Source organism: Ursus maritimus, unplaced genomic scaffold, assembly GCF_017311325.1.
Source record: "Ursus maritimus isolate PB19 unplaced genomic scaffold, ASM1731132v1 scaffold_7, whole genome shotgun sequence".
NCBI lineage: Eukaryota > Metazoa > Chordata > Mammalia > Carnivora > Ursidae > Ursus > Ursus maritimus.
Genome location: NW_024426885.1, coordinates 32,164,963 through 32,216,942, shown reverse-complemented (window position 1 = coordinate 32,216,942; position 51,980 = coordinate 32,164,963). Strand labels below are relative to the sequence as shown.

Genomic DNA, 51,980 nt, shown 5'->3' with positions numbered 1-51,980 from the left:
GTCTAACATGTACATCGTGCAAAAGAATCTGAATATTTTTCATTCCTATCACTGTGAATATGCGGTGAACTAAGTATGGAAGATGAATGTATGACAGGGTAAGGTATCCACGACTAATTTCTGCCTCTTCTTCTGTCAGTTATTTGGACCCAGGAAAACCTCTGTAGAAGCTCAAGGACAGAGCACCTGGGTGGCTCAGTCGGTTAAGTGTCTGACTCTTGGTTTCAGCTTGGGTCATGATTTCTGGGTTGTGAGATCAAGTCCCACGTTAGGCTCCATGCTCAGCACAGGGTCTGCTTGGGATTCCTACCCCCTCCTTCTCCCTACCCCTCTGACTCCTCCCTCTGCTCTGCTTGCACCCTCTCTCTCTCTGTATAATCTTAAAAAAAAAAAAAAAAAAAAAGTTCAAGGACTATTCCTTGCCCAGATAAACACAATAGGCAAAAAACCTTCCCTTTGTATCAAAAAAGGATGTCACTGGACCTTTCCTGGATGATATAGGAGGACAGTATTACAATCAAACCCTGTGGTTTGATTCCATAAATGGTATCTTCAAACCTGTCAAGGAGATGGCACAACCTTCTACAGCACAGATGTTTGGCAAATCACCAAATGTTTTGGATGGTTCACAATCCATCCTTGTACAACTTGGGGTATCTTAGCTGCTCCCCTGACTAGACTGGCCAATATTCCAAACTATATATGGGTGGATCAAAAATCTAAACTCTTGGCCAGGTGACAAAACCAAGCTTTATAGCTGCCAAAGCCAGACTTCAGACCTCCTATAGCAGGTATTTTGCAACTTGTTCTGTACTTACAAACTGGCAGGAGTACATGGAAAGTAAAGATGTATGATGCTAACAGTACTAGTAGCAAAGGTCATGGGATGTTCCAGATCTGGAAAATTACAGATTCCACTCTGACCTTGTCTGTGAATCACTCTGGCCTTTTTATCTTATGTGGCAACAAAATTTATTACAGGGTTCCCACTTAAATAAATGGTCAGGACCATGGGACTCATACCTGGCTCCTTTCTCACCAGATACTCCATCTTAAATGCCAGCTGAATTGCAAACTTGGGCTCCTTTGTTTATAAGGCCATGCCACATAAACATGCTAGGCAAGAAGTCATGGGAACACACTTGTGTACTGACACTCCCAAGTTCATTTCAGTGTTAAGGACCTTATTCCCCAGTTTTATCATTTATGACTTGAAAAAGACGAGCTTAAATCTCTCCGTGGTAATAGAACAAGAGTTCAATACCACTATGCAAACGTTGAAAATACTCCCGTCAGAAGGTAATAGCTTAGCCTCTGCAGTACTCCAAAATTGATGTGCTCTAGGCACACTGAAGCTCAACAAGAAGGAGCTTGTGCAGTCATTGGTGAAAAATGCTGCTTCTGTGTAAATGAGACAGGACAAATAGTGTCTAACTTATGTCTATTAAGAGAGAATATTAATACTTTCATTTCCAGCCCAATTCCTTTCTTTCCATGCCATTAGTGCTCTTACAAACATGGTGAACCTTCCTAAAACCCACTGGACTTTCTGTAAGAAGTGTGGCAAGCACCAAACCCACGAAGTAATATGGTATAAGAAGAGCAAGGATTCTCTATGTGTCCAGGGAAAGCAGCAGCATGACAAGAAGGAGAGTAGCTATGGTGGGCAGACTAAGCCAATTTTCTAGAAAAAAAGGCTAAAACTACAAAGAAGGTTGTGCTGAGGCTTGAATGGGTTGCACCCAACTGCAGATCTAACAGAATGCTGGCTAATAAGAGAGGCAAACATTTTGAACTGGCAGGAGATAGGAAGAGGAAAGGGCCATGTGTTACAGTTCTAAGCTTCATATTTTGTTTTATTATGAAGGCAAATCCTCTTTTTTTTTTTTTTTACAAGATTTTATCTATTAGTGTGCACATGTGCTTGTGAGGGGCCTAGGGGAAGAGAACAGCTGGAGGAAAAGGGACAAGCAGACTGCACTGAGTCAGATCATGACCTGAGCCAAAACCAAGAGTCAGATGTTTAACTGACTGAGCCACCCATGCGCCCCTGCAAAAAATAAAATCTTGAGTTTATGGTCAAAAAAAGGGAGAGAAAGGGGTACCTGCCTGGCTGGGTCGGTAGAGCATGGGACTCTTGATCTCAGGGTTATAAATTCAACCCCCCATGTTGGGGGTAGAGATTACTTAAAATTGTTAAAGTGCTAAAGGTTATGTGGACTTTACCTCAATAAAAAAAAAATTTTTTTTTTAGAGGAAGAGAAGATTAACACTTTCCATCAGATCCATCAGATAAATGAAGCACAGCCATTTTATTGAACTGATGTATTCCCAGGATTGAGACAGATTTAATGGGTTGTGGAGAATCGTGCTTCGATTTGTTCCTTTCTGTTTGTTCATCTTCACTCTGTTTTTTTCTCTCTTTACAGATCTTACCACCCAGCTACTCACCTGATTCTTCTGTCCTTGGCCACCAGTGCGGCTTTTTTTTTTTTTTTTTTTAAGATTTTATTTATTTATTTGACAGAGATGGAGACAGCCAGCGAGAGAGGGAACACAAGCAGGGGGAGTAGGAGAGGAGGAAGCAGGCTCCTCGTGGAGGTGCCTGATGCGGGGCTCGATCCCATAACGCCAGGATCACGCCCTGAGCCGAAGGCAGACGCTTAACGACTGAGCCACCCAGGTGCCCCAACCAGCGCGGCTTTTAATGTGTGCAAACTTCCAGGGAAGTTTCAGACAAGTGGTCAGAACAAGTCTCCCCAGAATGCATGCTGATTATTTTGAGCTAAAGCCAATTAAGGCCCAAAAGAGTCAAGGTTTTTTTGTTTGTTTGTTTTGTTTTTTTTTTTTACCTCCCCCCTCAGTGCTTAAAATAATTTACATAGAGGACCTGGTCTAGGAAGAGAGCTATCACCAGAAACAATTACAGAGATTAAGGACTAGGTGTGGGAAACTGGCAGGAATTTGGGTGGCCTGCTTGTTAGAATTCCCCCTATCCCCCTTTGTCTCTGCCTGGCATGGCAAACATTTGTTTACCAAACATTTGCTCTTCCCATCTTTCTGTGAATTGTTTTCCTTCCCTTCTTAGTTTAGAATGGCATATAAGCCTCAGTTGCCTGCCTATGGTGAGCCTCTCGTTGACTCTGTGGGACTCCTATATGTACGTAAGTAATTAAATTTGTGTTTTTCCTCTTAATCTGTCGTATGTCAATTTAATTAATAGATCAGTCAAAAGAACCTCATAGGGTAAGGGAAAAATTTTCCTCCTCTACAACTATCTTCCCCTGGGCTAGCTGGCTGCTTGACATTCAATTCTTAGCTTAAATGTCTGTCACTTCCTTGGATACCTGACTACCCAGTCTAAAGTCACTACCCAGTTACTCTTACACCACTCTATTCTAATATTCTTGCAGAGTACTCCTCACACACCCCCTCCTACACATGCTTACTCGCTTTAACTCCTGAAATGTAAGATCCATATAAATAGGGGTCTTGTCTGTCTTGTTCATTGCTGTACAGCTCCTAGAAATGTTTCTGGTACCCAGGAGACATTTAAATGTAGGCCCTTAAATAAAAGTGAGTGAACAAAACTTTGAACAGCCACTCTGAGGGAAGGCCAGCACAATGGCAAATGTGTTAGGAAACAAATGCAGCAGTGTACTTGTCTTAAGTATGGGGCCAGATATTAGATGAGCTGTCTTTCTTCTGAGAATCAGATGAAATTGCCTTGAACTCCATCTCATGTGTATTTAGACAAATCTTCCCTACTCTCTCTCAGGAATTAGAAGGGAAGTTGTCAGCCTTGAGCTGATCATTGAAGCCTGTAAAGCAGATGCTACAAGAACAAAGTATATAGAAAAAAGTAACAAATAGAGGACAGATTTTGGGAGCTGGGCCACAATTGAGTTCAAAAGAAGGAACAATATGATTTTCAATACATTAAGGGAAAACCCCGTGAAAAGCTTTGTTTCAGAAGTAGGGGGAAAGAAATTTTAGGGGATAGGTTGGGGGAGTAAAAAATGTTAAGTGAGACTGATAGCTATTGTCTTAGGTTAGAAGGAGGTGGGATTTAAGAATAAGTATTAATTGAGGCTATATTTTATCTTAATACTGAGGTAGGAGTCAAAAGGGCTGGGTTTGGCTCCTGTTTTATCACAAAGTGACTATAAGCCGCTGGGCAAATCAGTCTCTGAACATCAGTTTTTTCACCTACAATGTAGGAATACAAATAATCTACTAATTTCAGAGTGTTATGAAGGTTGCTGAAGATATTTATGATTTATGTATGTTGCAAGCCCTTAATTTTGTACAATTTTTAAAGTTGTCCCAAGTCAGAAATGAAGGAAACAGGTGGTAACAAGGCAGGTATACCACAAGTTTCCAGAAGAGGAGTGGAGCCAAGGAATTTATTGAAAGGGATTGCAGACAAGAAAGAAAGGGTGGAATTATTGGCTGAAGTAAAAACCCAGTAACAAAAGTCCAGTCTCTTCTTTCAGGTGCCCATTCAAGTGCCAGTTATTGGTCTATTTTTCTTCTTCTTCTTCTTTTTTTTTTCTTTAAGATTTATTTAATTTAAAGAGCCAGCACAGGTAAGGAGAAGAAGGGGCAGAGGGGAGAATCTCAAGCAGACTCCCCTTGGAGTGGGGAGCCCGCCTCAGGGCTCATCCTATGACCCTCAGATCATGGGGGAGCTGAAATCAAGTCAGTCACTGAACCTACTGAGCCACCCAAGCACCCCTGGTCTATTCTTGAATCATCTGTCTTTTCTACTGGCCATTCTGCTCGCTTTATCACCACATTCAGTTCTCCCTTATCCTCAAACACTTTTCTTGAACTCTGCCATAATCTTACTTTGCAATTTTCCCTCCCATCTCACCCACAACGGAGCTCTCTTCTGGGTCTTTTTGGGGAGTTTTCACCCAAAATGTGCACTGTGCACCAAGGATGGTGAGATTGGCAATATTTGTCTTTGACACCCTCACCTGAATACTCCTACATATTTCCTGCCTAAAGGATCCCCGGTTGGCGGGATTTAATGATACCAGCCAGTGTGTGAAGGTGCCTTGCAAATAAGAGCGCTGCTAAAGTGTAGTTCTGAACCATCATCCAATACGTGAGGAAACTGGGCGCTCCACAGTGGGCAGACTCACTCGTCCAGTGTTACAGAGCTAGTTAAAAGCTGACTTCTGCAGCAGAACCGTTTTCCCAGGATAGGCATCTAGGTAATCGCTCACTGTCGCATGGGTAGGTTCTGAGGAAAGCTAAATTGCGCCAAATCTCGCGCCTCCGGGATTCGAGGGCGGGGCGGGGCGGGGCGCACGAAGTATCGCGAGATGACGGCGTTTTCCCGCGAACTAGAAGCGCGCGTTTTTCCTGGCCGGGGTTTTGGTGAGGAGGCTGGGCAGACAGTGGCTGTGAGGTTTCGGTCCGCGGCGTTGTAGACGCTGAGAGCCGAGGACCGGGTTCCGGAGTGTGGGTCCAGCCATGCCGGCGCAGCGGCCCGCGAGCAGCGGTGGTGAGTGAGGAGACCCTCCTTCAGGGCGGCGGCGTCCGGGCGGGGGGGGAGGGGGACAGCATGGAGGCTGCAGCCGAGATTGGTGGGTAGAGTGACTCCGGGCAGAGACTGAGGAAAGAAGCGCAAGAGACTGTGGAGGGCGCCCGGAATTACACATATGTGCACGATATAGGAGATTTTACACAGGGGGGCTGCATTTTCGCGAGCATCCCGACTAGTCGACTGGGGTCTTGGCCACTTGTTGACATATCTTCAGAGGGCTGATGCTCGCGTCCCCGTGGTTCTCAGCTTTTACCTCAACTGCATCCGGGGAGATTGTTTAATGTGGGAGTTGAGTAACTGGTAATTTTTCTTTTAACTGCAGTTTTAAATACTTACTCCTCTCTTAGGGTCCCTGACTCCAGATATGGTTGAACAACCGGAGTCTGCCGTGATTACCCAAGCCATGCTGGAGGAGGAAGAGCAGCTTGAGGCTGCTGGACTTGAGAGGGAGCGGAAGATGATCGAAAAGGTAATTTAGGAATCAAGTTCATCCTCGTTGAAGCCGGTAGTAAGCTTCCTCGGAGGTTTGGTTTGTTCTTCGGTCCGTTTTTTTCATTATCTTTTAACGGGCTTTGTTTTTTGTCTATTTTTATGTTTACTCACGCTATCTTTGAGACACCTTTGCTCGTGCTTTGAATGACGCTTCTGTGAGATGTAGTTTTGGTCTGAGCCCATTTCAAGTTGCTTCTTTAGCTAGATTTTTCCAAAATCGGTAGTGAATTTCTTAGGTGTTTTAGTGCCATTAACCACCTAAGTGATAAACTTTCTTTCTGTTTTCCTTTTGGTTTCTTGGACTAGTGCTAGGTAAGATTGTTTAGATAAAAATGGGGTGTACTTCTTCGGTGATGAGTGGTTTTCTTTTACAGAGAATATATTTTGTAGATTACTGAAAGCGTTTTTAACCACTTGAAAATTCAGTTCTTAAGTGTATTTCACTACCATTAATAAATGGTAGTGCTGCTTCATCATTGCGTGTGCAAGGAGTGATAGCCACTAGCACTTATGTGCTGCCTACTAAGTGATTTTCTTGTAATAATTTATTTAGCACTCCCAATATTGTGATGCTGTAGGTACTTTTGGGATCTTTCCATTTACATATGAATAAACAGGGGCAGTTGGGGGTCACACACCAGTGAACTTGAATTTGAACTCTGGCTGTCTAAAGCGTACTTGTCCTTAACTCTATACCTAAGGAAATATACATTAATAATTAATTAACTCCATGCAATTACAAAACTACTTAAATTGGGAAATAATGCACCTCAGAGACAATTAATGAATCAGTCGGCTCCCTGCTATTTTATGTCAACAGAAATGATTCTTTTTGCTAGCATTTTTAACACCTCATGAACACTGTTGTAAATGTTGTACATGTATTTACTAATTAGATCAACTAGACTATAAAGTACATAGTGCTTTTCATTATAACTATTAAACTTACTAGTTTAATTACTAGTATAAACTGTTATTTATATTAAAGCATTCTGTGAAGTAGGTTCTGTTTTCATTTTATAGATGAGAAAACTGAGGCATGTAGAGAATGTGTGGGAGGGGGGAGTTCCACAGTTTTAAGTGATAGAGCCAAGACTGTATGTGATTCCGGAATTCACACTTTCTAAACACATGCTGTACTTTCACTCCAGTAATACTAGTTTTGTAATTATTCATCATCCATAGTTGACCATGATCAGTTACGGTAATGTTAAGAAATTTTAGTAGAATTGGGAAGTCGACCATGAAGCACCTTTTACCTTTCCTCATTGTATAAATTTTCGTAGTACTTTATTTCACAGTATTATCATTAATTACTTGATTATCATTTTGTTTACTGAGAGGACATCACTTACTGTTTTGTTTTTGTTGGCTGTGCACCTAGCAGATAGGCAATCAGTATTTTGTTTATTGAATTTTAAATTGTGGAAAAAGAATATTTTATAATATAATACATAGCATATATAAGATTATTTAAATAAAATAAATGTACTCACTAGCCATGTAACCAGATGATAATTATAAAGGATGAGTCCTGGGGTAAGTGTCCAGAATTGAATCAACTTCAGAGCTTGTAAGAATGATAAAGCCTTCATTTTGCGTAGTATATCTTCAGTTTTGTGACTCATGAAGATTGTTGGGTAAGAAAGTACTGTTTGAAGAAAGATTATGAGGTACAATAAGAATACATTTCCAGAATGCATTAACTCAAGAAATGAAACATTGTCACATTTTTTTCTTTTAAAAAATTTTATTTTTAAGTAATCTTTACACTCAACGTGGGGCTCGAACTTACAACCCTGAGATCAAGAGTCACGTGTTCCACCGACTAAGCCAGCCAGGTGTCCCCATTTCCACATTTTAGAAAGATCTCTCAAAATTTATAGTACCATAAGTATTTGCTGATTAAACTAGGAATCAAAATGACTTATACTTCAAGTGAAATATTTAAGCTTTTGAACAAACGTTTTGCAATCAGTCCAAAAATTTTTTGGAATTATTGTTGAGGGATAGGTATGGTAAAGCTAGCTTTTCTTTAGCCGTTATTCATCATAGAACTTAAAATAGCAATTTTTAATTCATTTTCAGTCCTTCCATGAATAAATTTTATAGCTCTCTTCGGTTCTTACACTAAACCAGGGTGTGATTTGCCAAAAAGCTGGTGGTATTATGGTCTGTCATTATTATTTTGCTTTTTTGTGTATAGTTATTGAAAGAATTTGATTAATTTTTGCACTTTTCACTTATAAGTTATTCCATGGGGAAAATTCTAAGAATTAGTCTCTCCCTACAGGTCTTTAGAGGCCAAAAAATTCACTCTGCAAAAATAAAGATTCCTTTTCTTTTGGGAGAATACAGTATTTATGGGCATACATTTAGAAGTTCTTAAGAGCTTGCTTAAGATTCTTAATGAGAAGCATTTACTTTGCTTCAGGAGAGTGTAAGGTTTGTAAAGAGTAGAGAATGGCTTTGATTGATTTGCTACAGTTATTTTCTTTGGTTTTTCACCTGCATTTCCTTTTGAAAGGAGTCATTGTTAGTCTAGAAGACTTGAGTAGCATTAATGTGTATATAGTGGGGGAGGGGAAAGGTAAGGTTGCGATAAGTGTTAGGTAAAAGGAAAATAGTTCATACTGTGTAGTGTGAAGGGTAACTCCACCCCCACTCCCAAATCTGGTGTTGATGGTGGGAGAGATAATGAGGTAGAAAGTGGGGAATTTATGCCTTGGTATCCATTGGCATACTCTTTAACTCTAGTTATCAAAAGATTCTCCTTGCTAGGCACTCAGTGCTTTCCACAGAGCTACAGTTTACCTTAATATAACAAAATTGTTAAGAAACAGTAATGGTAGGAAAGGCTTACTACAAAATTATTTTGAAATACAGAAGGTTGGTATTAAAGGTTAATAATTGATTTAGTTTCCTAATTATATTACCTACAAATTAGTATAACATATTATCTTTAATCTTTAATTACTTGAAAAAAAATTATCCTGAACAGGATTTAAGGAAGCAGATATATCTAAATTAAGCCCAGAATATTTTAACTAAAATTTAAAACATATTTTAGAAGTTAGGATTTTTTCAGGGGCACATGGCTGACTCAGTTGGTGGAACATGTGACTCTTGATCTCAGGTTTGTGAGTTCGAGCCCCGTGTTGGGTTTGAAAATTACTTAAAAATAAAATCTTTACCAAAAAAATTGTTTTTTCACACTCTAAGCAATTTCATCTTTCAGTTTATAATATCTATTTCATTCATTGACTTTTGTAATCACAGTAACATATTGGTAACGGTAAAAGAAATGCTGTACTGAAAGAACTGAAAACAGTTTTCTAAGATGTCAACAGAGTTTATCTGCATGGATAGGATTGTTTTATGGGTGTTTTTTAAATATTTAATTTTTCTAAAATGACAGTGTAGTTTTTGTTTTGTTTTTTGTTTTCTGAAGTGATCTCTAGGCCCAGGTGGGGCTCGAACTCATAACCATAACCCTGAGATCAAGTGTTGCATGGTCTATCGACTGAGCCAGCCAGGCATTTGGACAATATAGTTTTATAATTCTAAGAATAGTTGTTCTAGTTCCTAGCCAATTAAATTATTTTTTAATTCTAATGCTCTTTCAAGTAAAACTGGTGTGTAAAAATTTTCTGAATTTTTTGATTGTTTAAAAACTTAAATCTACTTGAATTAAATTACTTTCTAATGTTAATTTTATGTATTTCAAAAATGGACCCTCAGTTCAGTGGATGCCAGTAAACATGTCCAGTGTCTGAAATTTCAATAGTTTGGTATCCAAGCTGCATCATACCACATGGCTTGTTGAACCCAGGAATCCTATTTTTCAGCCATATGTTCTAGTTCTGGGTTTGGAAAATAAACCATTGTTAGTAAAGTTAGTACAAGAAAAATCAGTTTTCTGCCATTAATTACTAGAAATATATTAAACTCAAAGAGCATTTATGTAGCCATTTTTTTTACATCTTTTGTAAAACATCACATATGTCAAAAAACTTAATGATGGAAATTTTCTTTTTGGATAGGCTCGCATGTCTTGGGATAGAGAGTCCGTGGACATTCGGTACCGTAGACTTCAACATTTGCTTGAAAAAAGCAATATCTACTCCAAATTTTTATTGACTAAAATGGAACAGCAACAACTAGAGGTATGTGCATGTAATTGATTATAACGAGTAGCGTAAATTTTTTTTTTAAAGATTTTATTTATTTATTTATTTGACAGAGACAGAGAGAGAGAGAGAGAGAGCGCGCGCACAAGTGAGGGCACAAGCAGGGGGAGCAGCAGAGGGAGAGGGAGAGGGAGAAGCAGGCTCTCCACTGAGCAGGAAGCCCGATGTGGGGCTCCATCCCAGGATTCTGGGATCATGACCTGAGTTGAAGGCAGATGCTAACGACTGAGCCCCCCAGGTGCCCCAGTAGCTTAAGTTTAAAAAAAAAAAATCACTTTATTGAGATATAAGTCACATGCAGTAAGCTGCACACATTTTAAGTTTACTGTGATGAGTTTTGACCAGTGTATAGACCTTTGTAACCACCAGCACAATGAAGATGAAGAGCATTTCCATTACCCCAAGAAGTTTTCTTGTCTCAATGATCCCCATGCCTGGCCCCCAGACCACTGATTTCTGTTTTCTGTCACATTAGATTGTTATTGCTTTTTCTAAGTGGAACCATGTGGTAAGCATTTTATTGTTCTTGCCTCTTTAGCTCAGCATATTGAGATTCACTTGTGTTTATTCAGTAGGCCATTCTCTTTATTCTTGAAAAGCATTCCACTGTATGAATATCCCTGTTTATTTTTCTGATTTTTATCCTGTCTAGATAGTTTTTGGATGCTGGAAATTGTGAACTTTATGTTGCTTAGTCTTTTTTTGAAATTGCTTTATTGAGATATAATTGATATACAAAACACATGTATGTAGTGTACAATTTTACATGTTTTGATATGTATACACCCATGAAGCCACCACAATTAAGATAATGAACATAACCATCAACTTAAAAGATTGTCCTCCCTTTTTTTTAAATTGAGCTGTAATTGACATAAAACATTAGTTTCAGGTTATGATTCAATATTTGTGTAATTGTGAAATAATCACCACAGTTAAGTCTAGTTAACATCTATTACTATACATAGTTAAAAATTTTGGGGGCGCCTTGGTGGCCCAGATGGTTAAGCATCTGCCTTTGGCTCAGGTCGTGATCTCAGCATCCTGGGATCGAGCCCCCCTCTTCGGGTTCTCTGCTCAGCAGGGAGTCTGCTTCTCCCTCTCCCTCTGCTGTTCCCCTGTTCCCCCTGCCTGTGCTTTCTTGCTCTCTGTCAAGTAAATAAATAAAATCTTTAAAAAATTTTTTTTAATTTTTCTTAAAAAATTTTAAGCTTTACTCTCAGCAACATTTAAATATGCAATAGAGTATTGCTAACTATAGTCACCGTGCTGTATAGTACATACCCCTGACTTACTTATTTTATAAACGGATATTTGTACCTTTTGACCTGTCATTCATTCCCACCACCACCAATTATCAGTCTTTTCGCTGTATCTATGAGCTTGGGGTGTTTTGTTTTGTTTTAAGATTGCACAAGTTAGATTATATGGTATTTGTCTTTCTAACTCTGACTCATTAGTTAGCATAATGCCCACAAGGTCCAGTCATATTGTTTCAAATGGCAAGGTTCTGACCACTATCTCACACCATACACAAAAATAAACTCCAAATGGATGAAAGACCTCGATGTGAGACAGGAATCCATCAAAATTCTAGAGGAGAACATAGGCAACAACCTCTACGACATCGGCCAAAGCAACCTTTTTCATGACACATCCCCAAAGGCAAGAGAAACAAAAGATAAAATGAACTTATGGGACTTCATCAAGATTAAAATTTCTGCACATCCAAGGAAACAGTCGGAAAAACTAAGAGGCAGCCCACGGAATGGGAGAATATATTTGCAAATGACACTACAGATAAAGGACTGGTATCCAAGATCTACAAAGAACTTCTCAAACTCAATACACGAGAAACAAATAAATAAAAAAATGGGCAGAAGATATGAACAGACACTTTTCCAATGAAGACATACAAATGGCTAACAGACACATGAAAAAATGTTCAAAATCATTAGCCATCAAGGAAATTCAAATCAAAACCACACTGAGATACCACCTTACGCCAGTTAGAATGGCAAAAATAGACAAGGCAAGAAACAACAATTGTTGGAGAGGATGTGGAGAAAGGGGATCCCTCCTACATTGTTGGTGGGAATGCAAGTTGGTACAGCCACTCTGGAAAACAGTGTGGAGGTCCCTTAAAAAGTTAAAAATTGAGCTACCCTATGACCCAGCCATTGCACTACTGAGTATTTACCCCAAAGATACAGACGTAGTGAAGAGAAGGGCCATATGCACCCCAATGTTCATAGCAGCAATGTCCACAATAGCTAAATTGTGGAAGGAACCGAGATGCCCTTCAACAGATGACTGGATTAAGAAGTTGTGGTCCATATATACGATGGAATATTACTCAGCTGTCAGAAAGAACGAGTTCTCAACATTTGCTACAACATGGACAGCACTGGAGGAGATAATGCTAAGTGAAATAAGTCAAGCAGAGAAAGACAACTATCATATGATTTCTCTCATCTATGGAACATAAGAACTAGAATGATCAGTAGGGGAAGAAAGGGATAAAGAAAGGGGGGTAAAAATAAATAAATAAATAAATAAATAAAATAAAAGTAAAAAAAAAAAAACAACAAAAAACAAAATAATTAAAAAAAAAACAAAAACAAATGGCAAGGTTCCGTTCTTTTTTATGACTGAATTCCTGCCACTTTTTAAATTTTCTCTCATCCTTTACTTCCTGTCTTCCTCACCAAATAGTTACTGATCTGCTTTCCGTTATTATAGATTCATTTGCATTTTCTTTTGGTGATATATTCTTTTAGCTTTTATATTTCCAGAAAAGTTTTAATTTGCTTTTGTTTTTGAAAGATATTTTTATTGAATAAAGAATTTATTTTTCTTCAGTGCTTCCTTTCTCCTGCCCAGGTGTCCCCAACCCTATGATGTTTCACTGTTTTCATTGATTGTGACAAAACCAAAATCTTTTAATATTTTACTTATTTGAGAGAGAGCACAAGGGGGAAGGGGAGGGGAAGAGGGAGAAGGGAGAATTAGGCTTCCTGATGAGCAGGGACCTATGTGGGACTCTATCCCAGCATCGAGACCTGAGCCAAAGGCAGATGCTTAACCAACTGAGTCACACAGGTGCCCCGACAAACTCAAAGTCTGATTGATGGTCCACAAGACTATAAGCAGTCTAGCTGTCTCCTTCAACCCTATCACCTTTCAAGACTTCATTTCAGGTGTGTTTTCTGCCTTTGGGCCTTTGCACTGGCTGTTCTGTGCTTGGGACCATCTTCTCGGAGATATCTGCATAGCTTACTTCATCACCTTCAAGCCCTGGCTTAAATGTTTTCCTGATGAAGCCTGCCCTAACAACCTTAAATGAAATTGCTATCTAACACCTTTTCCACCCTCACACTCCTGACCCCCTTTACCTTGTTCTGTTCTTCCCATTGTACTTCCTATAAGATACTATATCATTTATTTATTGCCCACTAGAACATATGAAGATTTAAAAACTTGTGCAAATTTCAAGGCTCCGGCAATGCCCTGTGTCCCCATCATTCACATTTCACAATTATCAATCAAGATTTTGCTTTTGCTAATATTTTTTCCCATGTTGATAAACCTTTGTATGGTAATATGAAACACAGATATAGGAAAGTAAAACAAATACACTTAATGAGTTATTATTATAAGGCATATATATATTTTTAAGATTTTATTATTTATTTGACAGGGCACATAAGCAGAGAGGAGGAGCGGAGGGGGAGGGAGAAGCAGACTCCCCACTGAGCAGGGAGCCCGATGTGGGGCTCGATCCCAGGACCCTGGGATCTTGACCTGAGCCGAAGGCAAGCACTTAACTGACTGAGCTACCCAGATGCCCAAGGCATATATCTTTTAACCACCTTTAGGGAATGGTTTGAATTCCTTTTTATGTCTTTTAAAGCTTTGTTAGGGTGCATATGGAACAGCTTTTAGTCTTGTAGTAACTCGGCCCCTCTTCTGAGCACTCTTTTTGTCACTTTGCCTGATGCGTACAAACTGTTCCTGATCCGCTGTAAGCACAGGGGTTATGCCACTTACTATTTTCTAGTGGCCTTGGCTTTTTTACACTCATGTCACCGATCAGTTCTCAGCCTGAAATCTCGACTGTGTATCATGAGAGCTTTCTTTGTGTACCTGACCCTGGGTATGCTAGCTGCTCTTAAGTTTTATACTCTTGTCTCTTCAACCCAGGGAGGCTGTTGAGCTGTTAAGATTCTCCCTCCATTATTTGAACTTGGAAATTGCCTTCAGGCAGTAAACTACACAATCAAGAATCGTCTCATTTGTTTCCCTTTGTCACTGTTCACTCTCCTTTGCTGCATATTGTCTGAAAACTACTGTTTAATATATTTATCTGGATATCAGTTGCTTAAGGCAGGAGGGTAAGTCTGTTCCCTGTTGCTCCATAAAGGCTTGAAGTTCAAGTTCGCCCTTGTTTTTAAATCTTTATATAGTTCTTCATTGTGCACTTGTTATTTGAGATGTGTGTTTTTATACTTTGCATTTTCCACTTGTGACACTAAGAAAAAATTATCTTACAGGAACAGAAGAAGAAAGAGAAATTGGAGAGAAAAAAGGAATCTTTAAAGGTTACTAAGGTAATATATAGTAAGCTAGAAAATCCTGTATGTTACCTTAAATATTGAGGAAATTCTTCTGTACTTAATTTTATAGATCGTCTACTTAATTTTAACCACCTTTCTCTGAAAACCTATCTTTGTTATAAGCTGCATAGAAACATGTAAAATCTGTTTCTTGGTATTTTTAGATATGGAAGAAATCCTAAAGTATAACCCTTTCAGTTTCTTACTCTATTTTTCATAATGGCAAACTTTCATTCTTATGAAAGTGGCCAGCTCTTTTGGTGCTCATAATGATTATTTTTTCCCCTTGATGCCTGCAACCTCATCATGTCAGCATGGACCCGTAATAATTTAAATTTGTATCTTATGCATAGCTGCAGTAGTGGAGCCAAAATGGAGCAGATTAAGTATATCTGCTAATAACATTTCAGATAATAGAGCATTCATTTAGGGGTAGCCTGAAGTTTAGTTGTGATCTTTTGGGGTAAATTTGTTTTAACATGAGGCTGTTTAATGCCATGGTGTTGGGAATTGTATAAAGAACAGTTGTACTAGTGAAAAGAGGGGCAACATTTAGAGTACTTACTGTATGTCATGTATTCTAAGCTTTACATTTATTTTTTATTTTTTTAAGTAAGCTCTGCACCCAGTGTGGGGCTGGAACTCAAGACCCTGAAATCAAGAGTCACATGTTCCACTGACTGAGCTAGCCAGGTTCCTCTACTTTTTTTTTTTTTTTTTTTTTAATTTCAAAACATCTCTTAGGTAGAGGTAATGTTCTTGTCCCCATTTTACATATAAAGAAGCTGATGCGAAGAGATAAAGTGTGATCCATCCTCATTATTCATAGATTCCATATTTGCTTGTTAGCCTACTTGCTAACATTTATTTGTAACTCCAGAATCAAGACGTGGGTTTTCACGGTCACTCACAGACATCCGGCTGTGCAGAATGGCAAAAAATTTGAGTCTTCAACACACACATTCGCAACCAAGGTTAAGCAAAGTGGTGTTCTGCCTTACTTAAGCTGTTACAGTGTAAACAAACATTCTTTTCATGGTTGGTTTAATGTCATGATTTTTGCATTTTTGTGGGTTTTGTTGATTTTGCTGTTAAAATGATAGCCCTTGGCCATATTGTGCTAAAGTGCCATCTAGTGTTTCTAATGCAAGAAGGCTGTGATGTGCCTTATGAAAGAAATATGTGTTAGCTAAGCTTCCTTCAGGCATGGATTATAGTGCTGTTGGCTCTGAGTTCAGTGTTAACATATATATTAAGTAAGATGTCCTTAAACAGCAACACATATAAAATGGGATTGTCTTCATCAGTTGATGAAATTGTGTTTCTCCTAGAAGCAGTGATTCAGTGTTTACTAATCCAGTATTTGTAGTTAGAATTCCTGTTATAGAACAGAATGAGAATTGACTATAACTTGCTGAAAGTCACATATTCAGTAAATAATAATGCTGGAGTTTCCGACTTTACACTTTCTCACTAACTTGACTTTATTAGGTAATACCAAAATGCCAAAGGGGTACCTTTAAGTCCACTTGGTTCTTAGTGTGGTTAGTGGTGATGTTTAAGTACAAGTAGAAAATTTTACAACAAAAGCAGTTACTGGAAACTGATTATATTTGACTCTGTTGTTAATTTCAGGGACTTATTTTGGGTTTTTGAAGAATATATACTTTTAAGATAATTTTACTTGCTTAATCATTTACTCCCAACTCTTTAACCTGTAGGTTTAATCTGTTGTTTACTTTTGCCTGCTAATTTTTTATACCAGGGTTTGTTTTTTTTTCCCTCCGCTGTATTCTAAAGGTGCCAACCATTAAGTTCTGCCTATTCCATCTCACCAGTCCCTTTTGGTATTTTATATTTTTAATCCTCTGACTTTTTAACTTTATTTTAAAATTTATCTTCTTGGGGTACCTGGCTGGTTCAGTTAGTTGGTAACACGACTCTTGATCTCAGGTTGTGAGTTTGAGCTCCATGTGTGATGTGGGGTTTGTGTAAAAAAAATAAAATTTACCTTTGTTATATTGATTTCTTATACATATTTTCTCCCTATTCTTGATCTTCTTTTCTAGCTCTCATTTCTGCTTTCAGTTGTATTTAACTTAAAAATTTTACTGAAAATGAATAATCCTTCCATATCATACCCATTGAATATCTTCAGCATAAGCCTGCAGTTACAGAAAATGTACATGGTAATTTCAAAATAAAAATGCCTTCTGTGTTTAATTTGGAAATATATCAAATGGGAAAAAAATTGAGGAAAGTAGAGTCATTAAGAAAAAGGAACATGGTTATAAACAAGTTCTAGTGGGGAAATGTAGAAAAAAGGTTACATGTTGGTAAGAATAATAGTAAAGGGTTGTGGATGTGGCTCAAATGCAAGGAACATTTAACATTTACTTACTGTCTTTTAATGTGATACCATAAACTCCTTAGAAAAATAATATCCTAAATTCTTGTTTTGTAGGATAAAAATTCCATTGATGCAAGTGAGGAGAATCCAGGTAAACTTCCTTGCTCTACTTTTGAAGAATATGTTTATATTTTTGCTTTCATTGCTATCAAAAATAAAATGTTTTTTTTTAATAGTTATGAAAAAGAAGAGAGGAAGAGAAGATGAATCCTACAATATTTCAGAGGTCATGTCAAAAGAGGTAAAAATAAAGTGGGGAGAGCACATAAGATTTACTGTTTTGTATAACCTATTGTGGATTTTGAACCACAGTAAAGCTGTGTGGATCACTGTTACTTATTTGGCTTTTTAGACTGTTAAGGGACTATTTCAGGGAAGAAAATGGCACCGTCTTCCTGTTTGTTAAGGGAATGTGAGCTTGGCCTAATTAGAAATTATTAAAAAAAATAAAAGAAATTACTATTATTAGAAATTTCTCATAACTTCAAGACCTTATCTTCGGAACTTTGTTCTTATTCCTTGTTGAGGACCTTTAGGGAACTGAAATCATACGGTCATGTTTATTTTATTTACTTTTTAAAGATTTTATTTATTTACTTGAGAGAGAGAGAATGAGGGGGAGAGGCAGACTTGCCACTGAACGGGAAGCCTGATGTGGGGCTCAATCCCAGTACCCTGGGATCATGACCTGAACATGGCATGGCTCAGCTGACTGAGCCACCGAGGCACCCCCCCCGCATATATATAGTCATTTTAAAAACCAGATTCGTTTTTACCTTCTTCTCACTTATTACCTCATAAAATAGAAATTGAAAAGTATGTTTAATTATAAGAAACCTTTAATATTCCTAAGGCATATTTTAATATGTTACATTCTTACATTTAAAAAAAATTCTAACATTATTATCTACTATATTTTCCTTTAACCTGAAATTCGAACTCTTGAGATCTTCATAAAGTATAAAATACAAAATTTCACATGATACTTGTCTTTACTCTAGGGATGCACTCTGATATTTTCCTTTGATTTAAAAATACTTGTCAAGACCCATTTAATTGATCATGGAACATAGCCCACAATTTGAAAAACAGTATTATTTAAGTATTATTTAGATATATTGACATTCAGCCAGTCATGCAGCTGTTAATATCAAATGTTGGTAGCATATCAGGTGTGGGCAAACTTTGTCCTACATGCATAAGACAATTGATCAAGAAAAGCAGATACTACCTTTGCCCTAGCTAACATCCAGTGAGAAATACAGAAGTAAGTAGTCAGTTATAATTGGGCTCTGTCGAGCCTATAAAAGGACTCTAAACTCAGGCACTAAGTTCATAAAATTTTCATCTAGAAGGTGGCATCTGAATTGTGACTTGAAGGATTAAAGTAAAATCATTTAAAAGTTGGGGAGAGTTAATAGGGAAATAGTAAGATATGGGGAAGATAGTAGAGAAGTATTCTAGGAAGAGAGAATAACCTTTGACAGATGTCAGGAGGCAGGAAAGATCCTGGCAAGTTCAAAAAACTTAAAAAAAGCATATTTGTTACCAGTTTGTATATAAATGAAAAGGTGGTGAAGGATGAAGCTATAGAGGTAAACAGGGTCAGGAATTTAGTTACAAGATTTAATTTTTAACAAGGTTTAATTTTTAACAGTCTTCATAGATAGTGTTATGTTTGTTTTGATTCATTCACAAATTGTTTTTCAAAAAGATTCAGCTTAGTCATTGTATTTATTTTTACTTAGTTTAAAAGACAACTCTGCTGTCAGTTCCCTATATCCCTTCAGCCTTACAGTATGAATATCCATACTTACATAATACTTTTCGTACACATGTGACAACACATGTAAGCATGTATGTATGTTTTTGTCAGCCACTTAACTGATGTGTCCTGTCATTCTGTGTATCTTAAATTTAAGATACATTCGAGCTTTCTTGAATGTATCTACCATTTCATCCCCTTTGTCCTCTGCACATGCTGTTCTCTGCTTGAAACATACCCAAAGTTTATCTTTAATGATTATGCCCCGATAACTTTTTCAGATCATTAAATACTCTCCTAACTCATCAAGTGGCATTCAGGTATTGCTTGTCTTCATACCTTTAGCATCTAGTAGGTACTTCAAAATCAGAACACTTCTATATTTTTAATTTATTTGTCTTTGCCTCTTACTCAAGATTGCAAACTCATGTCTATTCACGAGGCCTAAAGTGGGCTAGAGTTTTTATTATAAAACATTTGGAAGTGAATCTTTAAATACCAGCAGTAGCCACAGCTTAGGCTATAGAGCAGGGTTTAGAAAACCTTTTCTGTAAAGGGTGAGATAGTTTTTGGCTTTGAATAGCTTAGTGGGTAACTACTCAACACTGAACTTGGCCGTTGTAGCCTGAGAGGAATCATAAATGAACTAAGCAAATACGTTCAACTTTGTTCTAGTTAAACTTTATTTACAAAAACAGATTGCCAGCTGGAGTTGGTCTACAGGCTATATTTGCCAATCCCTGTACTAGAGGATTATTGTAATGTGTGAATTTGGACTTAAGTCTCTTCAGATAGACTTTGGTTTAAAAAACAAACCAAAAATAAAAAACCCTGGAAAATTTAAGAGGAAATATCCCAATTTTTTTTTTTTTAAGATTTTATTTATTTATTCGACAGAGATAGAGACAGCCAGCGAGAGAGGGAACACAAGCAGGGGGAGTGGGAGAGGAAGAAGCAGGCTCCCAGTGGAGGAGCCTGATGTGGGGCTCCATCTCATAATGCCGGGATCACGCCCTGAGCCGAAGGCAGACGCTTAACTGCTGTGCCACCCAGGCGCCCCGGAAATATCCCAGTTTTTAAGTGTTGCTAACTAATGCAAGGTTTTATAAGACACTATAGCCTTAATTTTACCTGAAGTCCACCAGTTTGAGTCCTGTATTTTAATTACCTTGAGAGCCTTATTCCCATTTCATGGCATGAAGTTAGAACAGAATAAATGCTTGTTGAATAAATAAATCAATGAACTACATACATTATTACTTTATTTCTGTTTTTTTCAATGTTCTAGGAAATTTTGTCTGTGGCTAAAAAAAAAAAAAAGGAGAATGAGGTAAGAGATTTATGAGAGATTAAATGTAGGAGCCATATCTGTTTCCCTGATTATTAGTTCCTTTAATCCCCAGTGTACATTTTTTTCCCACCAGTTATTCTATTTCTTAACCTTAAGAAAAAAATTCTCTTCTTTCTTATCCTATCATGCTTCTTCCTTATATATCAACTTAAGGTATGCTATTGCATGTTCCTTAATGTGTAGATATTAGTTTATGGGTCCTTGGGAGTTTAGCAGTAATGCAAGTGCCTGTAACCATGTGCATTCCATGTGTATATATTCATGGCTTGTGGAAGCTCTGAGAAATGCCTTAATCTTGTTTCTGACATTAAATATTGTCTTTGGATCTGTTTGGGAAGGCTTCTCATGTGACGCCCATTTTATGTTGAGAAATTCCTTTTTACCTGAGTATTCAAGTATCCATGTTCCTTCAAGTACAAGATTTCTTAGGGAAGCAGAAACAGTTGTAACATGAAAATGTTTACCAAGGGATATAGAAATTAACTTACCTATCAAAGATTAATAGGCTTTTGGGGAAATTGATGACATAATTATAAAATGGAAGATATTCTGTTTGCCCCTCATACTTTTGACCAAAATATACATATCAGTGCATTGATTTTTATTCTTTGTTCAGTATAAGGATTAGTTTATGATAAAATTATAATTCAACAATATTAAATGTAAAAAAGATAAGCATATATTTTTTACAATATATAGTTGCATATTAATTTTTTAAAAGATTTTATTTGAGAGAGCTCCCATGAGCAGGCAGGAGGGGCATAGCTGGGGAAAGGGGCAGACTGAGAAGCAGGCTCCTCACTGAGCAGGCGGGGCTCATTCTCAGGACCCTGGGATCCTGACCTGAGCTGAAGGCAGACGCTTAACCTACTGAGCCACACGGGTGCCCCTTTAGTTGCATTTTTAAAGATAAAGCATCAATCTAGTTTCCCATGATTTACTATGGAATTTTGACCATTTTATAATATGCAGTAAGTAAATGTGTACCATGCTTGTATTAATTCTGCTGAATTTTGATAAATGTATACATTTGTGTAACTACCACCCAAATCAAGATCTAGAACCTTTTTATGTGGTAGAAGGGTCCCTCATAGCCCTTGCCAGTCATTTCCCGCACCACCAAACATAGAGGCAACAGCTTTTTGACTTCTGTCACAGACCGGTTTTGCCCAGTTTTTAACCTTTATCACAGGCTAGTTCATACAAATAAAATCTAAATATATAGTCTTTTATCTTGTATTTCTGGTTAACTTTTTACTCAACAGAGTTGATAATTCATTTATATTATTGAGTTTATTACTAGTTTTTGTTTTTTTATTGCTGAGTAGAATTCCATTGGATGAATATTATAATTTCTTTATCCATTCTCTGGGTGGGCATTTGAATTGTTTGCAGTTTGTGAATTATGAATGAGACCGCCATGATAATTTGTGTACAAGTCTGTGTGGACATATTTTCGTATTCTTGGGTATATACCTAGGAATGGAATTGCTGGATCATATTGTAAATGTATTTTTAACTTTATAAGAAAGTTTTTTTCCCGGAGTAAACACACCATTTTACTCTCACCAGCAATATATAAAAGTTTCTGTTGATATTATTACCAGCATTTCATCTTAGTCTTTTTAATGTTAGCCATTTTACTGAATGTGGAATGAATCTTGTGTGGATTTATTTTGCATTTTCTTAATTACTAATGATGTAAAGTGTATTTTCATGTTGTTAATGGCTGTATGTTTTCTTTTATAAAGTTTCTGTTCACATCCTTTGCCCATTTATTGGGCTACTTGCCCTTTTATTGTTGATATATGAGTTCTTTATATAATGTACAGGTTCTTTGTCAGATTTATGTACTGTATTTTCTTTCAGTTTGTGGCTTGCCTACTCATTTTCTTAATGGTATCTTTTAGTAAGCAGAATTTATAAGTTCTATAGTAGCTCATTTTATCACTCCCCCCGCCTTTGGTGGTTAGTGCGTTTTTGTCTTATTTTAAGAAATTTTTGCCTGTCGCGAGGTTATCAAGATACTCTGTTTTCTTCTAAAAGCTTTATGGTTCTGGTTTTGACTCTGATGTTTGTGATATTATCACAAATTAATTTTATGTATGGAATGGTGAAACTCAGGGTTTGTAGTTTTCCAGTTGAATATCTAGTTGGGACATTATTTATGATTTCTTGTTTATAAGACTTTTCCATCTGAATTGACTCAATCCTTGTTTTCAAATTCTTAAAATAGAATTGTGGACGTCACTAACCCGTAAAATCTATCATTGGTCATAAGTTGGCAATGAGTGTCACTACAGATGATACTCTTAAGTTTGATGTAGGGAGTTCTTAAACTATATTTACTTTGCCCCTTTTCCTTCAACGATAATGAGTGTCACTACAGATGATACTCTTAAGTTTGATGTAGGGAGTTCTTAAACTATATTTACTTTGCCCCATTTAGATGGAAATAAATGTTTGTTTCCTTGAAAGAAAAATTTTTTTTTCATTTCTATTTTTTATAGACATTACCCATTATCTTTGATTTGGGCGTAAGAAATTATTAAGAAAATAGTTAAATAAATTCTTGAGTAGTTCATTTTAAAAGTTTGGATGGGATGTACAATTGTAAAGGTCATTTCAGTAGTGTGTGCCTGTAATCTGTAAGGGTTACTTTCAGAATTTTTTTTTCAATGGCTTTGCATTTGTGGGAGAATGGGGGTAACTGTCTCCAAGGTTTTATGCAACAAAATGGATTTATTTCTCTATACTTAATGATTATAGGACTGGGTGAATTTTGATTGCATTTTCTGATAAATAGAGGGTGGCAGCATTATGTATCAAAGTTCTGATTATCAGAGTTCTAATTAAACGTTTTTCTTTACAGAATGAAAGCTCCTCTTCTAATCTCTGTGTAGAAGACCTTCAGAAAAACAAAGATTCAAATAGTATAATTAAAGATAGATTGTCTCAAACGGTTAGGCAGAATACTAAATTCTTTTTTGACCCAGTTCGGAAATGTAATGGACAGCCAGTACCCTTTCAACAACCAAAACACTTCACAGGAGGAGTGATGCGATGGTACCAAGTGGAAGGCATGGAATGGCTTAGGGTAATGAATTCTCTATTTTAATACAAGATATTGGTTCATATCTATATAATAACCTATTGTGCTGTAACACAACTTGAGTTGTTCCTTCCAAGTTCATTATTAAATGTGAAACTTTGTGTGTAAAGACTTATTTTCAAATTTATTTAGACCAAAGTTTTGGTATTTTATTCAAGACTGCCAACACTTTTTGGCTTTCATAACCAACTTCCCACAAGTGTTATAACCATGACTATGTCAGTCTTACCATAATTTCCATCTTTGGGTAAGAAGAAGAAATAAACTGTTGCTAATCCAGCAGGTGTTTATATCAGAATTTAAATACAGTGTGTATTATTTTGTCCAGATGCTTTGGGAAAATGGAATTAATGGCATTTTAGCAGATGAAATGGGATTGGGAAAGACAGTTCAGTGCATTGCTACAATTGCATTGATGATTCAGAGAGGAGTACCTGGACCTTTTCTTGTCTGTGGCCCTTTGTCTACACTTCCTAACTGGATGGCTGAATTCCAGAGATTTACACCAGATGTAAGATTTGTTTCCTTTTGTTGAATATACTATTTCAAATATTTTACTTTGTTGCCTGAATCGTAGAATTGTTACTATAATTATATTGATTTCTGCACTATAGAAACGCTACATCTTGAGGATTGTGTTTTGTTTTTATTTTAAGTTTATTTACGTAATCTCTACACCCAATGTGGGGCTTGAACTCATGACCCCGAGATCAAGAGTTGCTTGCTCCTCCGACTGAGCCAGCCAGGCACCCCTACTTGAGTTGTTTTTCAAATGTTAGCAAAATCCATGTTAAGTGTATATGGAAGAATGGGTATTAGTAATTTCAGGTATTTGCCAAAAATATCCCTGGATGATTTTCAGTGCATTGGATAGTTTAATTCACCTAAGACTGACCTAGGTAGAAATTATTTCTCTTACTGTGGTGTTTTCCTTCCATATATGTGTGTCATCTTAGCCATATCCTTGCCTTACACTTGATTTGTTCTTATGGCTTATTTATTCTCTCATAGTAGTAAAGTAATATATTAGAGGTGATTGACCCATTTTGCTATGGAAAAATAGAGCTAAGATTAAATTATCTTTTTTTCTCTCAAATGATTAATTTTATATTTTCCAAACTGTTGATATTTGCATTTTGTTCTAAAGTTTGTTGTAAATCAATATTAAAATCTTTTAGATTCCTACTATGTTATATCATGGAACCCAGCAGGAACGTCGAAAATTGGTAAAGAACATCCACAAGCGGAAAGGGACACTGCAGATTCATCCTGTGGTAATTACTTCATTTGAAATAGCCATGAGAGACCGAAATGCATTACAGGTATGATTGGTCTCCATTGAACTCTTTGTAATCAATCCATAAACCACGTTTTTCTTAGTTCATAGCACTTTCTCACCATCCGGTAGCATTTGTTTAATTTTTTTTTCTGATGGAAGCAGTAGATTGTATTCTACAGATTCTTTTAGAAACCAAAGGTTTATATTAACAGATTGAGAAGGTTGTAGTCTCTAACAAGAAAATTAAAGCGATAGCACCTTGACCTATAGTCATAATATCATTTTAGTGTGTTAAATTCAGCTAGACATAAACCTAATCTGTGAATATGTTACAGGTATGTCTGACATGTGGTTTAAGTATATAGAACTTATCCATTTAATTTTAATTAAATAAGAATAGAATATATGAAGACAAGTTATTTTTAGACTGTCTGATGAATACATGGCATATCTGTTTTTTGTGTATGTCGTAGCTACTTATTTGTTAGTGCCTAAGTTATAATACGGTTGGAAAGTTAACCTTTGCTCATTGCCTCTTTCAGTTCATTTTTTGGTATTTTCACTTCTCTATCACTGCTCCACCTATTTCACATATAGTTCTTTACAGCTTTGTTTTCCTTTCTCTGTCTGGTATATCAAATTTTACTTGTGTGCTGGTGAAAATTTAGAATATGAATTGCAGTTATGTTACTTCTTCACAGTAAAAGTAATATACGCTGCTTATAGAAAAAAGCATACAGACTTCAAAGCAGTTGTAATTCTGAGAATGCTGCTATATTAAATATTTTTGTTAGCATATAGATATAATTTATACATCGTGTCTTGAAACTTCCGTTTTCTACTAAATAATATAATATGAAAGCCATTCTAACTATTTTGACCTCCCTACCCTGCCCGTATTGGAACAGATGAGCTTTATTGTCAATTCCATTTGCTAGTAGCTAGAATTTTTGTAATTTCCCCTTTCACTGAACTTAGGATATTATTTTAAGGATCTTCACTTTGGGGGTGCAGGGCTCCTATTGCTGACCGGTTGCAGAAGTATCTGTTAACTTACCAAATCATTTTTCAGAACCCTCATTATTTCTGTTGCATTGGGTTTTCTCTTTGCTTTTACATATTCATTTATTTTGTTTGGCTTTTTTATGGTAGATGTCTTATAGTGAGAGGTTATTTGGGTTATCTGGTATTACCAGCAAAAGAAGTCCCAGTTGTTTTTCTTTTAAAAAAGTCATTATGTTAAAAATTTTTTTTTAAATTTTGCTATGAAGGTATTAAAGTGTAATGCAAAAAATGCCCCATTTCATACTCTTCCCCCCAATTTGCCAATCCTGTTCTCCAGGGATGCCTACGCTTGCCAGATTGGTATTTATATTTCCCAGAAATATTCCATATTTCTGTATTTTTAAACAATAAAATAGATGAACTTTAAGCTTGCCCGATCAAGATAAAAGAGAACGCACAGAAAAAAGAGTAAGATTTTTTTGTTGTTTTTGCTTTTTTTTCTACAAGGGTTTTTTCTGCTTTGAGATTATAATGCTCAGAGTAAGATTGTAGTTTTGTTGTTTTTGCTTTTTTTTTTTTTTAACAAGGTTTTGGAAAATGAGAAAATAATTTTTATGACAACTTACTGAAAATAGATGGATGGCTTTCAGTGAAGATAGAGATTACTAAAACTGGCTCCAGAAGAAAGGCAAAGCCTAAACAAATCAGTAATTACATAAAAAACTTGAGAACACCATCAGATTAAAAAGAGTGTCAGTTTCAGATGTAGGCCTCAAGAATGAAAATTCTAATATTTGTTTCAAAGCATGTGGAACTAATAAAAACTTTAGTTCTTTTTTAGGAATCTAGTACAACACTAATCAAAACCTGACAAAGCATTACACAGGGAAACCACAGACTGCTTTTTTTTTTTTAAGATTTATTTTTAGAGAGAGAGGGTGAGAAAGAGAGCACAAGTGGGAGGGATAGATGAAGAAGGAAAGAGAATCTCAAGTGGACTCCACGCTGAGCGCAGAGCCTGACATGGGGCTCGATCTCAGGACCTGAGCCAAAATCGAGTGGGACACTCAACTGGTTGCACTGCCCAGGTGCTCCCAGACTGCTTTGACTAAAGAATGTGAATAGAAAAAATTTAAATACATAATAGCAGGTGGACTTCATTAGTTCCTCACAAGGGAGGTCTGTTTTAGGAACACAAGAATACATCAGTTTTAGGGAATTTCTTTATCCTTTTAGTAGATCAGAGGAAAACATGACTATCTCAATACATAGACCAATGCCATTTGGTAAATTTTAACATCCTTCCTTGATAAAGAAGTTTTATTTTTATAATTTAGAAAAAATTGTGAGATCATCATTTTAAAGTTTTTCCCTAAATTCCTTTTCTAGCACTGCTATTGGAAATACTTAATAGTAGATGAAGGACACAGGATTAAGAACATGAAATGCCGTCTAATCAGGGAGTTAAAACGATTCAATGCAGATAACAAACTTCTTTTGACTGGTACTCCCTTGCAAAACAATTTATCAGAACTTTGGTCATTGCTAAACTTTTTGTTGCCAGATGTATTTGATGACTTAAAAAGGTAGGTAAGCCAGTTATTTAACTGTTTTCTATATTTTTCTAATCTCAAATCTGTGCTCTTAGTTAAAATTAATTCCTTTCTTCTAGGTAGCTGGATTAAAATGATAGCTTTTTGGCAAGTTCTTTGTGGTGTGTGTGTATATATATATTAATGTAATTGATTTTTGTGATAGGTTAACTTGTAATTATTTTTTTCTCTTACAGCTTTGAATCTTGGTTTGATATCACTAGTCTTTCTGAAACTGCTGAAGATATTATTGCTAAAGAAAGAGAACAGAATGTATTGCATATGCTGCACCAGGTTGTGACTTTGTCTTATTCTCCTTACTATGGACTCCTAGAATAAAAAAGGAACCCCATAGATTACCTGTTCAAGCATTTGTAGTAGATTTTGAAAAAGTGACCTGGGGGGTGGGGGAGGAGCAAGGGAGTAAGTTAAATCCAAGGGGGGTCTTTGTTTTTCAAGACTTGGTAGTATTTATAAAGGAAAAAGAAAGAAGGGACAAAGAGGTGTGTGGAGAGAGTATTGCCTGAAAGCATAGGAATGCTTAATATTCACCTGTTTATTCATGTTTAAATTGTAGATTCTAACACCTTTCTTACTGAGAAGACTAAAATCTGATGTTGCTCTTGAAGTTCCTCCTAAACGAGAAGTAGTTGTTTATGCACCGCTTTCAAAGAAACAAGAGATCTTTTATACAGCCATTGTGAACCGTACAATTGCAAACATGTTTGGATGCAGTGAGGTAGAGTATGCATTTGACATAAACTGTAAATAACAGTTGGCTTTGGAAATTTCATGGTTAATTTCAATCTTAGAGCTTTTCACCTGTTTTTATGACTTGTAGAGGGTGAATTTTAACTAGAGTATAAGGCATAAGTTCAATAGCAAAAGTTGTCTTGTCGTAATTCTGTGATCCTGCTAAAATTCAGGTGATGGCTCTATCCATTAATTGCTTTATAGTTATCTGGAATGTTTGTTAAATTTTTTTATTCAGTCCCAGATTAACCCAGATCGTGTTGTGTGGGGATGGACTTGGAAATACATTTGAACAAGCACATACTATATATAAGAGTTCCCCAGCTAGACCAATCCACACCCCCCCCCACAAGCCCTTTATAGGAGATTATTGATCGCCAAGAAATGTAATAGAATACCTTATTTGAAAGAAATATCTTCTTTAGTCACCCATCATATTATATAAAAGATTAAAGTGGAATGTGATTATCTTAAAACTAAAGATTAGGAGACCCTTAAATTTTGTTTAAATGTCCACATATTTTACTGTATGCTATGGACCTGTCTTACTTTTCAGAACATTTGTGTTTCTGTACATTTCTCTTTCGTTCAACCAATAGACTCTGTTCCCCAGTTTTTATTAAAATTAAAAAGAGGATCTGGCTTTTTAGCTATTAGAAATTTATAATCATTACTTATTATGAGGAATTTTGTTGCACTGTTATACCAATCCAAAGAAATATTCTCTGATGCAGATACGTGGAGCCCTTAATTTAACCCTAAGTTATTAAATACCTTTTTATATATTCAGAACTGTTCTGTCCATCCATAATTTTTTCCACTGAGATCTGGAGGCATTTACTCTAATTCTCTGATATTTTCATAAGCGTTAAAATAATTAGACTTCACATGACAACATTTGCTCTTGGCCAGAGTTTATGGATCCTTTATTTTGTGCCTTTGGAAATCCCTAAACTAGATGATGAAAGACAAAATTATTTTTCTCTTTATATCTTAAAACATTTGCACATAAAAATATTACAACTTCATGCATTTAGAATTTAAGAGTATAGCTTCTTAAACATATATTCCTTTTTAATTGTTCACTTTTAGAAAGAAACCATAGAGCTAAGTCCCACTGGACGACCAAGACGGCGAACTAGAAAGTCAATAAATTACAGCAAAATAGATGATTTCCCTAATGAATTGGAAAAGTTGATGAGTCAAATGCAGCCAGAAGTAGACCGAGAAAGGTGTGAGTTTAAGATAAATTTAAGTATCCTTTAAACCATGATACTTTTTGTATTTCTCACATTCATGGATTATATGTTTTTGGTAGAGCTGTTGTGGAAACAAATATCCCTATAGAATCTGAGGTTAATCTGAAGCTGCAGAATATAATGATGCTCCTTCGTAAGTGCTGTAATCATCCATATTTGATTGAGTATCCTATAGACCCGGTCACACAAGAGTTTAAGGTGAATACCATTTAATAATGTACTGTTTTGATTTCTGTAACTATCCCTCCCTCCCATTCCCTCCCTTCTCTCCTGCACTCTCCTACCTCCCATCAAATAAATAAATCTTTAAAAAAAGAATAAACTTCAACATGTGTGCAGTAACTTTAAACTTTATGTTCTCTTATTATAAAGCCTTTGGGAGAAGAGTGGGGAGGATAGTTCAAGGTTGGACTTGAATTGATATTTGTTTTTGTGAAATCATTCTTTCTGTTTATTTAGAGAGAGAGAGTGTGTGCTCAGTGTGTGGGAGGGGCAGAGGGAGAGAGAATCTTAAGCAGGATCCATGCTCAGTGTGGAGCCCTATGTGGGGCTTGATCTCATGACCCTGAGATCATGACCCGAGCTTAAATCGAGAGTTGGGTGCTTAACTGACTGAGCCACTCAGGTGCCCCCATTTTAAATTCTAGAATACGTCTTTCCTTGAGGAAGAACTGTCTTCTTATTTAAAAAGACCAAATGATAAGGTCAACTTTTTTTAATTCGAAGTTTTATGGGGACTTGTCACTGAAAATGAGCTATTTACCTAGATTTTATTTTGACAAAAACAGATTATTGTTAATTATTGTGACTATTTCTTCTTTTCTTTGCCTGCTTTTAAGGTTGATGAAGAATTGGTAACAAATTCTGGGAAATTCTTAATTTTGGATCGAATGCTGCCAGAACTAAAAGCCAGAGGTCATAAGGTGGTACTTTTGATTGGATTTTGGTTATTTAATTACTTCCTATTAATTGGTATAGATACTAAAATATATTTAAATTTCAGGTGCTGCTTTTTTCACAAATGACAAGAATGTTGGACATTTTGATGGATTATTGCCACTTTCGAAATTTCAACTTTAGCAGGCTTGATGGATCCATGTCTTACTCAGAGAGAGAAAAAAATGTAAGACTACTTGTGTCATACATACCAAATGCTCTTTTGTGGCTATCTTGATTTCTAAAGTAATGTTCAGAGTAGACCCACAAATTGATAGACTAAAAACCTTGTAGCAGTATCAAAAACATAAGCATTTTTATTTAGTATTGATAAGTCTTAACATTTCTTAAATTATGTATGTTTTCTGGTCCAACTTGACTTAGTAATATCCTGCTTCACTACCACTGTAAGAATATTGAGGTGACAGGATGGACTTTGGCTCTTCCTCTACCTCAACATTTCAGTGAAAATTTAAAATCTAAGCAATTGAAAGAAGGAACAGAAACCACCTATAAATCCAAGAACCTGTTGTTAAGCTTATACTATTCCTTTTGTCACATACTTTTGATATAGAATCAGTCCATTTCTGTATCCATTTAGCATTTTATCTTTTGGGGGGCATTTCAAAATAAATTATAGTTGATAATTCCCTTCTATTTCAGCATATTTTGTCTTTTTGGGTAAATTTTACATATCCCGAAGTGAGTAAAGTCAAGTGTACATTTTCTGAGTTTTGATGAATGCAAACTTAACATCAGCTCTGAAAGTTCTCTCATGCCCCCTCTCAGGCAGCCCACTTTTTCTGCCTACCCCATCCACTGGGAAACCACTTGGGGTTTTGTTGTTGTGGTTTTGGTCACTGTTTTTTAAGAGAGAATGGTCTAGACTTTTTTTTTTAAATATTAGTCTTCCTTAAACTTCCCTTGTGATGTGGTAGTTTTCTTTTTTAACAAAAATATCCTTTTATTTTTTTAAAAGATTTTATTTATTTGAGAGAGAGCAGAAGCAGGGGGAGTGGCAGAGGGTCCGGGGAGAAGCAGGCTCCCGCTGAGCAGGAATCCTGATGCTGGGCTCCATCCCAGGACTCTGGGATCATGACCTGAGCCTAAGGCAGACACTTAACCGATTGAGCCATCCAGGCGCCCCAACAAAAATATCCTTAATAAAAGAGGGGCTTGGAAAACAAATGAAGTTAATGTAAGCAGATGTTTTATATGTTAAGATAATTGCTTCCTGGATCTAAATGATTGATTAAGTCTTCTTTGGGTACACTTTTTAATTGGCTGTAATTAAAAACAATTTCTGGGGCGCCTGGGTGGCTCAGTCGTTAAGCGTCTGCCTTCTGCTCAGGGCGTGATCCCAGCATTCTGGGATCGAGCCCCACATCAGGCTCCTCTGCTGGGAGCCTGCTTCTTCCTCTCCCACTCCCCCTGCTTGTGTTCCCTCTCTCGCTGGCTGTCTCTCTCTCTCTGTCAAATAAATAAATAAAATCTTAAAAAAATTTCCCTCCTCAGTTCTTTAGGCTAAAGTTAGTTCTCTTTTCTTAATTTCTAATGCTCATAGCTATGATTTATTACAGTGAAAGGATACAGATTAAAATCAGCAAAAGAAAAGTCACATAGGGTGAAGTCTAGGAGAAGCTAGATGTGAATTTTCAGTGGGGGTCACACAGACTGCACTTAATTCTCCCAGCAGCAGTTTGTAACTGCACATGTGAAGTAAGTCAGGGAAGCTCATCTGAACCTTGCTGTACAACGTTTCCATTGAGGGTTAGTCACATAGGCATGATGTATCTGTGTGACTGGCCCCAGCTACCCTGTCTCAAGCTCCTCTGAAGATCAGATTGATAGACTGTTTCTGAGGTTTATTGTCTTAACCTGGGCAGTAGGTAATGCTTCACAATTTTTTGTTTTGTGGGAGTTGATCTTTGATAATTTTCTCTTTTCAGCAAATTGGTCTTTTTCAACTTTGATGACTTCTGGGGTTTTCAGTATTTATTTACTCCACATCAAAAGTCCTGTAGATACTGAAGAATTCATACCTAGTTTGAAGAATGCTGGCTTATATCCCTTGGCATTGCCCTCCCCACTCCTTTGCTATAAACAGGTGGTTATAAGATGGTTGCTCCCCATGTAACACCATGTCCACATTCTAGGCAATGATCGTTTTTTTCTTAATTCCTTGAGTTTACCCTTTTTTTTTTTTCTTTTTTTCTTTTAGATGCACAGCTTCAACACAGATCCAGATGTGTTTATTTTCTTAGTGAGTACACGAGCTGGTGGCCTGGGCATTAATTTGACTGCAGCAGATACAGTTATCATTTATGATAGTGATTGGGTAAGTTGGAAGTATAACAATATGCTGGTATATTTCCATTCTGAAGTTTTTATCTTTCATAGTATGCTTTGTAGTTTTATTTATCTATTTGGAAAAGGTATCCCATCTTAAGACAAAAATCATTATCAAGTGCCCTGTGTGTAAAGTTGAGAATATGTTTTATCACTGAAACCATTCTAGAAATTAAAATGAGTTAAGACGCTTTAAAAGGTTCTGATTGGATCATGCATTTAACTTCAGTAGTTTACATAACTTTAACGCTAAACTGTTAAATAATATTTTTCTTTTCACCTTAAGAATCCCCAGTCTGATCTTCAGGCCCAGGATAGATGTCATAGAATTGGTCAGACAAAGCCGGTTGTTGTATATCGTCTTGTCACAGCAAATACTATAGATCAGAAGATTGTGGAAAGAGCAGCTGCTAAAAGAAAACTGGAAAAGTTGATCATCCACAAAAGTAAATAATACTTTGTAGTACTTTTCTCATTTCAGTTGTCTGTTGTTTATTGTGAGATTTCATTACTGTTATTTTCTTTAAAAAGAAATTGGTACAACTTAACTAGTGTAGGATTTAAATAGGCAGTGGGGAGCGGCGCCTAGGTGGGTCAGTTGGGGGAGTACCTGACTCTTGATCTTGGCTCAGGTCTTCATCTCAGGGTCGTAAGGTCAAGCCCCATGTTTGGCTCCATGTTGGGCATGAAGTCTACTTAAAAAAATAAAATAGATAGTGGGGAGTTTACTGCTATAAAGACCTAAACTAGGTTAGTGTTACTATAAACATAAATGAAGGAAAAACATTAGTGTCTAGATGAGGAGCAGAGGGGCAAAGAAAACTCCCCAGGACTTTAAAAGTGCCATATCCTAAACTCTGTAATGGGGATTTGGCATGATGTTAATGCTTATTCTTCATAAGAGATTGCTTGCCAAAAGGTTTTAAGAAAACTTGAGGCCACTTCTTACTAGTCCAGTATATTAAGTATTAGAATATTACAGATATAGGGGCGCCTGGGTGGCACAGCGGTTAAGCGTCTGCCTTCGGCTCAGGGCGTGATCCCAGCGTTATGGGATCGAGCCCCACATCAGGCTCCTCTGCTATGAGCCTGCTTCTTCCTCTCCCACTCCCCCTGCTTGTGTTCCCTCTCTCACTGGCTGTCTCTATCTCTGTCGAATAAATAAATAAAATCTTAAAAAAAAAAAAAAAGAATATTAAAGATATGTTCAAGTAGCGCTACTTGATTGAACTATTTCAAAAAATATTTGGCTCTATAGAACGTCTAAAATTTCATCATTTCAAACCTAGTATTTTTAAAATACAGTGTGTTTTTGTTTTTTAAGAGAGGGAGAGAAGGTTGTAGGGGCAGAGGGAGAAAGAACGGAGCCCAATGTGGGGCTCAGTCTCAAAACACTGAGATCACGACCTGAGCTGAAATCAGGAGTGGGATGCTTAACCGACTGAGCCACCCAGGCACAAATAAGTTTCTTAAACTGGAAAAGATTCCAGTTTTTTAAACTGGAAAAGATTCTGAGAAGTACGGGAAATAACGTAAGCGAGGCATTGGTGTTTTATTTGGTTCCCTAAGATTCTTTGGAGAAGTTCTACTTTTATTCTTTAAGTATAAAATTCTCTTCCAATAAATTGGCTTCATGGCTACCTTAACAAAAGTTGAAGACATCTGTAAGTTGTGAAGCCTAGAGAAATGGAAACATGATAATGTTGAAAATCACTATTAATTTGTTTTATGCTACTTTTCTACCTTCTCTCTACTTGAAAATACTTTCTCCAGTATATCTGATTTTGAGGGAAATATGGGTTAGGTTTTAGAAATCTTTAATTTGACTTGATTGAATATTCAGATTGTAGTTGGAATTTACACTGGAGGAAAAAACTTTTCTAATAAAAAACTTTTCTAATAAAATTTTGTGCAAATTAAAAAATTTTCACCTTTGCTGCTTTAGGAATTTGAATGATGAAATATATTTTCTTTTTTGAATATAATTTCAATAAAACATATGTCTAGTTTTATTATCCCAAGTCTGTTTTCAGTATTATGAAAAATTAATAACAAAAAACAATTTGAAAGGAATGTTTAAAATATTGACAGAGTGTTTTATTGAGGTAATATACATACTGTAAAATACCCAGATTTTAAGTGTACAGATTGATGAATTTTGACAAATTTATACACTCATGTGTCTCCTTCATCCAAAAGTATTTCCTTGTGCACCAGTCATTTCCATGGTCCCTTGTGCCTCAGTAGAAGGACCACTGGTCCAGTTTCTGCCACATAGATTCCTTTTTCCTTTAACTTCATACGTGGATTCATATGTATATATGTAGCTACTTTTGAGATTCGTTTATGTTGTGTGTTTTAGAAGTTAATAGTTTATTTATCCATTCTTTAGTTGGTTGACATTTAAATTGTTTTCCAGATTTTGGTTTTCATGAATAAGCTGCTCTTGTACAAGTGTTCGTGGATATATGCCTTTGTTTGTTCTTGGTCTTTGGGTGGGTGTATGTTTACCTGTAGGAAACTGCTAAACTTTTCCCCAAGAGGACATACCATTTTACACTCCTGCCAAGGAAGTAGGAGAGTTGTGGTTGCTTTTCTTCCGTATCAACACTTGACTTTTAACATAAGCCATTGTGACTGGTTTGTAATGTAGTATATTTTGGTTTTAAAAGTAATTTTCAGTGTTTTGAATTTCTTGAAAATTTTTTCTAGATCATTTCAAAGGTGGTCAGTCTGGATTAAATCAATCTAAGAACTTCTTAGACCCTAAGGAATTAATGGAATTACTAAAATCTAGAGATTATGAAAGGTACGGTTTTTCTAAAAAATGTACTTTTTTAGAAAAATGTAATTCACAGTTTTGATTTATTATATAGACTTGAATATTTTGTTTTCTTACAGGGAAGTAAAAGGATCAAGAGAGAAGGTCATTAGTGATAAAGACCTGGAGTTGTTGCTAGATAGAAGTGATCTCATCGGCAAGTATCATGCTTTTACTTTCTTTAAGGGAAACTGAAACAGACTTGTAAAAAGAGAGAATAGTAATACTTAATGTACCCCTTTATGTAATTCATTCAGCCACTAGTCCACAACATTTAACTGATCTTTTTTCATTGTGATTCTCTTTTGTCAGAATCTTAAAATCATGAGATCTTACCCATCTTTTACTCAGGCATCTTTTACTGAGAAGAACGTGTCTTTAAACATAGTCACTATGTCATTACATTATTATACTTAAGAAAATTGGCACTAAAACTTTGATATCATCTACCTAGGCCATATTGAGATTTCTCCAGTGGTCTCAAATCTTTATAGTTAGAATCAGCATCCAGATTTCGTTGTTGGCTTTGTCTCTTTTCTTCTGTAACACCCTCCTCACTTTTGTTTTTCCAAGTCATTGACAAAAACTGAATTATTTGCCCTAGACAATTACCTACATTCTGGAATTGGCTGATTTTTTTTTTTTTTTACCCCTTTTGTGTTGTCCTTTGATTTTTTTTTCTCAATCTACTTATTTTCTGAAAAATGTAAACCGCTGTATACATAGTTGTACAGGCTTAGTTAGATCAGGTTCCATTCCTTAGGAGTACTGTGTTCATTCTCTCTTTGAGAAAATGAGGCTCCTTCCATGTGGCTTCAAGCTACCAGGACACAGCCCCCATGCCCCTTGTCCCCCACCCCAACACACCATTAATCTTCTCAGCTGTTCTGCTAAAGAATTTGGCCTTCTGTGGTGACAGGCTGCTTTGGGAGCTTTTCCTTTCCCAGAACTTTGTAGCCTGGCTGCATTTCATCAATGATAGGATCACCTCCAGTCTTCTTTTTGGCAGCATTTACCAGTGTCTGCTTACTGACCAAGGTCCACAGTTTATCAAGGTTGGCAGATGTGCAGAAGCTCTGGTTACTCTTGAAGCAGTAATGCACCATACGAACTTTCCCAGAGTAACCTGGGTGATAGTTGTTGAAGTGGATCACCCTGGCTTCCTGGGTACTTCTGGTGCTTGCCATTGTGGCTGTGGTTGACATGCTCCTGACATTTCCGTGCCTTCTTTAGTCTGGATGGTACCTCAGCAGCCAAGACAAAAGAGCTATTGTCAGAGTTTAAATCCTACCAGGTGGCATATATATCTGAGTTTCTTATTTTTAGTGAGCTAAGATAGGTCAGCTGATTCAGGTTGATCTTGCAAAGTTTTCTGTCCTTCCGTTTGACCTAATGGTTTTAGTATCCATTGATGATGGTTGTTTAGAACCATTATTGCCTTTAAGGATTGCAAAATGGTGATTTTCTTTATTAGCTAGAATTAGTTTATTAAGAACTTTTCCCTATCAATTCTTTGGTTATTCTGTAGGGGGTACAGTCTGTACAGGTGAGGCAGGATAAATTGCTGCTTTTATTTATGTCTTTACAATAACGAATTGATGTCTACAATGGTAACCATAAATTATCTTGAAACAAATATAATAAATATTTAAAACTCATCCTATCCCAATTATAATATTAACATACTACTAATGTCTATGCTCTTGATTGTGTGTATTGTATCTGTAATAGTGGAAATACTATATAATGCTGTACTGCTGCACATCTTTGCCCAACCGTAGTTCAACACTATTATGTCGGTACCTTGGTATTGATGATGGTGGGGGTATTCAATACCATGGAGATGGGAAAAAAACTACAAATCAGGGCTGTTTGGTGGGGCAAGGCATCAGGGGAGCCAGTTGTTAAACATTTGCGAGCACATCACTGGGTTTAATTTCATGATGTCTTTAACTTCGTTTCAAAAAGATGTTTTTAAAGTTGTGCTCTTGTCTTATCATTGAGTTGAAAGAAGTCTTTATATATTTGAGATTTAAGTCCTTTACCTGATACATGTTCTGCAAATATTTTCTCCCAGTTTGTGGCTTAGCTTGCATGTGGTTTAGCTTGCATGTTTTGTTTTGTTTTGTTTTTTAACTTAACTCTACGCCCAGTGTGGGGCTCGAACTCATGATCCTGAGATCAAGAGTTGCATGCTCTAACTGAGCCATCCAGGCACCCCTTGTCTTGCACTTTTCTTAATTAGTGTCTTTTTGAAGGTCAAAATTTTTAATTTTGATAAAGTCTAGTTATTCTTTTTTTGTTACCACTCATGATTTTGATGTCATGCCTAAGTAATCTTCACCAAACAAAGGTCATTGTATTTTCTTTGAAGAGTTCTTGCATTTGAGTTAATTTTTCTGCAGAGTATGAGATAAAGGTCTAAATTTTTTTGTGCGTGTTGTTACTTAGTTGTCCCAGCACCATTTGTTGAAAAGGTTATTCTTTCCCTATTGAATTGCCTTGACAGTATTATTGAAAGGCAGTTGATCATAAATGTAATAGTTTATTTCTATACTCTCAATTCTGGCCCCATGATCTGTTTGTCAGTCCTATGCCACTATCACACTGTCTTGATTATTACAGGTTTGTGGTCAATTTTGAAATTGTGAGGAGCAAATCCAGTTTTGTTCTTTTTCAAAATAAGGTTTAGCTATTCTGTGTTTTTTTTTTTTTTTTTTAAAGATTTTATTTATTTATTCGACAGAGATAGAGACAGCCAGCGAGAGAGGGAACACAAGCAGGGGGAGTGGGAGAGGAAGAAGCAGGCTCACAGTGGAGGAGCCTGATGTGGGACTCGATCCCACAACGCCGGGATTACGCCCTGAGCCGAAGGCAGACGCTTAACCGCTGTGCCACCCAGGCGCCCCTGTTTTGTTTTTTTTTTAAGATTGTACTTACTTATTTGACAGAGAGAACATAAGCAGAGGGAGAAGCTGGCTCCATGCAGAGGAGGGAGCCCGATTTGGGGCTTGATCCCAGGACAACTTGAGCATGCAGTTACTAGGAAAGAAGTGGCCAGTTAACATACAAAGATGCTTCAGCATCCAAAGAAATTGGACTAATGCCATTCAAAACCAGTAAAGATTGCATTCTGTAGCTAACATTGACAAAAATGTAAAAGACCACACACATTAGAAGTGAGGGGTGTGTATGAAGGTAGATATTCATGGTGTCTTGCTTCCTAGCTTTTAAACTAACCATGATTGGGCTTTTTATTTTTTTTTAAACATCTCAAAATGTAATTTCAAATTGGTGTTCTATACCTGTGTATCTTACATTCAGTAGAAGTGATTTTGATTAGTAAACTGATATTTGTTTCTTAAGAGTCCAGTTGTCATTGAAATAAAAGGAGTATACTTTCTCACTTTTGCTATGTTGACTATTCATGATTAAGGAATAAAGTGTCCCACATTTCTGTGGGTTTTTAAGCTTTGGACAGATGACTCTTCTTATAACAACATATTGGACATCTCTTTTAAGATTCCTTTTTAGGTTCGTATACTTTTTAAAAAATAAATACTTGTTTATGTATTTTCTCTTAGATCAAATGAATGTCTCAGGACCGATTAAAGAGAAGATGGGGATTTTCAAGATACTAGAAAATTCTGAGGATTCCAGTCCTGAATGTTTGTTTTAAAGTGGAGCTAAAGACTGTCTTTTAAAGTTGTTGTTTACATCTAGTGATTTATCTGTATTGGTTTTAAAATTCAGATTATCCACTTCACTTTTTTGATTCTATCAGTTTACATAATGAAACTTGTACCATTGCATAATTAGTAGATGGTAATTTTCTGAGCCTTATTAAGAACAAAGAAGTATTCATAGTAAGGTTAGATCTTCCATTACTTTTTCAGGCTCGGTAATATTCTTGGGTACAGGCTGATGTGTACTTAACCACTGCCAGATTTATACAGTCTTCCTGTGGAAGTTTAATGTCTTTTTCCCCCCCTTTTAGCAGTACAGTTATTGGGTTTGGGGTACTTCAGTTTTGGAGTAGGCATTGATGGGGGAAAGATTGAGATTATGCTTTCTCTTGTTTAAATAAGAAATTGTTTGATATTAGGGTCTATTTCTATAAAATAGTTTTCCAAATAAATGTTTGTTATAAGATGATCTCAGCAAATTATTTTTTCAGAAAAATATAATGGCTCAGGTGAAATAATAAGAAAGTCTTGCCTGCCATTGTGATTCAACATTATGTTGACTTGATTTTATTGATTAGTACTATACACATATCATATAAAGATTTCAAGTGGACATTGGTTATTGCAGAGCAGGCTTTTGAAAAAACTGTAGGGTCTTGACAAAAGACCAGAAATTGGAAGTGGTAGTGTATCATGCAAAACAAGAGTAGAACAAGAAAAAAGAGACCTCGAATGTATAGTAAGAGGGTAAATAGTGCCTGAGAAAAGAAAATAGGGTGTAGGAATGTAAATAATATAAAATTCATAGTATATGATAAGGGAACATAAAGGCCAAAATAGGAACAATTTAGGCCCTGTGTGTATATCAGATGGTGAGGAAAAGAGTTCCTGAATGCTCCCTGAACCATTTCTGTGTAGGTTGTTTGTCTCTTGGGAAACTGTTATTATTCTTACTAAATTTAAAGATTTTATTTATTTATTTGACAGCACAAGCAGGGGGAGCGGCAGAGGGAGAGGGAGAAGCAGGCCACCCACCGTGCAGGGAGCCTGACACAGGGCTCAATCCTAGAACCCTGGGATCACGACCTGAGCCAAAGGCAGTTGCTCAACTGACTGTGCCACCCAGGCGCCCCAGGAACGTGTTATATTCAATGTAGATCAGACTATCTCTGCCGTAGGGTAATTGAGCTAGGACTGAGAAGAAAAACCATTTTGAGAAAATACTCAGTCTGATGCAAAGACTCCAGAGAGGTGTGTTTTTTTAAGTGGGAATGTTTACCAGCCAATTGTGCTGACCAAACATCCCCATAATTTGGTTGCTTAGTCTTCCTACTAAGATTCCCTAGTATTTTTTCCAGTGATGATTTCATGGGTTCACCTCTGTCCTCAAATCTGTAGTAACTCCTCCCTCTCACCTTCCTTCCTCTTGGCCCTGAGAAAATAGAATCAGAAAAGAACTTGAAAGTTGTCTGCATTCGTTTTCCTTGTTGTCATTTGTTCTTTTCCACTTTTTATCTGAACCTGTTCCAGTCATCCCTGTCTTTTCCATTGGAACACTTAACTGAGATCTGTCACTTCAGGTTGCTTGGATATTTAAGCAACATTTCCCTATAGTTGTATAACCGCCACTAACATCCACTAAGCAATTTTTTTTAGTTTGCTAGTTTCTAGCAAACACATCGCCTGGTTTTCCTTCCTACTTCTCTGGTTCTTTCTTAGTCCCCTTAACTATTTCTTTCTTATGTCCTTGACTCCTAGACATGAGAATGTCCCAAGCAGGGCTTGGGGCTCCACTGATGGTCTTACCTCATTGCTTTGACTAGATGACTCAGATTTATATCTCTAGCCATAATCTTTCTCCTGAACTCACATCCAGGTGACTACTTGACTTTCTTACTTGGTTACCTGATAACTCAGACTTCCCAAATCTGAGCTTAAGAACTCGTACTTCAGCCCATTGAGACTGTTAGAACCCATGAATTAAATTTTCACCTTCCAAAACTTGTGTTGCCATCTCTTCTGTTCTCTTCTTCTGGGAGTTTAATACCTCTCTCATCCTTTTATGTTCTTACAGTTCTAGATTTTAGTAAAGGGCCGAAGGGAATAGATATTCTAATGCTGTGATACTGAAACAAAGACTCCCTGCTTCCATCTTTATATAAAAGAGTATTCTCAAAACAGTACTTGTCTTCCTTTGGTTGGTCAAATTGTCATGAAAAAGACTTTAGTTAGCTTTTTTTTGTTCATCAACCATACCACTAGACAGTTCCAAATGTGTTGAGAGATGTAGTGAAAGTGGTACATGAACATTTCTTAAAGATTTATTTATTTATTTTGGAGAGAGAGCGAGAGAGACCAGTGGGGAGGGGCAGAAGAAAAGGGGGAGAGAATCCTAGGCAGATTCCTCGCTGGTTGCAGAGCCCAAGGCTGGGCTCCATCTCATGATCCTGAGAACCTTCTAATCTGTGACACTGGGCAGGCACTTCCTGCCACCACCAAAAACAAAGGTTGACATGACAAAGGTTTGTATAGGGCTGGTCTCTCACAACATGTGTTTGAGAGCTGGCATGGCTGAGACAGAGACACTTGAACCCATTCTATTTGGCCACCAAGGTGCAAACCTGGTAAGTGCAGCCTCCAGATGGTGGAGACCAAGGAGGTCACAGAGTCAAACTCTTAGACACAGAACAAGACAAAAGGAAAAATCTTATCTTGTATATGCACATTAAGAGTTTTAGTTCAGCCTTGGTCACTTGGAGCCACCAACACCGAGGCTGTGCCACAGGCTTGGGGTTAATGTGTTGTGTGTACCTCTCACTGCACAGAAGTTTTTTTGAGGCTGGCAGGTGACCTGTCAATCCAGCCCTGTTCTGTGACCAACTGTGATCCTTTTCTAGGAGCCTTCTTGATGTGGCGAGTACTGTAAAAGCATTTTTTAAAGTTTTTATTTATTTATTTATTTTATTTATAATGATTTTTTATTATATTATGTTAGTCACCATACAGTACATCCCTGGTTTCCGATGTAAGGCTCGATGATTCATTAGTTGTGTATAACACCCAGTGCACCATGCAATACGTGCCCTCCTTACCCATCACCGGCCTATCCCATTCCCCCACCCCTCCCCTTCTCAGTTTGTTTCTCATAGTCCATAGTCTCTCTTTCACCTTCCCCCTTCTGATACCTTCTTTATCCCTTTCCCCTACTGATCATCCTAGTTCTTATGTTCCATAGATGAGAGAAATCATATGATAGTTGGGTTCTTCTCTGCTTGACTTATTTCACTTAGCATTATCTCCTCCAGTACATCCATGTTGTAGCAAATGTTGAGAACTCGTTCTTTCTGATAGCTGGCAATATTCCATTGTATATATGGACTACAACTTCTAATCCAGTCATCTGTTGAAGGGCATTCCTGCTCCTTCCACGATTTAGCTATTATGGACATTGCTGCTATGAACATTGGGGTGCATAGGGCCCTTCTCTTTACTACGCCTGTATTTTTAGTAACACCCAGCAGTGCAATGGCTGGATCATAGGCAGCTCAATTTTTAACTTTAAGGGACCTCCACACTGTTTTCCAGAGTGGCTGTGTACCAATTTCAGTATTCTACCAACAATGTAGGAGGGATCCCCTTTCTCCACATCCTCTCCAACAATTGTTATTTCTTGCCTTGTCTATTTTTGCTATTCTAACTGGCGTATGTGGTATCTCTTGGTGTGGTTTTTTGATTTGAATTTCCTTGATGGCTAATGATTTTGAACATTTTTCGTGTGTGTCTGTTAGCCATTTTGTATATCTTCACAAAAGTGTCTGTTCATATCTTCTGCCCATTTTTTTGATTTGTTTATTTGTTTCTCGTATTGAGTTTATAGTTCTTTGTAGATCTTGGATACCAGTCCTTTATCTGTAGTGTCATTTGTAAATATTTCTCCCCATTCCGTGGCTCTAGTTTTTTCTGACTGTTTCCCTGGCTGCAGAACTTTAATCTTGATGAAGTCCCATAAATTCATTTTATCTTTGTTTCTTGCCTTTGGGGATGTATCATGAAAAAGGTTGCTTTGGCCGATGTCGTAGAGGTTGCTGCCTATGCTCTCTCTTTGCACCCTTGATGATCCTGTTTCACATCGAGGTCTTTCATCCATTTGGAGTTTATTTTTGTGTATGGTGTATAGATGGCTGTTTCATTCTTGCATGTAGCTGTCCAATTTTCCCCAGCACCGCCATTTATTGGAAGAGACTGTCTTCTTTTTTCCCCACCGGATGCTTTTTTCCTTGCTTTTATCAAATATTAGGTTGCCCCAAATATTTAGGTCCATTTCTGCCTCTATTCTGTTCCATTTCTGGTCTCTTGAAGTTCCTGTTTTTGGTGCTTAAAGTACCATTGCTGTCTTTTGTGATTGTAGCTTTGTAGTACAGTTCGAAATTCAGCACAGATGCCCCAGCTTTAGTTTTTCCTCTTTTCAACAGTTCCTTGGAGATTCGGGCCTTTTCTGTTTCCATACAAATTTAAGGGATCATTTCTTTAAGTCTTAGTTCTTTTTGAAATGTCCTTGGTATTTTGATCGGGATAGCATTGCAAGTGTAGATTGTTCCGGGTAGCATGGATACTTAACTATGTTAATTCTTCCCATCCATGAGCGTGAATATCTTCCTACCTTTTATACCTTCCTCAATGTCTTTCAAGAGTGATTTATAGTTTCTAGAATATAGGTCCTTACGCCTCTGGTTAAGCATCCCAAGGTAACGTATGGTTTTGGTGTAAGTATTAAATGGATGGATTCCCTAATTTCTCTTTCTTCGAGTCTCAAGAGTTCGTGTACGAAATGAGCTGATTTCTGAGCATTGATTTTGTATCCCGCCACGTTACTGAATTGTCATATAACTTTTAATAGTTTGGGAGTGGCTCTTTGGGTTTTTCCATATAGAGTATCATGTCATCTGCGAGAGAGACGGTTTGACTGCTTCTTTTGCGATTTGGATACCTTTTGATCCCTTTTTGTTGTCTGATTGCTGTTGCAAGGACTTCTAGTACTTATGTTGAATAATAGTGGCGAGAGGGCATCCCTTTCGTGCTCCTGATCTTAAGGGAAAGGCTTCCAGCTTTTTTCCCCATTGAGAATAATATTTGCAGTAGGATTTTATAGATGGTTTTATGATATTGAGAAATGAATCTTCTATTCCTACACTCTGAAGGGTTTTAATCAGGAAAGCGATGCTGTATTTTGTCAAATGCTTTTTCGAGCATCGATTGAGAGGATCATAATGGGGTTCCCTTAGGTCTTTTCTTGTTGATATGGATGTGTATCACGCTGATTTGATTGTGCGAATATTGAACCACGCTTGCATCTCCAGGGATGAATCCCACTTGATCGTGAGGGATAACTCCTTAATGAACTTGTAGATTCTATTAGCAAGTATCTTGTTGAGGATTTTTGGTGTCCATATTCATTAGGAGATCGAGTCTGTAATTCTCCTTTTTGAGGGTCTTTGACACTGAGTTTGGGGATCAAGGTAATATTGGCCTCATAGAATGAGTTTGATAGCTTTCCTTCTGTTTCTATTTTTTTACTGAAATAGCTTTAGAGAATAGGTATTTATTTCTTCTTTGAATGTTTGGTAGAATTCCAGGAAAACCGTCTGGGCCTGGAGTTTTGTTATTTGGGAGGTTGTTTGATCACTGACTCCGATTTCTTCATAATTAATTGGCCTGTTTAAGAAATCAATTTCTTCCTGTTTCAATCTTGGTAGTTTATAGGTTTCCAGGAAGGATTCCATCTCTTCCAGATTGCTTAGTTTATTGGCATATAAGCTGTTGATAAAAATTTCTAATAATCCTTCCAATCTTCAATGGTGTTCTTCGTGACCTCTCCTTCGCACCATTATTTAATAATCTGGGTCCTTTCTTTCTTTGTGGATAAGTGTGCCAGTGGTCTGTCAATTTTATTGATTCTCTCAAAGCGTACTTCTAGTCCTGTTGACTTGCTCTACTATACTTCTGGTTTCTGCTTTGATTGATTTCAGCCTAATTTTGGTCAACTGCTTCCTCGTGCGTGATTAGGCCTGTCCCTCTGTTGCTGTTCCAGTCTTGAATGAGAACTATAAAACTGCATTTTAGGATTTTTCTTATTATTCTTTGAGGAGGCTTGATGGCTATGTATTTCCCCTTAGGACTGCCTTTGCAGTATCCATAGTTTTTTGGACTGTTGTATTTTCATTCTCATTGGTCTCCATAAATTGGCTTTAATTTGATTTTTGATTTCCTGGTTTATCGGGTCATTCCTGAGCAGGATGGTTCTTAGTCTCCAAGTGTTTGAGAGTTTCTTCCAAAATTTTCCTTGTGGTTGAGTTCCAATTTCAGAGCTGTAGGTCTGAGAATATGCAGGGATAATTTCAATCTTTTGGTAGTCAGTTGAGACCTGTTTTGTGTCCCAGAACATGGTCTATTCTTTGAGAATGTTCCATGGGCATTAAGAATAAATGAGTATTGCTTGGTTCTGGAGGTGTAGTTATATATATATCTATGAGGTCCAACTCATCGAGTATGGCATTCAAAGCCTTTGATTCTTTGCTTAGTTTTTGCCAGGGTGTCTTTTTTTTTTTTTTTATAATGATTGTTTATTATATTATGTTACCACCATACAGTACATCCGGTTTACGATGCTGCGCGCTCGAATGATTTTAGTTGTGTATAACACCCAGTGCACCATGCAATATGATTGCCCTCCCTTACTACCCATCACCGGCCTATCCCATTCCCCACCCCTCCCCCTCTGTAGCCCTCGTTTGCTTTCTCATAGTCCAAGTCTCTTCATGCTTCCTTCCCCTTCTGATTACCCCTTTCTTTATCCCTTCTTTACCTACTGATCATCCTAGTTCTTATGTTCCATAGATGAGAGAAATCATATGATAGTTGTCTCTTCTCTGCTAATGTTATTTCACTAGCATTATCTCCTCCAGTGCTGTCCATGTTGTAGACAAATGTTGAGAACTCGCTCTTTCTTTCTTTTTCTTTTTTTTTAATGATTTTTTATTATATTATGTTAGTCACCATACAGCAGTATCCCCGGCTCGATGTAAGGCTCGATAATTCATTAGTTGTGTATAACACCCAGTGCACCATGCAATACGCGGCCCTCCTTACTACCCATCTCCACCTACCCATTCCCCACACCCCCTCCCCTGAAGTCCCCAGTTTGTTTCTCATAGTCCATAGTCTCTCATGTTTCATTCCCCTTCTGATTACCCCCTTTCTTTATCCCTTTCTTCCCCTACCGATCATCCTAGTTCTTATATTTCCATAGATGAGAGAAATCATATGATAGTTGTCTTTCTCTGCTTGACTTATTTCACTTAGCATTATCTCCTCCAGTGCTGTCCATGTTGTAGCAAATGTTGAGAACTCGCTCTTTCTGATAGCTGAGTAATATTCCATTGATATAGGCGGACTACAATCTTAATCCAGTCATTCGTTGAAGGGCATCTCGGTTCTTCCACCATTTAGCTATTTGTGACATTGCTGCTATGAACATTGGGGTATATGGCCCTTCTCTTCACTACGTCTGTATCTTTTGGGTAAATACCCAGTGAAAATGGCTGGATCATAGGGTAGCTCAATTTTTAACTTTTAAGGACCTCCACACTGTTTTCCAGAGTGGCTGTACCACAGTATTCCCACCAACAATGTAGGAGGGATCCCCTTCTCCACATCCTCTCCAACAATTGTTGTTTCTTGCCTTGTCTATTTTTGCCATTCTAACTGGCGCAAGGTGGTATCTCAGTGTGGTTTTGATTTGAATTTCCTTGATGGCTAATGATTTTGAACATTTTTTCATGTGTCTGTTAGCCATTTGTATGTCTTCATTGGAAAAGTGTCTGTTCATATCTTCTGCCCATTTTTGATTTGTTTATTTGTTTTCTGTATTGAGTTTGAGAAGTTCTTTGTAGATCTGGATACCAGTCCTTTATCTGTAGTGTCATTTGCAAATATCTTCTCCCATTCCGTGGGCTGCCTCTTAGTTTTTCTGACTGTTTCCTTGGTGTGCAGAAACTTTTAATCTTGATGAAGTCCCATAAATTCATTTTATCTTTTGTTTCTCTTGCCTTTGGGGATGTATCCTGAAAAGGTTGCTTTGGCCGATAGTCGAGAGGTTGCTGCCTATGTTCTCCTCTAGAATTTTGATGGATTCCTGTCTCACGTCGAGTCTTTCATCCATTTGGAGTTTATTTTTGTAGGGTGTGAGATAGTGGTCAAGTTTCATTCTTCTGCATGTAGCTGTCCAATTTTCCCAGCACCATTTATTGAAGAGACTGTCTTTTCCCACCGGATGTTTTTTCCTGCTTTATCAAATATTAGTTGCCCAAAGAGCCGAGGGTCCATTTCTGGGCTCTCTATTCTGTTCCACTGGTCTATGTGTCTGTTTTTGTGCCAGTACCATGCTGTCTTTGTGATCACAGCTTTGTAGTACAGCCTGAAATCCGGCATTGTGATGCCCCCAGCTTTGTTTTTCCTTTTCAACAGTTCCTTGGAGATTCGGGCCTTTTCTGTTTCCATACAAATTTAAGGACTGTTTGTTCCAGTTCTTTGAAAATGTCCTTGGTATTTTGATCGGGATAGCATGAAAGTGTAGATTGTGTCTGGGTAGCATGGACATTTTAACTATGTTAATTCTTCCGATCCATGAGCATGGAATATCTTTTCATCTTTTTATGTCTTCCTCAATGTCTTTTAAGAGTGATTATAGTTTCTAGAATATACGCCTTACAGTCTCTGGTTAAGTTAATTCCAAGGTAAATTATGGTTTTTGGTGCTATTGTAAATGGATGGATTCCCTAATTTCTTTCTTCATTCTCAATTGATTCGTGTACAGAAATGCAACTGATTTCTTGAGCATTGATTTGTATCCGCCATGTTACTGAATTGCCTCTATAACTTTTAATAGTTTGGGAGTGGCTTCTTTTTGGGTTTTTCCATATAGAGTATCATGTCATCTGCGAAGAGACATTTTGACTTCTTCTTTGCCGATTTGAATACCTTTGATCCCTTTTTGTTGTCTGATTGCTGTTGCAAGGACTTCTAGTACTATGTTGAATAATAGTGGCGAGAGTGGGCATCCTTGTCGTGTTCCTGATCTTAAGGGAAAGGCTTCCAGCTTTTCCCCATTGAGAATAATATTTGCAGTAGGATTTTCATAGATGGCTTTTATGATATTGAGAAATGAATCTTCTATTCCTACACTCTGAAGGGTTTTAATCAGGAAAGGATGCTGTATTTTGTCAAATGCTTTTTCGGCATCGATTGAGAGGATCATATGGTTCCTGAGTCTTTTCTTGTTGATATGATGTATCACGCTGATTGATTTGCGAATATTGAACCACGCTTGCATCCCAGGGATGAATCCCACTTGATCGTGAGGGATAATCCTTTTAATGAACTGTAGGATTCTATTAGCAAGTATCTTGTTGAGGATTTTGGTGTCCATATTCATTAGGGAGATCGGTCTGTAATTCTCCTTTTTGAGGGGGTCTTTGCCTGGTTTGGGGATCAAGGTAATATTGGCCTCATAGAATGAGTTTGGTAGCTTTCCTTCTGTTTCTATTTTTTGAAATAGCTTTAGGAGAATAGGTATTATTTCTTCTTTGAATGTTTGGTAGAATTCCCCAGGAAAACCGTCTGGGCCTGGAGTTTTGTTATTTGGGAGGTTGTTTATCACTGACTCGATTTCTTCATAATTAATTGGCCTGTTTAAGAAATCAATTTCTTCCTGTTTCACTTGGTAATTTATAGGTTTCAGGAAGGATCCATCTCTTCCAGATTAGCTTAGTTTATTAAGTGCATATAGCTGTTGATAAAAATTTCTAATAATCCTTCCACCTTCAATGGTGTTCATCGTGGACCTCTCCTTTTTCATTCATAATTTTAATAATCTGGGTCCTTTCTTTCTTTTTGTGATAAGTCTTGCCAGTGGTCTGTCAATTTTATTGATTCTCTCCAAGAACCAGCTTCTAGTCCTGTTGATCTGCTCTACTATACTTCTGGTTTCTGCTTGATTGATTTCAGCTCTAATTTTGGTCAACTGCTTCCTTGCATGGATTAGGCCTGTCCCTCTGTTGCTGTTCCAGCTTTTTGAGGTGAGAATATAAAAACTGCATTTTAGATTTTTCTATTCTTTTGAGTGAGGCTTGGATGGCTATGTATTTCCCCCTTAGGACCGCTTTGCAGTATCCCATAGGTTTTGGACTGTTGTATTTTCATTCTCATTGGTCTCCATAAATTGTTTAATTTGATTTTTGATTTCCTGGTTTATCGAGTCATTCCTGAGCAGGATGGTTCTTAGTCTCCAAGTGTTTAGTTTCTTCCAAATTTTTCCTTGTGGTCGAGTTCCAATTTCACGTTGTGGTCTGAGAATATGCAGGGATAATTTCAATCTTTGGTATCACGCTGAGACCTGTTTTGTGTCCCAGAACATGGTCTATTCTTGAGAAATGTTCCATGGGAATTAGAATAGAATGAGTATTCTTTGGTTCTGGGGTGTAGTGTTCATATATATCTAAGAGGTCCAACTTGTCGAGTATGGCATTCAAAGCCTTTGATTCTTTGCTTAGTTTTTGCCAGGGTGTTCTGTCTATTTCTGAGAGTGGAGTGTTGAGGTCCCCTACTATTAATATATTTTTATCTATATGTCTCTTTATTCTGGTTAAGAGTTGGCTTGTGTCTCTTGCTGCTCCCCTGTTGGGGGCATATATATTTATAATTGTCATATCCACTTGTTGAATAATACTTCCTTTAAGAATAATATAGTGCCCTTCTGCGTCTCTAACTATAGTCTGTAGTTTAAAATCCAGTTTATCTGATATGAGAATTGCTACGCCCAGCTTTCTTCTGAGGTCCATTTTGTGTGAAAGATGGTACCATCCCCTTACTCTCAGTCTGAATGCATCTTTGGGTTCGAAATGAGTCTCTTGTAGACGGCAAATGGATGGGTCATTTCTTTTTATCCAATCTGCAACCCTGTGGTGTTTTATGGGAGAATTTAAGCCATTAATATTAAGCCTGAGTACTGAGAGATATGATTTTAATGATGCCATGTTGCCAGTAAAGTCTTTGTTTGTATTGGCTGTGACTTCTGTCTGTATCACTCTTTGGGCCTTTTTACTTTTATAGAACCCCGTAATATCTCCCTGTAGGGCTGGTTTCGTGGTTACAAAAATTGGTTAGTGACTGGCATTCTGAAATGTCTTTATTTCTCCATCACTTGAATGACAGCCTTGCTGATAAAGGATCCTTGGCTGCATGTTTTTCTCTCGAAAGAGCTTAAATATGCCCCCCAACCCTTTCTCTCATTCCAGGTCGTGTAGACAGGTGTGACGTAATTTGATGCCTTTGCCTTGGTACGTGAGAAATTCTTTGCCCTGGCCGCTTTCTCAATACTGTATCCTTGATCTAATATTTGCAACATGCACTATGACATGACGTGGCGTAGGTTGTCATGGTGAGCTTGGGAGGGGTCCTCTCTGCCTCTTGGAATGAATGTTTGTTTCCCTTGCTAGATTAGGGGAAGTTTTCAGCTACAATTTGTTCAAATATTCTTCTAGACCTCTGTTTTTCTCCACCCGGGGATGCCGATGATTCTAACATTGGATCGCTTCATTGAGTCAGTCACTCCTGTAACCTACACATTCGTATCGTGATTTTAAGACCATTTTCTATTTTCATTTTTCCTCTATTAACCCATCCTCCAATTCAATAACCCGCTCCTCTGCTTCGGTGACCTTGCCGGCCAGAGCCTCTAGTTTTGCCTGCATTTTGGCTCATAGAATTTTTAATTTGTCACCGCTCTCATTTCTGTCCTTAGGGATTCTATATTCTCAGTAACCTTTTCGTTAATAGTTTTTCAATTCTACTCATCATTTTGACCATCGTTACTCTGAATTCCACTTCTGATAATTTTGGTTCATCCATATCCATTATTTCTGTGGCAGAGGCCACAGACTCACTGTCTTCTTTTGGGGGCTCTTCTTGTCATTCTGATGAGGAGGTGGGGTTTCCAGAGCCCAAATTATTGACTGGGTCCCAGGCCGTGCCCCTTGTTTTATAGGGATCTTAGGGATGTGGGCTTCTTCTTTAAAGATTTTATTTATTTATTTGAGTAGGAGACACCAGCGAGAGAGGGAACAAAGCAGGGGAGTGGGAGAGGAAGAAGCAGGCTCCAGCGGAGGAGCCCGATGTGGGGCTCCTCCAAACGCCGGGATCACGCCCCAGCCGAGACAGCGCCGCATGCTGGCCACCCAGGCGCCCGGTTATGGGCTTCTTGATTTTTCAGCCTGCCTTCTGTGTTCTGGGGAGGCTTGCCTCACTGATATTCAGGCAACCCTGTTTGGGTAGAGTCTCCGTGTCCCCGCGAGGGGGATGGGGATGGGCACTCCCCGAGCAGGATTCCAGGCTTTTGTTCTCTGGCGGCTTTCCCTGGCGGCCGGCTATGCTCTTCTGAGAGTCAGAGCAGCGAGGCCACGTCACAGAACAGAGGATTGCCCTGCTCTCCACTGGATGTTCTGGCCACTTTAACTCTCTGTTCTGTTGGTGCTGCTCACCTGAGCGTCCCGATGTGCGCTTCACACCGGAGCGCCCTGCTCCTCACTTCCAGGGCCGGGCGCGTTCCTGTCCTTTTGTGTTCTAACACCGCCAGCCGCGCCGCAGGCTCCCGGTCTCCCGGTCTCAGTCTATGCCCGTGAGCACACCGCGACTCGGAGTTCCGTGAGAAGCCTGCGGTGCGCGCACTGCCTCAGGGTCTCAGTCTGCTGTTTC

The 51,980-nt window shown here is 37.5% G+C and overlaps 1 protein-coding gene and 1 pseudogene across 1 annotated transcript; both read left to right on the top strand.

Annotated features, from left to right (window-relative positions):
* Positions 1-359: 359 nt before the first annotated feature.
* On the top strand, positions 360-2,030 carry LOC121101275 (annotated as a pseudogene).
* Positions 2,031-5,241: 3,211 nt separating this feature from the next.
* HELLS (helicase, lymphoid specific) lies at positions 5,242-39,642 on the top strand. The gene is made up of 22 exons (XM_040624501.1): positions 5,242-5,515; positions 5,905-6,026; positions 10,093-10,215; positions 14,793-14,849; positions 17,320-17,356; positions 17,442-17,506; positions 20,319-20,360; positions 23,254-23,478; positions 23,822-24,004; positions 24,672-24,815; positions 27,167-27,363; positions 27,567-27,663; positions 27,947-28,108; positions 29,215-29,354; positions 29,441-29,579; positions 30,221-30,304; positions 30,385-30,504; positions 32,539-32,655; positions 32,953-33,112; positions 35,379-35,475; positions 35,568-35,644; positions 39,072-39,642. Exons 1-22 carry the CDS (start codon positions 5,485-5,487, stop codon positions 39,164-39,166), a joined length of 2,514 nt encoding a protein of 837 aa, XP_040480435.1. The 5' UTR covers positions 5,242-5,484; the 3' UTR covers positions 39,167-39,642.
* The last annotated feature ends 12,338 nt before the right edge of the window (positions 39,643-51,980 follow it).

Excerpts from the sequence above, each read along its gene's own strand:
- HELLS (XM_040624501.1), top strand. The coding sequence starts at position 5,485 with ATGCCGGCGCAGCGGCCCGCGAGCAGCGGTG. Across the intron at positions 29,580-30,220 it reads CGGTCACACAAGAGTTTAAG|GTTGATGAAGAATTGGTAAC; the intron begins GTGAATACCATT and ends CCTGCTTTTAAG. Across the intron at positions 33,113-35,378 it reads AAAGTTGATCATCCACAAAA|ATCATTTCAAAGGTGGTCAG; the intron begins GTAAATAATACT and ends AATTTTTTCTAG.